At 40.8% G+C, this 63563-nt stretch overlaps 12 protein-coding genes across 16 annotated transcripts; 2 read left to right on the top strand and 10 right to left on the bottom strand.

Moving 5' to 3' along the window:
- Nucleotides 1-7388: 7388 nt before the first annotated feature.
- Nucleotides 7389-8196, bottom strand: LOC108012928 (uncharacterized). The gene is made up of 4 exons (XM_017078466.4): nucleotides 8001-8196; nucleotides 7693-7943; nucleotides 7570-7634; nucleotides 7389-7496 (listed from the first exon to the last, which is right to left on the bottom strand). Exons 1-4 carry the CDS (start codon nucleotides 8076-8078, stop codon nucleotides 7450-7452), a joined length of 441 nt encoding a protein of 146 aa, XP_016933955.3. The 5' UTR covers nucleotides 8079-8196; the 3' UTR covers nucleotides 7389-7449.
- An 837-nt stretch (nucleotides 8197-9033) lies between these two features.
- LOC108012308 (RNA-binding protein FUS) lies at nucleotides 9034-9707 on the bottom strand. Its single transcript, XM_017077612.4, has 3 exons — nucleotides 9546-9707; nucleotides 9310-9491; nucleotides 9034-9242 (listed from the first exon to the last, which is right to left on the bottom strand). The coding sequence occupies exons 1-3, from the start codon at nucleotides 9594-9596 to the stop codon at nucleotides 9122-9124; spliced, it is 354 nt and encodes a 117-aa protein (XP_016933101.2). The 5' UTR covers nucleotides 9597-9707; the 3' UTR covers nucleotides 9034-9121.
- Nucleotides 9708-10741: 1034 nt separating this feature from the next.
- LOC108012854 (dynein light chain roadblock-type 2) lies at nucleotides 10742-11213 on the bottom strand. The gene has a single exon (XM_017078324.4). The coding sequence runs from the start codon at nucleotides 11110-11112 to the stop codon at nucleotides 10819-10821; it is 294 nt and encodes a 97-aa protein (XP_016933813.3). The 5' UTR covers nucleotides 11113-11213; the 3' UTR covers nucleotides 10742-10818.
- A 302-nt stretch (nucleotides 11214-11515) lies between these two features.
- On the bottom strand, nucleotides 11516-12993 carry LOC108014818 (phospholipase A1). Its single transcript, XM_017081057.4, has 2 exons — nucleotides 12839-12993; nucleotides 11516-12767 (listed from the first exon to the last, which is right to left on the bottom strand). The coding sequence occupies exons 1-2, from the start codon at nucleotides 12882-12884 to the stop codon at nucleotides 11629-11631; spliced, it is 1185 nt and encodes a 394-aa protein (XP_016936546.4). The 5' UTR covers nucleotides 12885-12993; the 3' UTR covers nucleotides 11516-11628.
- Nucleotides 12994-15780: 2787 nt separating this feature from the next.
- frj (membrane bound O-acyltransferase domain containing farjavit) lies at nucleotides 15781-18346 on the top strand. The gene is made up of 6 exons (XM_017089627.4): nucleotides 15781-16081; nucleotides 16145-16265; nucleotides 16325-16517; nucleotides 16674-16825; nucleotides 16877-17253; nucleotides 17504-18346. Exons 1-6 carry the CDS (start codon nucleotides 15870-15872, stop codon nucleotides 17916-17918), a joined length of 1470 nt encoding a protein of 489 aa, XP_016945116.3. The 5' UTR covers nucleotides 15781-15869; the 3' UTR covers nucleotides 17919-18346.
- Nucleotides 18336-27250, bottom strand: Rchy1 (Ring finger and CHY zinc finger domain containing 1). Of its 2 annotated transcripts, none has more exons than XM_036814772.3 (6): nucleotides 27108-27250; nucleotides 24285-25254; nucleotides 20791-20952; nucleotides 20166-20324; nucleotides 19476-19754; nucleotides 18336-18996 (listed from the first exon to the last, which is right to left on the bottom strand). In XM_036814772.3, the coding sequence occupies exons 2-6, from the start codon at nucleotides 24918-24920 to the stop codon at nucleotides 18877-18879; spliced, it is 1356 nt and encodes a 451-aa protein (XP_036670667.3). In that variant the 5' UTR covers nucleotides 24921-25254; nucleotides 27108-27250; the 3' UTR covers nucleotides 18336-18876. The 2 variants fall into 2 exon arrangements, with proteins under 2 accessions (XP_036670667.3, XP_016945117.3); XM_017089628.4 differs by having other exon boundaries at nucleotides 27086-27249.
- A 582-nt stretch (nucleotides 27251-27832) lies between these two features.
- Nucleotides 27833-29374, bottom strand: HemK1 (HemK methyltransferase 1). The gene is made up of 3 exons (XM_017070000.4): nucleotides 29079-29374; nucleotides 28497-29017; nucleotides 27833-28438 (listed from the first exon to the last, which is right to left on the bottom strand). The coding sequence occupies exons 1-3, from the start codon at nucleotides 29289-29291 to the stop codon at nucleotides 28198-28200; spliced, it is 975 nt and encodes a 324-aa protein (XP_016925489.3). The 5' UTR covers nucleotides 29292-29374; the 3' UTR covers nucleotides 27833-28197.
- An 809-nt stretch (nucleotides 29375-30183) lies between these two features.
- mmy (UDP-N-acetylglucosamine pyrophosphorylase mmy) lies at nucleotides 30184-38004 on the bottom strand. Of its 2 annotated transcripts, none has more exons than XM_017090049.4 (3): nucleotides 37686-38004; nucleotides 34491-34877; nucleotides 30184-31592 (listed from the first exon to the last, which is right to left on the bottom strand). In XM_017090049.4, exons 1-3 carry the CDS (start codon nucleotides 37744-37746, stop codon nucleotides 30478-30480), a joined length of 1563 nt encoding a protein of 520 aa, XP_016945538.3. In that variant the 5' UTR covers nucleotides 37747-38004; the 3' UTR covers nucleotides 30184-30477. The 2 variants fall into 2 exon arrangements, with proteins under 2 accessions (XP_016945538.3, XP_016945540.3); XM_017090051.4 differs by lacking the exon at nucleotides 37686-38004 and adding an exon at nucleotides 35227-35385.
- A 506-nt stretch (nucleotides 38005-38510) lies between these two features.
- On the bottom strand, nucleotides 38511-41046 carry LOC108021663 (transmembrane protein 115). 2 transcript variants are annotated; one of them, XR_001768003.4, is made up of 4 exons: nucleotides 40295-41046; nucleotides 39515-39871; nucleotides 38796-39359; nucleotides 38511-38732 (listed from the first exon to the last, which is right to left on the bottom strand). XR_001768003.4 is itself a non-coding variant. In XM_017090480.4 (3 exons), the coding sequence occupies exons 1-3, from the start codon at nucleotides 40816-40818 to the stop codon at nucleotides 38891-38893; spliced, it is 1350 nt and encodes a 449-aa protein (XP_016945969.2). In that variant the 5' UTR covers nucleotides 40819-41046; the 3' UTR covers nucleotides 38511-38890. The 2 variants fall into 2 exon arrangements, 1 of the variants encoding a protein (XP_016945969.2); XM_017090480.4 differs by having other exon boundaries at nucleotides 38511-39359.
- Nucleotides 41047-41260: 214 nt separating this feature from the next.
- Sec61alpha (SEC61 translocon subunit alpha) lies at nucleotides 41261-44818 on the bottom strand. Its single transcript, XM_017090190.4, has 4 exons — nucleotides 44649-44818; nucleotides 44346-44413; nucleotides 42065-43156; nucleotides 41261-41995 (listed from the first exon to the last, which is right to left on the bottom strand). The coding sequence occupies exons 1-4, from the start codon at nucleotides 44653-44655 to the stop codon at nucleotides 41732-41734; spliced, it is 1431 nt and encodes a 476-aa protein (XP_016945679.1). The 5' UTR covers nucleotides 44656-44818; the 3' UTR covers nucleotides 41261-41731.
- Nucleotides 44819-50228: 5410 nt separating this feature from the next.
- On the top strand, nucleotides 50229-57305 carry Daxx (Daxx-like protein). 2 transcript variants are annotated; one of them, XM_017086816.4, is made up of 4 exons: nucleotides 50229-50551; nucleotides 51629-55361; nucleotides 55421-55601; nucleotides 55776-57305. In XM_017086816.4, exons 1-4 carry the CDS (start codon nucleotides 50501-50503, stop codon nucleotides 56398-56400), a joined length of 4590 nt encoding a protein of 1529 aa, XP_016942305.3. In that variant the 5' UTR covers nucleotides 50229-50500; the 3' UTR covers nucleotides 56401-57305. The 2 variants fall into 2 exon arrangements, with proteins under 2 accessions (XP_016942305.3, XP_065721112.2); XM_065865040.2 differs by lacking the exon at nucleotides 50229-50551 and adding an exon at nucleotides 51535-51558.
- Nucleotides 57306-57307: 2 nt separating this feature from the next.
- Nucleotides 57308-58508, bottom strand: KFase (kynurenine formamidase). The gene is made up of 2 exons (XM_017086839.4): nucleotides 58152-58508; nucleotides 57308-58098 (listed from the first exon to the last, which is right to left on the bottom strand). The coding sequence occupies exons 1-2, from the start codon at nucleotides 58276-58278 to the stop codon at nucleotides 57323-57325; spliced, it is 903 nt and encodes a 300-aa protein (XP_016942328.3). The 5' UTR covers nucleotides 58279-58508; the 3' UTR covers nucleotides 57308-57322.
- Nucleotides 58509-63563: the final 5055 nt, after the last annotated feature.

The raw sequence follows: 63563 nt of genomic DNA on the forward strand, positions 1-63563 counted from the left end.
CCTTTCCATAACTCTTTTTTTTCAAACAAAGTTTTGGGCAAGCATCAAAACATTCCGTGCCATTACACAAATCCAAAGTATCCTTTATGAAAACATCCTGTACTGCAATGGCCTGTGTTCATGGGAACCCATTCCCCTCACCCCTCTTTTCCCCTTCGCACCGCAATGTTGACCGAGTATTTTGGATGATTGTCGAGCATGTGAAACTTCTTGAAGATAATAATAATTTAGTGCTGTTGAAATGACTTTTGACCATCACACACAATTGATACGATCCTGGGGGCTCGTTCGCCCACACGTGTTCAAACACCAGGCACCTACTTTGGACCAACCCAAACCCAAACCCAAACCCCAATTTGAATCCCATTCCAGATGGGCTTGGAATGCAACTGCAGAATGGAGTCGAGAGTAGTTTGCACAATCAAAACTGGAGAATGGGTGGCCGTAGCCCATTTGTTCGTGGCCGCATCTCAAAGAAATAAACAAAAGGGGCATGCCGCCAAAATGCCGGAAAATCCACACATCCTGCAGGCTGGAAGGGATCGGGATTAGGGATTTGGTATGAGATGGAGGATGAGGATGAGGAGCAACTACAGCCACTTTGCATGCAGGGCCAGCAACTTTCCAAATGTTTTTGTTGCCGTTTGTTTGGTAGATTCCGCTGGCGGGTTCTGGCAAAAGTGGAAAATGAATTTGTAAAAATTCACTCGTAATAATTTCTCGATTTTTGGTAAATTATTTGATTACACACACGTGTGGAACGCCACCCACTCTTTTCGCCCTCTTTTTGGCTGATGCAATGTCTGGCTGGCAAAAGGACTCCAGATCCTTCTTGGCTCGGGTTCCAGGGTCATAAAATAAACTTCATCTTCGGTTCGTGCTGCTGCTCCTGCTTTGCACTTGGCGTTTGTCTTCTTTTCCGCAGCCTGGAGTTTGGGTAACCCCCGGGTTCCTCTCATCCGCCAGAAATTCGCATTCGTTCCCAAAATTCACAAAACAAATAAAATAGTTGGTGGGTGTGCTGCTATTCGAAGGAGGTTGGTTTAGGATTATGGGCTATGTGATTTGGCCGAACAATAGATAAAGAATCTCTCACTAGGAAGACTTCGATGCGAAATAAAAGATGGCATATCATAAGTGATCTGAAAAGGTATACAAAATTTGCTATCGAGAAGAGATCCGAAAATTTCTTGGATGCCAAGAAAAACGAAAGGAATTTTAAGCGAACTTAAGGGTTTGGATAATATCTTTGATATTTATTTGGAACTATAATAATACAAATGTATATTAATATGGAAAAACTAGATTTTGTACTTGCAAAATTAACGCATATTTTCAAGAAATATTAAATATCATTAGGAAATATATTATTATTTGTAAAACAATACATACATTAAATGGGAGGTTAATTTTAATCTCTAAATTTCATAATACTTTTAGAACCTTTAACCTACTTTTAGTTAACCATGAGGAACTTGAACGAGGCCATAAGTTATTATTCTTATACCACAGTTATTTAAAGTGATCGCTACTGTTAATAAGGACAAGGTACAAAAAACGCACTTAAGATCGCGTCATAGTATTAAATACTATCAGTTGTAACTTAAACTTGTTCTGCAGATGCGGTTGCTCCATAACGTTATAATACTTTTTAACTTTTAACCAAAATGAGAACTTTTCTACTTGGAAGCATCAGTTGAAGAAGTATTCATATCAAGGCTAAACTAGCTTCCGCTTCTGGATAATGTTTCTTTGACAATTTGCTATGTGTATTAAACGCACATTTTTATAGGCCATTCAGTGGCCACCCGAAATGAAGTTCCATTGCGGTCTATATAAAAACAGAGGCAGTTGGAAAAAAAAATGTTTTAAACGAACAGGCAGGAGGCCATTTCTTGTCTCGTTGGAACTAAGCTAAGTTTTGCCTATAAATTTGTGTATTTAAAGATTGCCGGGATCGGGCCTGGGCCAGGCAGGAAATAGATTAAACTGAGCAACACTTGCGCTATTTCGGTTTCCGTTTCCGGCCGCTTGTTAAATATGCAGGAAGGGGAAAAGAGGGAGATGCTCCTCTAAGCGAATCACACGCAGGTCGCTGGGGGCATCCCCTTTCGGCTTCATTTTCCACCGCCTCGTGACAGCCAGCGGCATAAACTTTTCGAATCTTATTTGCGGGGAAAAATAATATAAAAAAAAAGAAGGGAAAAAGAAACCATAACAACCACGGCAATAACTGCTGCTGCTGTTGTGGCTGGCATCGTGTAACAATTTCCGCCAGCAGGCCCATAGGCCAACTACGGCCATCCGTGGCATCCACATCCTCAGCCTCATCCACATCCACGAAACCATCGCTATGGGTTGCCCCCAGTGACTCTCGTCTCCGACCTTTTGCCTTGAATAACTTTCAATTTGAGCCAAGAAGCCGCGGTTGTGCCTATTAACCGTATGCCAGCGGACACTCCACCCCACTACCAATCCCACTCCCACTTTTACTCCCACTTTTTAACACGACCTCTGACCTCCATCTTGCTGGGGGTCGGTGCACAAGTCGACAATTTGTTGACTCGGGTTCCGGTGTGTTTATTAGTTCATTGCGGACTCGCAAATGCAAATTACATGCTCACCAATGGCGAATCCTTGATGAGAAAAGTCCGTGGTGATTTCGGCCTGATGGAGAATGTTTCTTAACCTGGAGTTACAAATGTAAATAATTTGATTGCAATTACACAGTAAATATAGTTTTTACGTCAGGAAGAAAAACATAAGAAACGTTTCAAAAATGTAGAAAAATATATAATACTCCCATCTAAATTTAAGTACATATTTTTAAAACTAAACGGTTACTTGTAGTTTCTTACTTATAAGTCAAATAAAATGTTTGAAGAACATTTTTACATATTGATACCAAATATTTGTAATGTTTTGTTCTTAGCTCCAGTTAAAGGTTTACGATTAAAACAAATTGGTAAATTTAACATTAACAATTTTTAAAGATAATAGTTTTAATATGTGAGATCATGCTTATTTTAATATATTTATTTATTTATTTAAAAATAAAATATTGTTACTTTTTCATAGAGTAATATCTGCAAATTCCCAGAAAGGCTTAATAATACTTTAAAAAATTTGATTGTGTTAAGTCTAATATTCTAGGCTAATTTACTGTATAATAATGGTACGTTGTTATTCTATTTTAAGTATTAGACTTGAATTTATACATCTTCTTAAAGGTACTTTCCTAAGATTTTAGATTTAAAAGCCGTACACTTCCATAATTTTTTTCGAAAAATATTTTTCAAATTCAAATTTTTTACTAAATACTAAAAGTATATCAGTTTTAAAACCATTTTTAATAACCACAATGTGATAAAAAAAAGTTTTAAGACTTTTCCTCTGATATCATAGCCTCCACTTAAGAGTTTTGTATCCTTACAGGCTAATTCTTAGCCCATTTAAAACACCGAAGAACTGGACAACGGCTTTTCAAGGAATCCCAAGCCATTGTGAGGACGGGCTGGAACCGTTCCTTGAGCTCCGGGAGTCGGAGGGCAGCGACAATGGCTAGATATCCTGTTTAAGGACGCCCCATTCGCTCATATTTAGCTTGTCGCCTCGTATAGAAAGCGGCGGTGTCATAAATTAAAACTTAAACTTTTGGAAATGTCAAGTATAAAACGGTAAATCTCCGCACACACACACACACACACGCCTGCTGGAAATGAATTGCAGCATAAAGGGGGGGGTGGGAAAAAGGGTGGAAAATTGGGTGGGAAAAGCGGCTTCACCCATTGAATGCGCATGTTTTAGTTGCGGGCTGCGTTTTTCACTTGCTGGCAAAGATAGACGGGGGAAAAACGAGAGGGGGAGGGGGAGAAGGAAAAGCGCCCAGAGGGAAAAACTATACAGAGTGAGAGCACCCAAGAAAAAGCACAACAACAATATATATGGGGAAAACTCCACCCAGTTTCCCATAAATCTGGGCAAAAGGCAAACTTACAGATTATCCGCATTTAGTTGTAAAGGTTTCCCCCGAAAATGTGTTGTATTTCATTTTTGGCTCCGCCAAAGATGAAAGTTTGTCCGGCTCTCTTCTTTTTCGCCTGTCGATGATTTACATTTGATTTACTTTCGCTGGACACATTTTACCCATGCCCTTTTTTCGCCACTCCCCCTGAAAGTTTTTGCTCATTTGCAATAAATTCTCATCGCTGGCTCTAAATTTCTAATTTTGTAATCATCATAAAATCTGATTATCATTTTCATAACTCCCGAAGATACTGTACACAAAAAAACTTGACACATTAAGCAGTCATAAGAACAAATTTACTATGCCAAAGAAGGCGCAATTTTTAAGTAAAATTTATGAAAATTAAAAACAGGGAACAACTTTTCTTCGGTCATTTGAAAAATTTAATTGATCGCATAAATTCCTGGCATTTTGAGTTTCGAGAGGGGGACTTGAAACAGTTTATGGGGGGAGGTCAAGGTATTTAATGGTGGTTGGAAGACATCTCGACGAATGAAGTGTAACCGCCAACATAATCAAATTTCGCTCCACCGCCAAGAAAAACATAAGTTGACCCCGCCTTCTTGACATCCACCAACTTTGTTGGTTTTTATTTTTTTGTTGGGTGGTTTCTTAGGACTGGAGAAAATTGCCATCTTAATTTAAAAACAATTTTCCAACTTGCCTTGCCTTTGCCGACCATCTTCGGTTCGCTTTTTTCACGCAGTTTTAATTTTACGCATAAACATTTATTTCTCTGGGGACACAAAGTTTTTTGATAAAAAATAATAATAATTTTTAGAATAGGAAACTAAGTGTGGTAAATAAATTGTTAAATTAAATGCTTATAAATAATGGTTAAATTAATAGGCATTTATGAATATGTTTGCAAAAAAGAATAAGGGAGATAACAAAAATTTATAAATAATTCTTAAATAATATATACAAATTTGGTCTACTTATAGGTAGAAATATTTTAAAACTCTAGATTTATTTAAAATAGAACCAACCTTTTCAATTTGGTTATAAGTAAAACTAAGTACCACCTTTTCAAAATTTTAAAATCATCACAAAAAGTAGATAGATTCATAAATATTCAAGAAAATTTAAATTCCTTATGAATGGACATTTTTGAAAAAATAATAATACTCATACTCATACTCATAAGCTTTTTATAGAATGTTATCCACTATCATAAATTACAAACTGAGATTTATTTAAGCTCCTTTGTGCTCCTTCTCCAAAATTTTCAATTTGCTAATGAACTGACATCCTGCAGGACCATGAGGACCTCGAAATGAAGGCTAAGTCCTTGGGCTGGCTCAGAGGACCGACCAGCAAACCACTCCGGCCTGTCCCCACATTCAATGCCAACACAAAGATGATGAATTTGGACATTTTGTGTGCGTAGTAAAGTCACTTGCTTAAAAGTTATTAGGGATTAAAGAGTCGAGGCAAATGCGCCGGCGGAATGTGCTTCATTAGAGCAGGGCACCCACATGGCCAAGGACTCGGACTGGCAGGATGTGTGGGCGATGTTTACTTACCTTTGGTGAAAGTTTTTGAAAATCCTAAAAGGAAATCACTTTGGACGCGTCCAAAGAGATGCAGTAAAGTTTCGTTAAACCATCTGGCCCCCTTTCTTATCCCACTCCTCATCGCCATCAGCCACAAAGCCAAAGTTGCCGGCAGAGGAAGTGTGAACGATTATGAGGTGCTGATAGAAGGAATTCGAGAGGCGTTGGGTTTACCTTCCTTACCCATTCCATTTCATCAGAAACCCCCAAATATCCCATTTTGGGGATCTCTCCTTGGCTGATGTTTTAATGTGGCCCGCTGGAACTTTTGAGACATCTTAATTCCTTTCGAGATAAATCAGAAATTTCTAACCAGGTCTGAGCTGGGGGGCGCCAGTTAAAAATTTGTATTTTTATTTATACAATTTTTGTAACTTATGCATTTTTATGAGCTGGGGGATCCTATGTCTGTGTGTGTGTGCGCCTGGTTTATCCTTTCATAAATGGGTCCAACGGCCAACTGATTTATGCCACCGCAAGCTGGAGCTGGAACTGTTGTTCTTGGTCCTGCAGCTTCTGCAACTGTTCCACACCGGGGCATCCTGATGTCGACGGCGGTGGGCAACAAAATAACACACAAAGCAACAAAACCGAAATTCCAGAAAACAACATAAAACCGATTGATTTATTTTGACAATGCTAGCATGCAGTGCCAACCCCTCCTAGGACTCCCATTCCCATTCCCATTCTACCATCTACCCACGATCCCCGAGTGGTGCAAGTTCTGGTTGGAGCTTCAGTCTGCCATTGGTTGCCATTGTTGGTCGTAGTCCCCATCTCTCAGTCCGTCTCTGTCTGAGTTCCAGTACCAATCCCACTCCACATCGACATGTTCCGTTCGCATTTCGGACCCATCCGTACCCACACCCACCCACCTTCAACTCCCCACCCAGGACACAAAAGTTGTCCTCGTTGTCCGCTTTGTAAAATATTTTATTTGCACATCTTTCTTATTTTAATCCTTCATTGCATTCTGTTTGGTTTGGGCGACTTGAGCCAACCGACCATCCAGCCACCCACCCATCGAGATTCCTATTCCTCCCCTGACAACAGGGTGTATGATGTGGATGTGGTGGGCGGTTCGGGATGGGTTGACGGTTGCGTGTGGGTTCCATGCAGTGGCAAATGGTCATAAAACACACGTTAATTACCCTCAAGCTGTGTCAACTGTTCTGCTTCGCTCATTTATCTAAACATTTAGCAGCCTTTAGATATGAACAGGATGAGTACTTTCCTTTTTGAAATTTTTATGTTGAAAATCACATGATGTAATAGGAATACCTATAGCTAATTATAACATCTAATCCAAAGTAATGCATATACATTTATCAGTCTTTAAATATGAACTTTCTTTGTGAAATTTTTGTATTAAGAATCACATGATATAATAGGAATACCTATAGCTAATTATAACATCTAATCCAAAGTAATGCATATACATTTATCAGTCTTTAAATATGAACTTTCTTTGTGAAATTTTTGTTTTAAGAATCACATGATATAATAGGAATATCTATAGGTAATTATATTAACATATAATCCAAAGTAATGCGTATACATTTAGCAGTCTTTAAATATGAACAGGATGATTACTATCCTTTTTAAAATTTTTATATTGAAAATTACATGATATAATAGGAATACCAATAGGTAATTGTAATAAAATCTAATCCATTAATGCATATATTATGTATTATATTTATATTTTCACATTTTAAATTGAAAACCACTCGTATAACAAAAATACCTTATATCTTCTAATCAAAAGTAATACCACACAAATTCCACCAATCAAAATCCGTTCCTTGCCACAATTTAATACAAACTTTTTTATTTTACAACTCTAAATATGTATATTATTATTATTCACCAAAAAGAATTTCTACCGCTTGGTTCCATTCGCCCATTGCTCCCTGCAAAATAAAATAAATGCAAGACCTTGTAGACTTTTCCCCAAGACCTTAGAAAAATATACCTATAACTCACCTGCATAATTAGAATAGTAATTGGCATCTCCGCCACTGTAACGCGCAGAGGCTTCATTGGGTGAACTAAATACAGATAATAATATAATATTTTAAACAAAAATGATATAGGGTTTTAGCTTACTATAGCCCGTTGCGGGACATCATTTCCTTGGCTCGTTTTTGTTCCCGCATCATGCAGCGATATGAAGAGGCACTGGTGCATTGATGGCGAACTGGAAGATAGGGATCGGCCTTAAAGCCATCGGACATGTCCATAGTAGTCCTCTGATGGTACCGATTTTGGATAGGTGCTGGAGAAGGCTGATGATTGGGCATCTGCCTGGATCCCTGATCAAAATCGCCGCACTGCTGCTGCTGCATTCCGCCCCTCATCTAAGTATTTCAACAAATCTGCAACATAACGGATAGAAAAATGTTTATAATACTTACCTCCGGGTAGTATTCCTCGGGAGTGGGCATATAGGAAAAGCCTGAGAGCTGAGCATACGTGGAAAAGTCAATATCCATGGTTTGGTATATATTTTCTTAACAAAACAATTTAGTACAAATTTTTGTAATTTTTTTTAAATTTTTTCTGGTTGTATTTGTTAGAAAGTTTAAATCGAATGAGCTAACCTCATTTCCGAGAAACCAGATAAGAAAATATTACTAGATTTCAAAAAAAATGATATGTTGTTCCTTGAGGAAACCCATTAGAGTGGGGAGTGCGAGGGAGATGGAGATATGCAAGCAGAAAAGCGGCTGTACCCAAAATTGCACTCCTTTATATTTTGCGGATGGTCCCATTTGAATAATTTGACATGAAGACATATACTATTAATCGAAACAAAATCCTATACAAAAATTTTAAATGTGTGGGTGCTAGACAGCTGTTAGCGTTATGGGCGTTAAAGTGGGCATGGCTGAAATAAACTTGCGCTGCGCAAGAACCTAAAAAAAATACCTACCAAGTCTCAACTTTCTAGCTTTTATAATTTCCGAGGTCTGATTGTTTATACCGGCATGGCTTAATTGACTTGGCTAGTGATCACAATCAAGAATAAATATTCGTTATGGGGTCGGAAACGCTTCCTTTTAACTGTAACAGTATTTCCGATAAATCTTACATACCCCTTTACTCTACGTAAAAAAAGTAAGCAGGTTTTTTGTTAAGTTTCCTTTTGTCAACTGGCAAGGACAAATATTTTAAAAATGTAAAAGTCATCTATCTTCAGAGGTTAGACATTAACAATTTCGTGTATCTTTTATTTACAGTAAAATTCACCAATGAAAGGCAACATTAAGATATTTCCAAGCCAAATAGAACGAAAAAATCTTTCTTTAGAAGGTTAAGGACCATGCAAATAGCCACTCCATAATGCACTAAGATTTATTTAGGCAATTTTTAAAGACAATAGCGATTGCAAGCATTAGCAAATTTAACCGAAACCAAACCCAAAGGCTTAATGAAAAGAAAGTCATATAAATATTTCGTTTAGAATTTATTTTAAGTGAGCGACACGTCAAAACGCAAGCCATAATTTCTACAAACTGCATGGGCACAACGATTTTCAGAAGTAAGAGTTTCCATTGTTGCGAGATTGGTAGGCCTGACCCTCGGCGCCTCCAAGGCCGGGCAAAGTATTGTAGTAATCGCCCTGGCCACCGCCCCTTTGCTGCTCCATTGGGGAACTATAGGGAAAAGGGCATCATCAGACTACATAAATTCCGGAAATATATATACAACAGATCCACTTACTAAAGTCCGTTGCGGGAGTTCATCTCGCGGAGAATTTTATTGTATCGCAGGGGACTGCGGTATCCAGGACCTCCAAGGGCAGCTGATCCACTTTGGTAGTTCCTCGACTCCTGTCCATAGCCACTGGGCTGTTGGCTATATCCTTGGCCACGACCCATCTGGTCGTAGTTCATTTCATAGCCCTGTGGTCATAAAAATGTTTTTGGGCGGGACACGGAAATTCGGTTTATACTCACTTCACCGCCTTGGCCAAAACCTTCATATTGCATACCGTTTCCGTACTCCATTACTTATAGTTTTTTGAAGAAAAGTTAAACTTAGACAATTTTGTAAATTTATATAAAAGAATTTTGTTTTTTTTTTTGTTTTTTAGAGATCTTTACAGTCCGAAACCTGAAATGAAAATGAAATATATTTACAGAATGCTGACCAGGTCGGAAAAAGCAGCTGTCATATTTTCTCATGGATAGGGCGATGAGATAATTTGGGTAGAAAATATTTGTTGTTTCCGTTACGGTACAATTTTTTAAAATTTTAAGTATTCTGGACTACACATAAAAAACGTTCTTATTAAAAACATCTTTAAGCAAGATATGTAAATAAAAAAGGCTAATAAAATAGTCGTTTTTATCATCTTTTTTTAACAAAGACAAAATCTAGAAAACGCATTATAGACCAAAAAAACTGAAATCAAGAAAAAATTGGTCTTGATTAAAGAACGCTTTATCTCGATTTAAGAACATTTTATAGGCCATCATTAAAAAGGAAGAAAGTTGTTTTTATAGAAACCAATATATGCTTTTTGTACGGGACAAAGACGAAGTATAAGCCAAATCCATACTAATTTATATCCTTGATCGCTCCTCCTGGTGCTAATAAAATTAAATTCTCTCCCCAACCTCCTCCAAGAAAGAGTCAAAATATTTAAATCACTTTGGAACCGTTTACCTCTTAACTTGGCCATTTTTATAACCGATTCGGATAGCTTATCTGGCCATGGCCAACCAGCACATTGCAGGCAAAGTTTCTGCAGTCTGAGGTGGAAAAAATCTGTAAAATCGCCATAATGGAAATCAAAGCGATGCCTTCGCAAGGAGAACCAATGAATATGCAAACGACTGGGAACGAGAACGTCGCCGAATAATTAAAATCGAGAAGGAGCAGGATCCGTAGCCCCTTTTCTCCAAGGCTGGAGGATTGGGACTGGCTTCTTCTCTGGAAGGATTAGAGATACCGGGCAGGCAAGGCAAACACACTTTACGGCGGACAATTAAGTGCGGCCCGTAATCTGTCTGTCGTAATTATGGCGACGCGGCGTGTATTTATCTGCAGCAATTAACGCCAAGCCATCGCCAACTCGCATATTTCACATCGCCAAAGATGCGCCATTGGCCCAGACACTTTGCGACTTTAATTAAAACTAGATAAAGGCAATTGCAATCGGGAAAACACGGGAAATATATGGTTTATTGGACTGTACTGGGTATGGTTAAGACAAAAATAAGGCAATCAAGTGCCCGGATTCTGGACCACAATGATGATGTAGTTCTCGGAGGGCAGCACTATCACCTCGTGAACCTTGGTGCGCAGGCGTATGGTCATCAGCTCGTTGCTCGCATCCAAATTGTTGACCATTTTGGCCGCCTTGTAGGTCAACGTGCTAACCAGGGCCGCGTAGTGGACAGTCAAAGTGTACTCCATGGTCGTCTTGATGGGTATGGCGAACGGGTCCAAAATAATAACTCCAGCAACATTCGGATAGTTCTGGTAACGCTTTAGTAATTCCTCAATTTCGGCCGACATCTTGTCGAAAAGTTTAAGTAACTGTAGATTACAAGTTTTAAATTGATTTTAATTTAATGCTGATATTGATGTGGTTGATGCTAGGGATGTGAAAGTTTATAAGCAGCACACTATGTTTTAAAGACCTTTAATTTGGAAATTATTTAATCTTCATGGTAAGCTGAACTAAATAAATTAATTAATTTCTGCTTAAAATTATTATTTAAAATTATTATTATTATCTTAGTTAAAATTATTATTATTATTATCTTAGTTAAAATTATTGTGATTTCGTTTTCTCTAATTTATTTCTTCCATTTTTAATAAGTCAAAAATATTAAAATTTCAAGGAATTGACAGGTACACCTTTTTTACTTAATAAGATAGATTAATTTTAACATATATTCAAGAACACAAAATTAAACATTATTAAGATAAAATAATATACTTTGTAATATTATTTGGTATAGTTAAATCACATTCAAAGGAGCCTAAAACTAGAATATAATAACTTTAGATTTAAAATCTATCCCAGTTCTACTGCTTTCCCAGGGCAAAGGGATCGCTGGAAGAGGTTTTCACATAGAAAATACCCTCCTTGTGAACCGAAGGCTCTCCAGCCATCTGGATGGTCTGTCGCTTGCTCTGGTCACACTGCCACCTTCCATTGTCCCGGGTGCAGGGGGTTCCCCAGAATCCCAGTGGGGAATTAATGGACTCGGCGAACATCTGGTACGAACGAATGTGGGAGCAGCCCAGGTAGTAGCAACTCCTCTGGTATGCTCCATAGTTCGGATAGAAGGTGGCACTACCTGTAGGCCGGCGGAATCCAAAGTTGGCACTCGTATGCATGGACTCCACAAACTTGGCATCGGTGGGATCAATCCGGAATTCGGCGCTGCGATGACGGAACTTAGGACCCGCGGGATCCAGAGCGAAAATGGTGTTGACCTGATCCGGCTTAAGTCGCTTTCCTGCCGATCCTGCGATCTGGGCACCCAAAGAGTGACCAATCAGATACATGCTATCGAAGTCGGCTCCAAACTGACGATTCAGCTCCCTGGTGAACTGAGCCAACTGGGCGCCAAAGGTCTCGATTAGATTGACCACCGAAAAGTAGTTGATATTTGCCGAACTGGCGCTCCAATCGGCCACGATCACATTGTAATCCCCCTTCTTCAGATAGGCGTTCTTCACATCCCGATTGAAGGAACCCCGCGACTGACTCATCCAGCCGTGGATCATCAATCTGGTGGGCAGGGAGGCATTGAAGCCAGAGTGCCTCCACTTGCGTTCGTTCGAGAAATCCAGTTCCCTACCGCATTCGGGGAACTCCCTCTTGAAGAGGTAGAACTGCATGCGAAGCTTCTTGCTGCCGAAGGGATTCAGATTGCTGGCTATCTTTTTGACAAAGGAAAAATCCAAGTACTTTCCAATGCCCCTTGACTCTTTAAGATCCTTATCACATTGATTCCATTCGGTGTGCTTGGCTCCCTCGTACTCATCATCAAGATTGGCCAGAATATCATCCACCTCCGGTTCCGTCGAGATATCCGATCTCTGTCCCAATCCGAAGGGGGTATCATCGAGGTTCGGCAGGGCATCCATGAACTCACTCATCTCATCATCGTAGTTGCCCTCGACTCCATTTCCATTGACACTGGGCTTGCCTTGAGCTAATTGCAGGTAATTATGCATGCATTAATATAATGTTCCATGTTTTCCAAACCAATTCAAGTAGACTCACCTAATGCTGCCACCAACAGCAAAACTGCAAATATTTTAGTCCACATTATGTGTTGATTTATTGTATCAGCTGCAACTAAGAGAAGCTATCGATTCCACTTGCTAATGCACTCTGTTGATCTGTTCGATCGGTCTTGCTGGTTTTATATGCTGCCGACTGAGCGAGCCTATTTATATTGCAATGCATTCTGGGTTTTGATAGATCAACTCCCCAGACGGGATCGGATCAGCACGTCATACCTGGTAGAGACTCGCGAATACATCGCACTGATCAAGCGATTAGCCCGCTCAGATCAGTGGTGGAGTTCAAAGGGGGAGGTAGTTATGGGAAAAACTAGATTCCAACAAGTCTTCAGTTTTCAAATCTAACGAAAACTTACCTTTTACCTTTTATAAAATGTATGATGACTATATGTAACTATACAATTTTCTATACAATATCTGAAAGTTAAGTTATAATTTATTTAAGTATAATATTTCCTTAAAGTACTAAACATCGAAAGCATACACAGATAAAAACCATAACATAGTAAAAACATTGAATAATTTAATTCGTAATTTAATACAATAACATAACATTCAGTTCAAAATATATTGAATAAAATGATATATTTTAAAAATGATCTCTTAAAATGAACCCATCATAATGTTCCTTATCTAAAAAAGCACCAAAGATCGGTAAATGAACCCTGGCCTTATATTATAAAGCCGGATATAAGAAACCCCTTCTGAAATCAGCCTCTGATCATAGTAAGTCCAGCTGATTTGAGGCATTGCCCGCCTTTTCTATAGAGGCACGCGTTTCTTCCCACTGAAACGTGTTAAGTTCGAATTACCGGTTCTACATGCGCTCTATGACGTAGCACTAGACCGAGTTAGGACAGACACTATAGACATGGGAAATTCTAGGCGCTCACTCATGATAGCCGCAAAAAGTGGGCAAACGCTTTAGCTAAACTCGATCACAATTATCAGCTGGGCGTTTACAACCGATTATGGAATCTCATTATCAACGACCCGTATTAAAATCAAATGGGTGGTTCATCTAATTGACTTTTGTGGCGTGCGTTGGGAAATATCAATTGCGAAGTGTTATTGCTTTGATATTTAATAAATGCCAATTGACGTGCTTGGAGTTTTGTGAGGAAGTCATTGCAATACAATTTTCCAAACAGTATATGAATTTAATGGAGACAATATAGGTGAGGTGGGAAACTCTTGCAAATAATTATTCTTATTGTCCAAGAAATTATTCGATTTTCCCGCACTATCATGGGACTCTCCACTTTATATTAGGACAAGAAAGTCGGCTTGTGTGTTGTTATTTAATAACCAAATAAATATTAAATATAAATATTATATATGAGTATAATATAAATAAACCTCATATGCTTAGTCCAATTAACATTAGATACACATACCTATAGATATCTCCGATTCAAATCGATCTAGCTGTGGGTAGTAAATCTTTTTGCTTGCTATTTTATAAGTGTTGTATGAGGACAATAAGAATGTGGGAAACTCTTGTGAATAATTATTCCTATTGTCCAAGAAATTGTTTTATTTTTCCCGCAATCTTATTGGATGTTCCTCGTTACCATAGGAAAAGAAAAAGGGGTATGTTCCTTTAAAAAACCGTATACCATATAAATACTTGCGAAGCGTTATTGCTTTGATGTTTGATAAATGCCAATTGACGTGTTTGGAGTTTTGTGAGGAAGTCATTGCAATACAATTTTCCAACCAGTTTACATGAATTTTACGGAGACAATATAGGTAGTGTGGGAAACTGTTGCAAATAATTATTCTAATTGTCCAAGAAATTAGTCGATTTTTCCTGCACTATCATGGGACTTTCCACTTTACATTAGGACAAGAATGTCGCTTCTGTGTTATGTGGTTTAATAATATATGTACATACCAAATAAATAATTGATATAAATATTAAATATGTATAATGTAAATAAGCCTCAGATGCTTAGTCCAAATAACATCTTTTTGGTTTAGTATAGTAAATATCTCCGATTCAAGATATTTATTTGTGGGTAGTACACATATTTTCCAAGCATTTAATATGAATTCTATGAGGAAAATATGAACTGTGGGAAACTCTTATGTATAATTATTCTTATTGTCCAAGAAATTGTTTGATTTTTATGAGACGTGCCTCTTTACGATAGGAAAAGAAAAGGGGCTTAAGTCAGTTCTTTGTTATGTTCTTTTAAAAAGCCGTATACCATACAAATGTTAAGTATAATAAAATAATTAAAAATAATTTGTTTTTAAAGTTTCATCTTTTAAGCAACCTCCAGTACCTCCAATTGAAAGCCACATGCTATTAAACGACAATTTTTAAAAAGTTAAATAAAAACAGGTTCCATTGCCATTAATAAACAATGGCAGGGGAAATTTTAATTAAAGTAAAATTGTGCATTATACTACGTTTAAAAATATGAGAATCTTTATTGGTTCATATCTGCCAGCTTTTGTGCATTAGCGGTTAGTAGGGACACCCGGCACGCTTAGCAAATACACTCTCCTCCGATAACAGATGAAATATTGATTTCTTGGCGGGAATCATCAATCTTTCATCAATGCTCATAATAACAAAATGTTTACTAAAGAAATTGCTTAGTTTTTTTTTCAATTCTCCTGGCTTAGGGAACAGCCAAAATGAGATGTAAAGCTTTCCTTTCCACTCATCATACCCTTTTATTCTACATTTACAATTGCATTATGAGATAATTTTTCTAAAAGTTAGGTATTTAGAACTAAAATAGTTTGCAAAATGAAAAACTTCTGCGTTTTTTAATGAAGATTCAAGAAAATGATCAGTAAACGGAACCGTAAACTTACACGTTTATAACTCGCTCAAATCTGGCGGCAAAACTACATCGCCGCAGAGTTTTGGGCTAAAAAGCGGTTCACCATCTGGTAACACTGAAGAAATTATAATAATAAAATAACATAATATAAATCAATAGCATAGCATAGCGGCGGAATAGAAGCAAAGGCATAGTGTTCACAGCACGATGAGTTTCGACGACGTGATCTACGTGATCTGCCTGCTGGCCTGCATCGGCGCCGGGAGCTATGTGAGGAAGATCTCGGACGAGGGCCAGCGGAAGCTGGTGTCCACCGCACTGGGCGTTATTGTGGTTGTGATCGTTTCGGGGCTCCACAGCCTGCATTGCTTCGTTTCCCTGGCCCTGGGCACCTGCGCCGTGCTCCTGGTGCATCCAAGGTGAGTTGGTGACATCATTAGCCTCTGGAACCCACTAATAATTCCTGATTCGCCCTCCTCCAGCAAAGGCCACCTGGTCACCTTCGTGGTCATGTTTGGCTACCTGGTGTTCTTCCGCATGTTCGACTTCTACCTGGGCATTCCCGGCCACACCAACATGATCCAAATGCTGCTCACCCTGAAGGTGGGTTGCATAACCATCTATCATTTAAGTTACTTTGCTGATAATCCCTCCATTGGCAGGTTTCCGGTATTGCCTTCGAGAAGACAGCCGCCTGGAAACGCCTGCAGGCACGCGACGAGCAGAAGAAGAACGACCAGCGGGATGTGAACCAGGAGAGTCTCGTCGAAATCACCGACTACGACGAGGAGCTGCAGACCCTGAGTGCCGCCGAGATCCTGCACTACAGCTTTAACTACATCGGAGTTCTTACAGGTTAAGATCGGGCTTGGTTCAAACTAGTTTCGTAGAAAAACCTATAACTAGTCGAAACACATGTAGATATCAAAGTCCAATTTAATTGCTGATTGTAAAACATTACTCATACATTGATAATTTAAAATGGATGCACTTTTTTTTTATTGATTGCAGGTCCCTATTATCGGTATCGTACGTACAGAGACTACTTTGAGATGCCCTTTAAGACTTATGCTCCCAGTGTTGAGGCCACTTTGGAGAAGCTTAAGCATGCAGTCTTTTACTGTGCTCTATATTTGGCCACAAACTATATCTGGCCACTAGATGTGAGTACTTAAAGCACACTAGATTCCTTTCTCATTTGATTTATCATACAGTATGCGCTGACTGATGAGTTCTTCAACGATCGCTCCTTTGTCTACCGCCTGCTGTACGTATGGCCCACGTTCTTCACTTTCCGTGCCCGCATCTACACCGGACTGACCCTAAGCGAATGTGTCTGCACGATGGCCGGCTTTGGAGCCTATCCGGATGAATCGGATCCCACTAATGGCGAGGGACCTCGAAAACGCTACCAGCACCTAAAGCGCGACGCGGAGAAGCACACTTACAACTTCACTACGATTGTCAACACAAGAGTTCTGGAGGTGGAGCGCTGCTGGACCTTCCGCGAGGGCATGAAGCACTGGAATGTGTGTGTCCAATACTGGTTGGCTGTCAACGTGTACAAACTCTTTCCAAGCAAGAAATACAGGTGCGATTTTATTGTAGAAAGACGCTATGAAGTTAAATTGGAGGATTACTCCAAGTTCAAGTTTCTCATTAACTAATTTCATAGAGTCGTAGATTTAGTTGTTTTACTGCTTGCTTCTCGTATTACTCCTATTGTTGTTGTTCTTTCCCTTTGCTACTGATCGCAGGGTTGGCAGGTATTCCTAGTAGTTACTCCTATAATGGGCTTTATCAGCGTTTCCCTTACTAACATGGTTTTGATATCTTCCTAGGACTGGCGCCACTTTGCTGTGCTCTGCTTACTGGCACGGATTCCGGCCGGGACACTACTTCTGCATCATGGGCGCTCCCTTCTACGTTGCTCTGGAGGATATGTGGGATAAGTTGGTGCGCAAAAATGCCATTGGCACTAACCGTCGTGTAATCGACGTCATCTTCTGGATCTTCAAGTGGTTCGCCTTCAGTTACTTAGGCGAGGCCTTCCTGCTCTCCTCGTTTGGCAAGATCTGGCGGTACTATAGCTCGGTCTATCACATTGGATACATCAGCTGGGCGGCGATGATTGCGTTGGGATTATACCTGAGCAGTCAGAAAAAGGCCGCCGAACGTAGAAAGAACCGTGCGGCTGAGAAAGCAGCTGCCGGAGATGGAATCGCTGCCGCAGTGGATAAGGAAAAGGCGCAGTAGTTTGTCAATTACAAAATATCCCTAATTAGCAGATCAATTCTTGGAAAACTTTTTAAAAGTTTTCCACTACATATTCTATCAGAGGAAATTTATATGTTCTTCAGTTCTTCTATTGTAAATCATCATTATCAAGTTGTTCTCGATTTTATTCACCAACTTAAGTATGTACAAAAGTGGTCTTGTTACGCCTTCTACCGGCTTCCATCCAAACTTCTTCTGGAGAAGGTGATGATATTATGAATATGAATAATAATTAGATTTAGGCATCAAAAAGTTACTGAAAAAGATAATTATAATTATATATTTTAACCAAAGAAATTTAAACGAAAAATGTATAAATATTAACTCCTGCTATGATCACTCAATTCCAAATTAAAATACTATATACATATATTCCCAAAAAAAATACATAAACTATTCCTTTTGTACGTTTTCTCTTTTTATTAAAAATTTATGGTAACGGAATTTCAAGAGTTTAAAAAGGTTATTTTCTTAAATTAAATTTGCACACAGAAATTCGAGATTTACACAAAATGATTTTTGCAAATGGAATACTTAAAAATTCGAGTGAAATTTAGTTTTTACCAATGTATAAAGTGTATATCATATTGGGGTTTTTTGAATTCCCTAGAGATTTAAAAACACAATAAGAATGGAATTTTTGTTATAGGCCTATCACAATATTGAAACTAACTATTTCCATTAACCCAATTAATGTTTTCAAATCTCCAGGTGTTTTCGAGTTCACACCCAAATTTAGTGAGCCTTTTGTTTGTTTTTGTATGGTTTATATTCGATACCAGCTCGAATTTGATCTAAATTCAATGCGTTTCGATTTCAGTTGTGTTGTGTTCAATAAACAAAATAGTTTCTTCAAATGTGGGTGGCATGGCAAGAGATTTCCTGTTGCTGATGCGAATGTGGATGCTGATGCTAATATGGTGTGGATCGGTGGACATCACGCCGAGGATGGCTCATCGGTGACCAGGGACAGGCGCCTCTTTACATCCTGCGTGGTATTGTAGGCGCCGCAATGCACGCACTTGAGTCCGATGAAATGGAATTTGGTTTTGGAAGTCTGCAAAATAAATGAAGGAACTTTAAACATTATTTTATATCAAGCTAACTTAAGACTATATATATACAAAGGTGTTATTTTATCATGTATTGTTTCCTTGTTTTGGTGCGACGATATATAGTATGTTTAAATTATTTACGCTTTTGAAGTCTTTTATATTATTTAAGACTTTAATTGTAATAGTAGTTAATTTTTAATACGCTTTATATTATGTTTTTGGAAATAGTGCTCTAGTTTCTGGTGGAATGTTCTTTTCAAGTTGGTTATTTGTATTTATTTTTAAAAAGTCCCAAAAACTTCTGGGGGAAAGTTTAGAAAAGTCTATAAAATCGAAAAAAATAAAATGTTCTGAAAATCAATAGGTCTTAATTTCAGACGTAAAGTATTTTTTAAAAAAAGATATATTATTTCTTTTTTTGAGTGTTTGTTTGAGTTATATTTAGCTGTTACCCTAAGTTTTGTATAATTTGGTAACGCACCTTGTGACAATCGTTGCAGAATATGTGCACTCGCTGATTCTCGTACTTGAGGGGCACCGGCATCCGCTCCGCCTGGTCGTCCAGGTACTCCCACAGCGCCGTCATGTCGATCAGCGAGGTCTGGCAGGTGGGACAGGTGTAGTGGCCGGAGGCCAGCAGCTGGTCGAAGCACATCTTGTGCAGCAGGTGGCCGCAGTCGGGAATATGGCAGGGAATGCGCGAAGTGTGGATGTCGCCCAGACAAACCGGGCAGTGGGATCGCGAGATGTTCTCCACGCACTGCAAGGGAATAGATAGATAGATAGATAGATACATATAACGGCAATTAAAAACATATCCCAATCAATTATGTAAATTCGCATCAGATCTTTGGCCCATTTCGCTGCCTGACACGCGTCTGCACAGCACTCTCGATATGCTGGCCAATTAATTAAGCCATTCCTGCAACAGTTTTGACATTCATATCCACTCAACTATATCGCAGATCGCAGATCGCGGATCGCTACAAAAAGCAATTAGGCAACCGGTTTGGGCAATGAATTGACACAAAATTAATATGCCAGCCGGCTGGCTGTTTCTTTGATTTGCTTTCGAAAAGCGGAGGTCACCATCCGCACTTACAGGCCAAATGTTTTCCAAGTGGACAATCTTAAAATACCTAATGGGGTCCAAAATCAAGACCCAACGTACCCTGTGGCCATCGATCTTCAGTTGGATAGGCAGACACATATTGCAGACCTCGCAGTGAAAGAAGTTTTCGGCTCCTCCAATCCTACAGATTCCACATCCATGGCAATGGTACTGTTGCTTATCCGCATCGTCGAAGAGGTTGCAGATCAGGCAGGTATACTGGAGTTAATAAGGTACACCAAAGTTATATTACAGGTCAGCGACATCAATTAAAACTTACAGCATTACATACTTTTTAAGATTTTTTTTCTAATTTAATGAAAGGTATAGAAAGGTATTTTTATGTTAATTAAAGATCTATAGACTATAGTCTTTTGAATTTTTGTAAATTTTTTATTCAATAAAATTAAGCTGCCTTTTATAACTTTTTAATGTTATAATTGGATTTACTTCCATGTTTTTTTTTTGAATTTCTAAAATGTTGAATTCATTGTTGTTAAATTCTAATATCGTTTAAAAAACTCACGATATGAGTAAAAAGAAGATATTTAAATTTTCGAAAGAGTTTATTGTTTTGTTGACAAAGTTTTTAGAAAAATTGTTATAAAAACTACTCTTTTCTTCAAGATACTTCTAAGTACCCATAAGCTACAAAGATATATTTCAAGATAGCCCATGAACTTACCTTCCCAAATCGCACTCCGCAATTCTCGCACTGTTCCCGAACCGTTTGCCTTGTATTGCACTCGGAACATATCAATTCGGTGAGGGTTTTGCGATCAAAGTGGTGCGTTTCGTTCTCGTCATGGCAAAATCGGCACTTGTAGAACTTGTTGCAGCAGGGGGTCTACATAAATAAGAAATGGAAAGAAATCAAAATAAAAAGAAATTAGTACTGGAAAGAAAACGTTGAACAAAATATTCCACTCCCCTGATGGAACCCTCCCCCAGTCAAGGACTACAGACTACCCATTATCAAGCAACATAATTCATTAGCAGCCAACGGAGACACGGCCCCTAATTCCTAAATTGTGTTGCTAATTTACGAAATCTGCCTGGAAACGGGCTTAAAAACAAATGGTGGGTAAAATTGACAAGTGACGTCTCAGACCCAAAAAGGCGTCAGATCTACTGGCCAGACTTAGCATTGTCATAAACATTGCACTTGGAACTCGATCGCAGTTTTATGAACTACGAGTCGATACCCTAATAAAATCAGCTGGTGAAACTGAATCCGTTTGAAAAGATGCCTATAGCCACTCGTGTCGGTTCATTAGGCGGTTGCTAATTAGTTCACTCGTCGATATAGCTCGAATTATCAACATTCGGTTATGATAAAGACTGACCGAAACTGTATCAGATCGATCCGGTTTCTCGTGTTCACCCAAGAATTTCTCATTGCATGCAGAGAGATTAAAAATCGGTTAGTTTACAGTAAGTACATATCCCTTATCTTGTTTGTCCGCCTTCTGTAACTTATGTAACAAAGTCTTCCCTTGAGTTCAGTTTAGTGGCAGCCAACACCCCAGCTATTTATATCATTCCAGCCTCGCACATCTCCACTATCTTTCAGAATTATTTATAGCTTGACAACACTTTTAAGTATTTATTTCAACTCTGTTGCGATGATAACACTCGAAGTACAGAAACGGAGTAGAATCTTCGAATCCGGTTTCTTTGTGTTTCCCCCTCGTTTTATTGCTGCGCTTCACTAATGATCGTATTATAACGCTGTTGTTCCTGCAATTGGTTAAGTCCAGACATCTCAAATTTATTTATTAATCGAAACAAAGAAGCCAGCAAATACTACAAGGTTCTAAGACAAATTGATACAAGATCTGGTGGAACACACAATACTAAGATACTAAGGAGCCAGTAATTGCGGGCATTGCTCCACTTGGGATTGCACATATTGCTCTTAACATTGAGCTTAAGTCCACAAGTATGTATAAATTAATTTCACGCATTGTGGGGCGAATATAAATATTTGAGAATAAATTACTTCACCTGATACAACAGTTAATGCGACCCTCATTAATACAAGTAAGTTGAGCTTTTGCTTTTACAAATTTTTCTCGGTGTAAAACGTGAATACACACACAAAAGCGAAAACATCGAAAAAAAACCCTTCGGATTATAGAGAATGTAGGACAGATTGGGACGTGTACGAACTTACGTGACATTTTTTGGAGAGCTTTTAAATTGGTACCGCATGAGAAAGAATTTTGGGGTGAATTATCAATTCATATCGCGGAATTGGAATGATTCAGTTTTACAGTTACTTGAACGTGTTGATTTTCCACTTGAAAAATTTATGATCCGTTTTTTTTTTTGTTTGTTTAAGGCAAGTAGAAAAAATTAAAAAAATTATATATATTAATTTTAATTTATTTAGGATTACTAATTGCCTGCTGTTATACATTTTTTTGTTTTATTAATTGTTTATTATTGCGGTAGATCAGAGCTCGACACCCTTCCTAAGTAAATATATTTGAGGTATTATCTTTTAAGAAAAAGTTGATAAGGTGGTTAAAAAAAGTTACTAAAACAGTTAGGGTGTTCACCTAAAATACTTCAAAATTGCAGTTAAATACTTCTTGGTTTTATTATTATTCAATGGAGTTCAAGACAATCATAATAATTTAATCTTTAATATTTTAATACTTTCCACGCATTGACTCACTTTTCTCACCTTAAAACTTTTATACTGGTACTATCATATCCCGTACTTATCACCTCTTGATAATTATGTCTGCTGGCTCCTAATTGTTAAAGTAAAGGCCTGAATATAGCTGGGGAACGATTGCTTTATATGCACACACAATTTCACGTTTCCTCATAATTTCTTATCCAAACCCGACCGATGAAGATAAACGCATTGTTTGCCCAGATGAATGGAAGTGGAGAATGGAGGTGTTAAATGGCCACTCGCCTCTGGGGCAGCTGCTCACCGAGAATTCCTGGGCCGTGAATCGGAACTAGAGCAGACCCAGACCCCATCTGTATACCCCTCCAAAATCCGGACATCGTGAGTCTGTGGTTGTCCACACACAACACCCAAACAATTGCCATGCAAATAGAGATTCCCTATAATTGAATTAAAATTACACCCGGCACAAAAGAATCAGTGCCAAAAGGTGTCTGTTTAGACTTCAGGCACTTTATTTGGCCTGTTTGTTTAGAAACGAATAAATAAAGGTTAAATGCCCCATTTCAGAAAGGTAGCCGGAATAGATAGACACCGACCAAATAAAGCGACGACGAAATGTGCAGAAAGCACAGATGCCCCCTTAAGGCGCCATCATAACTTTCTCAAAGAATTCCAAAATTTTTGTGAATTTGGAAAATTTTATAGCTTCTAAAATATGACTTGGACTAAAAATAGTAGAAAATTCAGCGAAATCTTTATAATTTAAAATTGACTTTTAATAATGTCCATATATGGAATTAATTCCTTATCATCATAACCCAACCTGCATTTATTGATGATTGATAGGTTTTCGTATTGTAACAAATATATATATATGGGTGGCTATAGCCACACTCTGTAATCCCCGAATGCGTCACAATAAAAACCTCGATACGAAACGATTCCCTGGTTTAGATATACTTCTGAAGCGAGTAATTGATAGGGGTCTCTGATAATAAGAAATAATAAGCCCGCATCATTGTAAAGGGTTAATTCCTTTATTGCTTGGAAAACAAAATATTAATTAAAAATGTAACTGAGAAGAATGAATGTAATTAAGAATTTTCTTATGTTTGTCTCAGAAAAACTTTCTTAAGGGTGGGCTCTGAAGAATTCGCGGAATTAGCTGACATACAAAAAATCTTTTGATTTAAATTATATAAAAAACTTAAGATAAAAGTTTTAAGTTTTGAATAAACTTATAAACAAACTAAAAGATCAAAATGTATTTGGTAAGTCTAAGTGTGTAATGTATCTATTGATCATTAATCCATGAAATTTAGAATCCTTACAATGGCTGTAAAAATACCTATTGAATCACCCCCCTTTTTACTTTTAATTGATCTACTTCACTGATTAATTATATGTAAATTCAGGTTCAAGTGCATTGCTAGCTGAGATTTTTTCTGCAGTGTCTGTGACTTTTGCTTTCGTTTATTGTTCAGTAAGACTGCTGATATGAATGTATATTGACTACTTATTGCACTTACCACAAACATGGCCCGTCGCTTATAGTGAGCGCATCCAAAGCGCAATGACTCCGGTGTTGTTGGTGTCGCATTGCTGTTGCACTTGTTGCTGATGTTGCTGTTGCTGCTGATGTTGCTGTTGCAGCTGCCTTCGTTGCTGGTGATGCGTGATAGTTGTTCATGTTGCTGCGTTTGCTTAGCCTCCGAGGCGGTGTTCCGTGGAAATGAGGAAATGCGATGACAGTGGGGGTCCTCCTCCATGGGTTCCATGGGCTCCAACCCATCAAAATTGAGACTCGGTGTCGATTTGCATTTTCTCAGTTTTGCATGCGATGGAAAATATTTGCCCATCATCATTGTGGGCGGCATAATCAGCTGTTGTTGCTGCTGTAGCTGTTGTCGCTGTAGATGTTGCTGCTGTAGATGTTGCTGCTGTGCTATCTGAGCAACTGGAAGCGAAGCGGGAAGAGCAGCCTCCGCTGAGGTCGTCGTTACTGTGGTTGCCAGCAGCTTTGACGATGAATTTAAATTGACTTGATTGGGTTCTTTTGTATTGGTAAATATTTGTACATCGATGCTGCTGCCGCCGCCAGTGCCCAAGTATTTGTTGTGGTTTTCATTTAGCGATATTCGGCGGGCCCGCTGGCGATTCTTCATTTTGTTGCAGGAGCTAAATATATATATATGCCTTTATATATACAAGTGATTTTCCACTATTCCTCTAAGTTGCAGTGGTCTTGGTTAATTGTTGCCTCTTCAATTGCCGCCGCGTAGCATTTAAATTATTTGCCGATGTTGCTGTTGTGACACATGTAGACTTTGTATCCGCCCCGTCGACGTGAGCAGCCCTATCTGAAGAAATCCGAAGACCCGACTGCTGGAACTCTCTTCTCCAACTAACTTTTATTTAAGCAACATTTCCTTGTGTATTCACAGGCGGTAGTTGTCAAATTTTCGGTTGCCCAAAAACTCGCACAGGTGTGACACTGGGCTGGAAGCGATTAAAAAGGGTGGGAAAGTGGTGAGTACGTGTAGCAGGCCCATTGTTCGCACACCGATCGATCAGTAGACTGACTGGCTTATCCCCCCTAATGTTTGACACAACAAAACTACCGAGGCAGCGTATTTGCATTTCAATGTTTCCCAGTCCCCGGCTGTGAAAGGCCATCTAAAGTAGATAACTACTATCTTGATTTTCAGTTTTCTTCGCCGTCGCGCACTGTATACACATGCACAGTGGCGGACAAGACATTAGCTCCAAGAATACGGAATTTAATTGTAAGAACTTTAATTAACAAGCTTGTTAAAAACGTTTAATATCAAGTAATAAACATTTATATTAACTTTAATTCAAATCTAAAATGTATAGCTATAGTACCAAAATTGAATTGGCATGTTATAATAAGCATAAATATCAAATATTAAAATGATATAATCACCATTATTTCGATTTTATGCACTTGTAGCCCATTTGATCTTTTTCTGAATAGAGACTCGAATTGGCTAACTTTGTAACTAGATAATTAGTATAATGACATTCTAAATTATTTGATATTATTTATTTGTATCTACAACCAACTGGTCTAAATAATCGTATTTATCTGTGTGAAAAAATAAATTGGTTAGTTTTCGGACAAGGTATTTAGGATGATATCATTATTTTGGCAATATAATGTTAATTTTATAAGAAATAATGATATTTGACTTAATATGATATCTTTAATTAAGATCTAAGTATTTAAATGTTTGGTACTATTGTTTTGTTGCCCTCGGGTGTGTTTTAATGGGACCTTGTTCCATGTGAGCGGGAGCATTTAAATCGCTAATTTGGCCTGCCTGCAGGTTACTGTGTCGCGAAAAAGACGTTCACAGCCTTACGGATTTGTATTCGGAATCGGATTCGCAGTGCCTTGACACACAGTGCGGGTGGTGAATGGAAAGGCGGGGGAAAAACAACAACCCACACTTGTTAACATAACCGGCGTGCGACTTGGCAAAACTTTCGCTCAGTGGTTGTTGCTATGGCATTGCAGGTAGCACGTTGCACGTTGCACGTTGCAGCTTGCAGTGTTGCATGTTGCTGGTGTGCATAGATGCCGTCGAAGGAGGAACTATCGACAATATGTGTTTGGAAATGGCAACGGCAGACGAGCTTTCGGTTTCGTTTGCCCACTGTGGTTATTCTTATGTATTTGCATAGCGCGGCGGGCTGAAAAATCGTTGCTGAATCTTGTTTACTCAGTTTGTTTTTCGCAATTATCAAAAGGGGAGCAGAAACCGACAATAAATATTGAAAGTGTGCTAAAATTACAAACGTAAGGAGGCGATAAAAGCAGCAGGCCCCATGGAATGGAAAACCAGTCGTCGAAAAGAACGCCAGCCAGGTTTTAACTTGATTCGGTTTTCGATTATTAAACATTCATGTTTACGCACGCACGCACTCGCTCACAAATGCAGTAAATAATGTCACGATCTATGTAATCGGTTTCTAAAAGTTTCCAATCCAAATCCAAACCGCCTTCGATATGAAGTTTGGCTATAGTACATTCGCACGCACCGACATTCATTCATTCCTCATACATATATACTTAAATTTAGTTAGGTTTTTTAAACCAATTTCTTGTTTAACGTGTTTTTCTTTTCGATTTGTTTTGTTTTTGCACTTTTTGGGCTTATTTTGTTTGCCCCGCGACTGGCACTCATCCTCTTTGGCTTTAGCCTTAACTTTATTATCTGCTCATTGTGAGTTTCGTTGAAATGTAGCCTTTAATTATAATTTTACCCATTCGTTAATTATAATTTATTAGCAATGAGATGTATACTTGAAAGTGAAACAGCACACACCAGCCGCAGCTCGGAATCGTCAATTGAATTAAAGAGCCACGACAACGACAACGGCGACAAATCAAAATCCGCGTTCAAGTCGCGGACCCGGATTCCGCAGATTCGATTCGTGCGGCGCGAGATTCGATTTCCAACTGAGCGGAGTGAGATATTCCACTTGTTGCTGCCAGCCAGTCTGCCGAAGCTTTCTTCCGCTCTGCAGCTTAAAGCTTTCCAGGTCAGCGATTCAGATTCAGCGGTGCTGTTACTACAAGATTCAGATACGATACGAAACTCAAGGATTGTAAGTAATGTGTTAAGTGGTCTCACTTCGGGAAAACTTTGGTATTTCTTAATTTCCAAGAATACCATGTTTCCGAAGTTTTTCACATATTCCATTAAAATCTTGGACCATATCGATCTTTACGATTTGGTCAATGGAGTTGAAGTCTGTAAGATGATTAAGCATTTTCGACCATACAGTTGGCTACCACCACCAACTTATAAAATATAACTAATATATGTTTTAAACTGATAATGCACCCTTTAATTATAGGACTATAAGTATGTATGGACATATGTTCCATTTATGTGTATACGCATAACTTTGTGGTCATTAATCAAAGCGCAGTAGCTCATAGAACTATCCGAACCATATGGACGTATCTATGAAGTATCCAGCTAAGACCTTCATGATCTCCACAATCTGATCATCATATCAGGCAAAAGATTTACAAAGTAATGAATTATATTGATCATAAATCAAGTCACAGATATATTTTAAAAAGCTAATTGCGTTATCCAAATCAAATCTGCCTGTCTAAGAAGTAATACCTTTTCCAACAGCTCGTCTATTTCTGCAGGGTCCATACACAAAACTAATAAATTAATAGCTATATAATCAATATATAGATTTCAATGAACTATTGCAACAAGATTAAAACTTTAAGATTAATAGCGATATATAATCAATATATATGCCTGTGAGTCTCTGGGCAGCGTGCAGGTTTTGTGGTCATAAATCAAATCACAGCTAAATGCATGGGCATTGTAATAGCTAATTGCATTGTCTAAATCATGTAATCCTGTCCCGTCTATGAGGTAACATCGCCTAGACCTTCTCGATCTGGACGAATCTCTCGCGCTTATACTGGTCACTGTAGCCGGCGATGAACTTGAGGCGCCCCTCGTACTTCAGATTCATTATGGTCTTCACCATCGGCGGATGGTCGTTTCCCAGCTCCAGCCAGAGCTTGCCGCCGGGGCGAAGATGCCGGCAGGCCAGTTCGAAAACCAGCCGGGCCACCTTCAATCCATCGGAGCCACCATCCAGGGCATTGAGGTTCTCATAACTAGGAATAAAAGATGGTCATAAAACTGAATCATGTGGCATAAGAAGGCTCAACTCACACAACCACCTCGGGGTGAAGATACTGGAACTCCTCCGTCTTGACGTAGGGCGGATTCGAGATGATCAGGTCGTACTTCTGATCCTTGAGCTCTTCCGGCAAATACTTGTCCTCCTCCATGGTGTGGTTGTGCACCCTAAAGCGGTCCAGCAGACCCAGCATCTTGGCGTTCTCCGCCGCCAGCACGGTGGCCGCCTTGCTCCTCTCGATGGCGGTGGCCTCCACCTGCGGCAAGCTGTGCAGCATGGACAAGGACATGGCACCCGAGCCGCAGCCCACCTCCAGCATATCCACGTGCTTGGCATTCTTGTGATCGTCGATCACCAGGCGCACAAACTCCTCCGTCTCGGGGCGCGGAATAAAGACCGAGGGTGAAGTCTTCAGGGTAATGTCCATGAAGTCCCACTCACCGATGATGTGCTGCAGCGGCATCCGGGCACAACGGGCCTCCAGAAAGCGCTCGAAGTCCGCCAGCTGGCCGGCATTGAAGTGCAGCTGATCAAAGGAGTCCGGAACGGAATTCTACGGATGATAAGAGAGGTTAATTTGGATGATGGTACCTCATTTCTGACAGAAACCTTACGAATTTTTGCTTTAGGACATGCGACACGATGCACTTGAGGTTGAATTCAGTGTCCTCGACTCCGGCGGCCTTGAGCTTTTCCGCCCACTGCCCAATTTCCAGGGCCTTGGTCACGGGAATCTGGGACTGGCCGGTTGGGGAATTCGTGGCATAGTTGACCTGCCTGAGCAGCCGCGAGGTCAGGCCCACTGACCGTGTCAATTGTCTAAGCATAATTTCACTTATTATCTAATTGCTATTGATTAACATCAAAATTTTGACGCCAGTTCGTTCCAGCGTGACCGTTGCACGACCGTTACAATATACCAGTGGGAATTTGAAAAAACGTGACATGATTGTTCACGCTCCAAGTGTTACCGTTGCCCGGAAAGGTGTGACTGCCTTTCGAGTTCTTTGGCGGAATGTTTGAATGTGTGATCTATTAGAACTTGGCTGCGCAAAAAACCCCTCATCATTGTTCACGCCCTGATTGCAGTAAACCCTTTTTGTTTATTGTTGCGTAAACTATATTATTATAACATAATGACTCCCTTTGGAAAAGGGAATGTTATGATTTGGTCTATTAAGCCTATCAGATCTTCGGAAAAAGAATAGAATATAATTTATTTCTAATATAATATTCAATCTTAATTTGTCTGTGTTAGTAAAATGCATTTTTAACTCAGCTACTCTATCTTTTCATGGTTTAGTTTAAGCTGATGTGATCATTAAATATATTTGGTAAAAAAATAATGTTTTTCAATAATATTTTGTATTACCGAACTACCAATTTATTACGGATAAAAAAGATCGAAAAGTGTATATTACATTGAAAAAAAGAAATATAATTGTTATGAAGTGTTTATGGCTTAGCGTCAGATTTAAAAGAATGTACAAGAATTGAATACTATCACATAATTTATTAATGCGCAATTGATTTTATAGCCAAGTCCATCTGCAGGTATAAGTCAACTAAAGGAATTGTCAATTGTATTGTTCAAATAAGCCATTTAACTGATATCTACTCAAGAACCTTGTAAATAGACAACGACACCTGCTCACATGGGATTGGCCTAGTGTTTACTCGATATACATTACTTGCCCAAGAAGTAAAAATCATTTCGCGTTGCCGTACCTATAATTTTTGTATTTTACAACATATTAAAATATTCATTACATGCTCTATATATTGTATATATTCACATTACGATTGCACAATTATTTCCAAAACGAAAAAACAACGGACACAATAGGTAACAAATTTTTACAAGTCTCCTTTAAGTACTGAAATCAATGGAATTTCCGTGCGCTAACTATTAGTTTGGGAATCATGACGTTCAAAAACGGTAAACAAAAAATGTACAAATAACCGAAACAACTACCATCCGTCATCAGTCTATGCGTCGACGCAGCCCTCGGCTTAGAGGTGTCCGTGCAGGGGATCGCGGGTGTCCCGGAGGTAGACGGGACTGGTGAACGACTTGCTCTCAACCTGCGAGGCGAGATTCTCCCCGGCGTACGTGACGAACGGCGAGATCTCACAGACTTCACCGTGCACGATGCCGCCGGCGTTTTCGATATACTTCTTGTGCAGCCGATGGAGGTCCGATCGGGCAGTGCTGGGGCAATCCTTGCCAGCCACATCGGAGTTCTTCAGGGCGCTGAACTCCTCGTCGCGTGGCACTTCCATAGCCACGAATTTCTGGGCAAACTCGAACACATCGAAAACGAACTTCTCAATCTTGATTCCGTTCGGTTTGTCGGGGGTCAGCCGCTTGCCGGCATTGTCGACGAAGGGGATCTTCTTTTTGGCCACGTGCAGCTTCAGCTCCTGCTCGAACGTGCTGCCGATCTTCTGCAGAAAGCTTGAGCTAAAGAAATGATTGCAAATGTTTCCAGCACTAAAGGTCAGCCTGCCGTCCGAATTGCGCATCTCTGCTGTTTTGGCCGAGATCTCGCTGTACTCCACCACCTGGTATTTGCCATCGACTATGGCCACCACGCCGACGGCCTCGTTGGGCGCCGCCTTCTCCACCACCTTAGCGGCGCACTCGGCCTTCTCCTGCACACAGTAGCCGATGAACACGGGATCGGCCACCTTAATCAGGATGTTGTCCACGCTGTGGGCGTGCAGATATAATACACCCCGCTTCTGCATGTCGTCCAGTATACCTTGGCGTTTCATCGCCCTGTAGATGCCTCCGTTACCGTCGGGTGCTCGCGCCACTCGGTGCTTCTCGTCCAGAATGATGCGTCCATCGTATTCAAAGCACGGCAGCGATCCCTGCTCGAACAGCAGCACGTTTTCCGCCTTCAAGCCAAAGAAGTTGTTGGCCACAAAGTAGTCGTAAGTGGGTTGCACCGTGTGCTCCGACGTCATTATGTACCAGGTGATGTGACCACGCTTGCCGTTTGCTTCCTGCGCCAGCTCCTCCAGCTTCAGGATCCGCTCGGCCTGAATGCGGAACAGAGTCTTCCGGGACTGCAGACCCACGTCGTACATTCCCTTGGGATGATCGAAACCAAGTCGTGTGCCTGGAAAGAATAACCAAACATTAGTTGGGAATTGATGAAGTCGGTGAAATATTAATTTCATACATTTTTCTAGTAATCCTTAAACATTTACTTCTACATTAATGATATGATGGTATCTGCTTCCCTTAATTATGTAATTCAGAATTATAATTGCATAAAAGATAAAAGCTGATTACACCAGTTTACAAAAGAAAATTGATGAAATACGCCTTTCAGGAAACCTTTGTTTTCCGGTAAGATACATCTCCCTGATTAAGAAAAGGGCACTTAAAATTTTTTCTATGGTACCAATTTTTTTTTAAGTGTAAAAAACGTTTTTCGCACTTTTTTATTTTCTAACTCGAGTTGTGATAAACCGAATTCGGTCATTAAGGACTCATTTTACAGGTAATAGAATGCCCTTTAACTTTCTTATACACATCATTAAGTTCCATTCATTAGTTCAAAAGCTACACTTTGTCAAAGTTGAAAAATTTCGAAAAAAATCAAAAACGCTGGCATAAATGGCTTCTTTAAAAATACACGCGTAAAGACCGAAATTAGTTTTATGTTGTTTTCTTGAAGGCTGAACCATAACGGAGAATATGCGCCATAGATCACGACAATCCGTTGGTAAATCGATTTTTAACAGATTTTTAAACGTATATACCCAAGTTCAGTATTCGGGAGCAGCGGCCGTTAAACGTTATTTTAAATTTTCAGTGTTGGGGAACGTAAGAATTTGGTGCAAGTTGTTATGCATAACGTCAGTTTCCTTGCTAAAAATATATAAAAATGATTTCCTCGTAACTGCAATCGCATACTTTTTAGCTTGCCCAGCGCTAATAGCAAGGAAACTGACGTTATGCATAACAACTTGCACCAAATTCTTACGTTCCCCAACACTGAAAATTTAAGATAACGTTTAACGGCCGCTGCTCACGAATACTGAACTTGGGTATATACGTTTAAAAATCTGTTAAAAATCGATTTACCAACGGATTGTCGTGATCTATGGCGCATATTCTCCGTTATGGTTCAGCCTTCAAGAAAACAACCTAAAACTAATTTCGGTTTTTACGCGTGTATTTTTAAAGAAGCCATTTATGCCAGCGTTTTTGATTTTTTTCCAAATTTTTCAACTTTGACGAAGTGTAGCTTTTGAACTAATGAATGGAACTTAATGATGTGTATAAGAAAGTTAAAGGGCATTCTATTACCTGTAAAATGAGTCCTTAATGACCGAATTCGGTTTATCACAACTCGAGTTAGAAAATAAAAAAGTGCGAAAAACGTTTTTTACACTTAAAAAAAAATTGGTACCATAGAAAAAATTTTAAGTGCCCTTTTCTTAATCAGGGAGATGTATCTTACCGGAAAACAAAGGTTTCCTGAAAGGCGTATTTCATCAATTTTTTTTTGTAAACTGGTGTTATAAAAGTAATACATCTAAGCATTCCACTGTAGTTTTAATAAGGGCTAATGTTGTCTAAAAATATATTTATATATAATATAAAACTGGTCTAACGGTGTTGAAACTGAAATATAATTTCAAGGCTTATTATTGTATTATAATCTACCTTAAAAAAGAATTGTAAGAGGTATTTCCCCATCTCTGAATCGATTAATCATTCAATAAGAAGAACTGCAGCGTTTTTTATATCCCACCCGGTTGGCCTTATAAACAAGTTTCGATCCGCTCTTTATATTGTCTTTTGTCTGCACCATTTTAACATTTTTAAGCGGCTTGCTTAAGGTCAGTTCCACTACCGGTTTTTAATTATCGGCTGTATATGAAATATGGCTTATCGGTTCGGCAAACGGAACTTCCACACTTGACCGAAAATTCTCGGGAATCAAAGCGTTATCTAGTTCTACTATTTATTGGATTTCTTGAAGTTGAACGTGAAAGAAATAACAATACGAATAGGCGGGTTTCATTGCCCTGCCCCAACTTTAAAACTGTATTTTCTTGATTTTCCGAAAGGCAATTACGTGACTGGACTGCACTCCATCAGTCGATCGTGGATCGCGTAAGGAAATGTCAAATGCCGTCCACAATTTCAATATTCCCACTCAAAAGAGCACTGGCCCGGGCAGAAATAAAAAAAGAAAGGCAAGTCTTGCCATAAGAATGGCTTAAAATTGTTGCTGGCCTGGCGTGTTTTTATTTTTAGTTGATTTTTTGTCTTGCAAACGGAATCACAATTACATTTACAATGCAGCTGCATGAGTGGGCAGCTGATTGAGGTTGCGTGTAGTTGTGAGCTCGATGGAGCACTTTTATATCAAGTTAATTAGCTTTTATAAGAGCACACACACACCCCGATAATGTTGGAGTTTTTGCTGTAGTTCAGCTTACATATGTGTACTGCACACCAACAAGCAAGTTTGGTGGGTGGCTGATTGCGGAATGATAAAAATATCTCACCTTTTATGGTATCAAAGGAAATAACATTGAAAAGAGATGTGCACTGCGCTTAAAATAAACGAATTAGTTGCATAATATAAAGAAAAGTGTGGCAAACATGCCATTATTTAGGATTCCTAACTAAAGCGAAGTATCCTATTCTTCATCCTTCAGGATCTAGATTTAAAGTATATATACATCTAAATAAACTTCATTTAATATTCTATAAACTCCTAGTACCTTATTAGTAGTATATTTTCGTTATCAATGTTTAAAGAGTCAAACATATGATTATCTCAAATACACCTATGCGTCATAAAAGATTGCCAACTGCCTGGTTGATCTATAAAAGTCTAACTTTTCCACCAAACTGCTCTAGCAAATACCTTTATAATATATTTCACTAATTAAACACAATTAGAAACACTTGTGTATCCCTCTTAAAAATTCCCCATAGTTAACAGAAGCGTTTTAATAACTCCCATTGGTATAGTAATACATCATCTCACCTTGTCCGCCCGCCATAAGCAACACAGCGACATGTCCGTTGCTGATCTGCAGGAGACCCTCATCCCGGTAGGCGGCCAACTTCTCCGACGGCGCCCGGGCAATGGAGATCAGCTTGCCCTCGGGCAGCGGCTGCAGGCGATCGTCCAGCTTAATGCCATTCTCGTTCATCGAGACCGTGGCCCGATCGAAGTACAACTTGATCTCGTCCAGATTCAGCTCCTCGATGTCCCGTACCAATTCGGCGCGTTCGTCATTTGAGAGCTCTGGCCAGAACTTGAGCAGGTGCTCCTGGCCCACCTGGGCGAGTCGCGAGTGCAGCGACAGGTAGTCCGTCATTGTTGGCGAAGGTTTGGCTGCGTTGGTTGATTTTGCTGCGGCACCGCCAGCTGCAAAAAGGTAAAGACAAAATGTGAGTAAATATATTAAAACAAAATAAAAATATGATTATATTAGATGATATTAAATTGATCTCAATGGTTTTTAATATCTTAAACACTCTGATAGCCATAGCCATCTTATCAAAGTATTCCGTTTTTGGCGTAATTTTGTAAAATCACTCAGGATGATGTGAAATTGATTATGATATTAGAGCGTTTAAGATGGCGCATTTTTAGATGGATAAAAACCTAAAGCTTTTTAAATATGATGTTTTTGTTTCCTGATAACATCAAGATTGCTCCTATCTATTTGTTTATTTAGCTAATGGAGCAGGCTCTCCAGAAGGTGTGTATTTACTTTTCTCTCCCGCTGAGTGATTATTGGGCGAGTGCGATAAAAAGACAGTGTTCGGGTTCTCCGGGCTTTAATGCGAACCGTTATACGTGGTAACCAGCGCGCAACTGAGCGCCAAGCGATCGCCCTCAGTGGTTTTTCTTGCTCGAAGTGGAGCTGTCGCCGTCACTGCCTTCGCCTCCATCGCCACCATCGCCTCCATCTGTCTCTGTCTGTGCGACTGTCTGAATATCTGAATGGCAGTAGCCCGTGTGCAGGTTATATATTGGTATTTGGGAGCGATGGTGTGCGAGAGTGTGTCTCTTAACGTATTTGCAGCCGCGTATTAACATGACCATGCCAGTTGCTTGCAGATACCCTGTAAAACCCGGCCAGGTGGGTGGAGATCTTGGTGGGAACATACAGCAAACAACATTTCAATGGGTAGGTGATGCATGCTTCAAAGACGTCCCTTTAAACTGAGGGTGATATAAGAGTTCCTTGGCTCATGAGGCGTAGGGAGTCCATTTAAAAACAACATTATCTACGTTGGCACCTGAAGAATTATTTCAAGTATTATTACTCTAAACTCCAAAATCTCTTCATTCTGACAGAAGGAAAGCCTATTTAACGTCATGAATACTAGGTATAAAAACTGGTACACCTGTTAAGTGATCTTAATATGCACAACCTTGTTGTAATTGAAGTAAATTAAGAATAATATGCCAGCATTTATTTAACCAGCTGTTAAAGCGAATTTCAACAATGTTTCTGAATACAACTTCCTTATAATTTTCTTTAAATGCTGATATTTTTATAGTTAAGAATCAATTTTTAATAGTCTACGATTTTTTTTACCAGTGGCGTATCCAAGACTTGGATCCAAGGGATTGTTGTTCTTATTTTGGTAATTTTAGAAATGTGAAATTTTTAGTCAAACATGTCGTATGAGTGATTTTTGTGACAAGCATTGCGCGAAACTTAATAATCATTTTTGTGTTGCTTAATACCTAAAAGCATTTATTACATAACTACAATTGGCATGTTTATGATTATTTTGTACGGCTCTATTCCACATATAAGCCCTTGACTGGTCATAAGACTTACTCCCTTTCATGGGGTATCAACAAGTCGATCAGGTGACTGTCTCGCTTGATTACACGGCTTTGTTTTGAGCGATACGGCTACTGGGGCTGCAGCAATCCCAATCGCATTTCAGCTGCGGGGCAAATTTGCCAAGCCGTGTTGCAAATGCAAAGCGAAAAATCAGAAACCGAAATCGAAACCAAATGGCCCTGAACACGGGCTTTAGTTTTTGTGAAAGTAAGAGGTGCTGCCCGGAGTCCAAGAAACTCTAGCCACAAGGAAACACTTAAGGGCGGCACCTACAATGTAGTTCAGTTCCTGATAAACTAGTTACCCCGCTGGCTTACAAACTAGTTAAGTGGGTTATCGGGAGTGGTTGAAAAGGTTATGGCATTTAAGTGAGCCAAGAACTGACGAAAATATGGCAAAACAAAGGCTAATATGCATATAAGATCGTGTTGGGCCGGTTTGATTGGTTTTTATACCCATTAATTGTAAAGCAGATATGTGCAAAAGTATGTAACAGATAGCGGCAATCTTTTAATCTTAGGAGTATGCAAATATAACACATACATAAATGTATGGGTCGATTTTAATTCTTGAAATTCATATACCAATTTTTTGTATAGAAGCAGCCTTTACATTAAGTTATCAATACCATTATTCAGTTACACTTTTTTTCATGTAAAATATATAACATTATGTCTTCTATTTATAAATTAATTATATACTATTTTTGTTGAAATACATCGGAATAAACATTTCATTTTTGATGCATGTGTCAATAACTACTAGCCACTTTAGTTCTTCGTATTAACGTCAAGAATTTTAGATCTAAGGAATTTGAACTAAAACCGCAATTTGCAAAAGAAATGTTCTTTTTACAATATGGTACAATGTTTATGTACCTTCTCATTAGAATTGTTTGAATTTGATATTGCTTAAATATTGTAGCCAACTAAAATTAAATATTATTTAGTGTTTTGTAATCATTAAAAAATAAGCTCTTGAATTCTCTAATATTAACTAAGGAACTTTAGAATTTGGCAAGTTTAAGTAAGACAGGGAATAAGATGTGTTTTTATAATGTTTAAGGTATGTTCCTTTTTCAAAAATGTAGTGATTATAGGGTATCTTTCATTCGATTTTCTTGTTTTTTCGCCACAAAGCAACATACACGTAGGCATAAAAACAGCAAAAGCAAAAAGCAGAAACCAAAACACACCCACACACGCACACAGTCCCCAAAAAACGGAACGAAACAGCGATAGCAAATAAGTTGTTTACACATGTTTGTATGATTGTGTGCTTTCCGCTTTTTACCCCTTATCACAGCTCTCGGCACTGGGTTTCTTTTATCATTATCAGTGTTTTTGAGTGAGGTTTTTTATACTAACCATTGCGATGGCGTCTCACATTTGTCTGCTGGTGCTGCGAACTGAAGTTGTTGCGACCCATTTCGCCAGAAACACCCTGTATGGCTCCACTCGTCCCCCTTTCCGTGCGAATTGTTCTTGCAGTGACTGTGCCTTGCCCGCCAACGAGTCTATGGCATCATCCTAATCCCGACGTGGTCCAACAACGCACAACAGTGGGTGGTCACCAAACATATGCGCTGGGTAAATAAACAAACCGAAAATGTGCAGTCCGAACGCGACTGATGTGTAATTTTTTGTATGAGCCCCAATTGGGCGGAGAATCGATATCGATTACAAACGGTTGCGCCCAGCTGACGGCCAGTGTGCCCAGAGGTAGATCTTGGGATTCAGAGCACTGTCACCGGGCACTGGAAAATATACTAAACAGTTTAGTAGCCAGTAAATTTAAAAAAATAATTATTGAATAATTATGATATTAATATTACGGCTGATTTACCTAAGTTTAGTTTAAAATTTGGGTTTAAGACTTCTTGATTGACGCTCAATTTGTATTATTAATCTTTAATAAGTAGAAGTCATTTTATGAAAATTAGAAAATTAAAGAGTATACTTTTTTCTGATCATAAATGCAAGTATGATTTTATGTATTATTTATCAGTATCTGTATTTCCGGTTTGCGAGGGATGTTATGATTTATACAATGTATAACTATGTTTTAGGTACATTACGAAAACCTTTAATTTAAATACTTCTTTGATTATAAAATATTAAAAAAAACCCCATATAGCTCGTTAAAAACAGAAAGGAGAATTGCAAAGAAATAAACTCTACAAGTCAAACACATTATTTTTGGAGTTTTAAATATATTTACAGTTATTAACTAAATAAAGCATCATTTTCAATTACATGTAAAGACTACAACAGAAAGTATGCATCTATGTAAAGGCTCTAGTTATTTTCAAATCGCCTGGAAGGTATTTGTTTTTGCTTTTCTCGTATTACTTCACTGTTCCTAGAAGCACGGCCGGCGGTGTGCGCAGCAAGCAAGCGTTAATCTACAGGACACTACGAAACACACGAACGGTAATTACAAAAGGGGAACACGGAGCTTTTGGGGCGGGTACGTACATACTTGATGCAGGATCATACAAAACATGGGCGTAAATCATTAGATCATTCGTTTAAATATCAAAAATTCATTTATGTTTGCATAGAACCACTGTCTAGGCCGTCGAAGACGTGGACGGTACGTCGTCCAGGTTGATAAGTGTAGCCCCGCCGCCGGTTGAGGATTCATCGCCCAGACCCGGTACATTCCCCTCCTTGGGCGGTGGCGCCGGCATGGGTATTGCGATCGGACTCATTGTGCTGATCATGCGCGGCTCCGCCCGCGACGTTGTGATGGGCAGCTGGGTAGAGCTGCCGGTGGGCTTGAGGAATTCGGGCTGCGGCATCTGAGCGGGGCCGGGACCATGACTATGGCCATGGCCCGCTCCATGGCTGTGACTGTGGCCCGCTCCGTGGCTGTGGCTATGCCCACCTCCATGACTGTGATGCTTCTGCTGCTGATGCGGCGCATGCTGGTGGTGGTGCTGCAGCTGCGACTGCTGCGGGAACGACTTGGGCAACTGGGAGTGGCGAGTGGAGTCCGTGGACTTCAAACGCTCGCTTAGTGCCTTCAAAGCAATTTGTCTGAAACACAACAAAGGTAATCATTACATGCACAAATAGTTAACATTGCCTATCTAACAAACAATTAATAACTTGTTATGTTCCTTAGATAAGCATAGTTGACTCCAGAAAAGTGCTGATTAAACATAACATTTAGCTAAGGCTATTCTACTCACCGCCTTCGCTCGATATCGTGCGGATCCACGCCCGGCATTTGCACCGATATCGACGTCAAGCTAGACGTAGATATCGTCCGCAGTGGAGTGGGCGTCTTGACCACGCCCGCCCGCAAACAGCAGTTGTAAATGGGATTAACCAATACGCTGATAAACGGCTGCGATACGTTCGGGAAGAAGCTGACGAACGTGAAGCTCTCCGAGCTATCGCCACGCCCATTGGGATGGTGTTGGTAGAAGCGAAGATAGATCCAGGAGACCAGCGATCCAGAGGCAAACATTGCCGGATAAGTGCCATCCAGGAGGCCAATGGCCCAAGATATAATGGCCGCAATGAGCACGGTGAGGGGAACGTTCCTGTATGATAGAAAATGATAATTAAATCGCATTGTTATTCGTTATTTGCATACAATTCTTTAGCTTATAGCTTATATATATACAATCTACAGATGTTTTCAAAGTGCATCAAACTCACGCTTATTTATACTCTATTTTATAGGTCGGTGAATCAGTGGTCCTGTGAACCATGCTTCTAAGTTCATAGGTTGTCGAGTTACATTGCTAATATTTCCAACGTAATCTAGCTTTTCTGAACAGTTGAATTTGTATCTTAACATATTTCATACGCAAACGCAATAATGTCAAGAAACTAACAACGAATCTTTGGCATTAATGATATAGGTATCTATTAACCTTTACTAATATCTAAAGCGTATCAGCGTTAGTTATTAATGCTAAAATTTGCAGTTAATTCCAAATTATACTTATCAAATGCCTCACCTATTGGTCAGACGTCCGTAGCGCGTCTTGAAGATCAGGTGATCGGGCATTATCTGTCTCACGGCCACGCAGATGCCGGCCACGTAGCCGGCCAGTCCATGGATGTGGACGTCGAAGAGGATGGTCGGGTTCTTGGTGACCATGTAGTAGAACAGGTAATAAACCGTGGTCAGCAGCGAGACACCAAAGTTGCTCAGCGCGAAGAACTTGAACATCTCCAGCTGGCCCCACAGGGGCTCCAGCATCTTGCCGCAGAGGCCCACGGTGACCACATCTACGGCCACCTCCCACCAGTGCAGCTCAATGAAGCAGAAAGTGAAGGCGGTCCATATCCAGAACTTGCCGTTGGGCAGGATGTATCCTGGCGTGACGCTGAGCAGCAGGATGGCGGTCTCCGAGAAGGAGAGCAGGTAGCCAAAGGTGGTTACCACGCAGATCAGGGTGATCACCGGCGAGGTGTTGTGCAGCAGGGCGTTCATCTGCTGCCAGATGTACGGCCAATTTCTGGCCAGCGGAGCTGACATGGCACCGATCGCTTCGCCTGGAGTTCACACGGCTTTCTGGGTGTCCCGGGAGCTCCTGGGCGGCGGACTCGATCCGGCGGATGTTAAATGCGCTTCGGTGCTTGTAGGCCACTCAACTCAACACGTTCGGGGGGCGTAAAAGTGGCTCATTTGCTAATATTTACGATTTTGCTCCACTATTTCCAATTTTTGTTGCCCCAGCATGACCAGTCGCTGGTCCAGGGAAAATACCTTTGAATTGGCTTGATTCGGTCACACTGGCAAGGCGATGGGCGGTTAATCGACGATATCGATTTTCAAACCTGGGCGCCAGTTCCTAAGCTGAGTTTAAACATTTAAATGTGATGTATGCAAAACCCAATATGCAATGTGCTTCATAAACCAATGACAATATACGGAATCGCCTTAGTAACACCAAATTAATCCGCATTAAAACACCCAATTCTTTTAAAAAAGTTATCTAATTTACGTTTTATTATGACAATTTGTATGCATGTGTTCGTTTGATGTACATCTTCGCTTTAATAATTTCAATGTCTTCATTCACGTTGGTATTTAAAGTATAATTCAATTGATTTAATATTAAAACAAGTTATTGCATTGAAATTCAATCAATTCGCAGAAATATTGAACTTAAGCAACATAGTCTCACATTTGAATACAACTAAAACTATTCAAAATAAAGTTTCTCTCATGCCTTTTTATATACGACGCTTCTCTCGGTTTTGGAAGATGGAAATAGCAGCCAAAGGCCTTACAATTTACGCTTACTGTGGGTGTTATTGGACAGAGGACGAAAAAAAAAACCAATCAGGTAATTTAGTTTGTTTTTAATGGGAGCGAGCGAGCGTGTGGGAAGTATGATGAAGTATTTGTTATTGTTGATTGGATCGCGGGTGAACTCCTAGGCTGCTTAGAACAGCAGCGTGCCCATGCCTCCCATCTCGGACTGCTCCTTAACGAAAATCTCAAAGTACTGGTAGATGATGGTCACCGCCAGCAGGATACCCGTTCCGGAGCCGATGGCTCCCAGGAAGTCGGCCATCACCGACAACGCTCCAATGCAGAGACCGCCGAAGGCAGCCGCCGTTGGGATGTAGCGGTTCAGCTCGTGGATCATCGAGTTCTCGCGATGGCCGCGCATAACCATGTGCTGCTCCTTCAGCTGCTTGGCAACCTGCGGGGAGAAAGAGTAAATGGTAAGTCATGGTATTAAAAAATTTTGTTTGGTTCAAGCACTGCTTACATCCTTGGCTGAGCTGCCGGACACATCGATCCAGGTCTTGGAGAAGAACGCGCAGGAGCCCAACATGAAGACGATGTAGAGCAAGGCGTGGATGGGGTCGGTCAGGATGTGGCCCACGCTCTCCGGGGGCGAAAGGTAGTAGCACAGACCTCCAATGGGGTAGGAGCGGGCCGGGCCGCCGCCTCCAACATCAGCCCACACGCCCAGAAGGTTAATGAAGAAGTTGCCCTGGAACTTGACGGCCAGCATCTGGGAGATGACGTACAAGTTCGACACGAGCGCAGACTGCAGGATGATGGGAATGTTGGAGGTGTAGAACAGCTTGATGGGGTAGCTGCTGTACTGGCCGCGGTAACGGGCACTCTTGATGGGAAGATCCACGCGGAAGCCTTGGAAGTATATAACCACAGCGAACACCAGCACGGTGGCCAGCAGGTTCATCAGATTGGGAAGGTTCTGGCGGTAGAAGGCTTCACGCAGGGCGCGCACCTTATCGTTCCTGGTGGCCATCAGGTGGAACAGGGCAATCACGGCGCCCTCGAACTCGGTACCGCGTCCCGTCGTCACGGTGGTGGGGCTGAACGCCTTCCACACGATCGTTTCGCAAATGTTGGTGGCAATGAAGAGGGAAATACCAGATCCCAGTCCGTATCCCTTCTGCAGGAGCTCATCGAGCAGCAGCACAATCAGACCAGCGGCGAACAGCTGGATGATGATCAGCAGGCAGACACCGGCTCCAATCTCGGACGGATCGCCGTACATGCCGGTCATCACATAGACGATGGCCTGGCCGATGGTGATCACCATGCCGAAGAGCTTCTGGGCGCCGTTGAACAGAGCACGGTCCTTGGGCGTATCGCCGACTTCAATGATCTTCGCTCCGGCCAGCAGCTGCATGATCAGGCCCGAGGTCACGATGGGCGAGATACCCAGCTCCATGAGCGTACCACGGTTGGAGGCCAGGATCACACGGATCCAGTAGAAGGGATCCGCAGAGTCCGAGCTCATGATGCCGAAGAGCGGGATCTGGCAACATACCAGGAAAATGAACAGCGTGATGGCGGTCCATAGCACTTTCTCCCTGAATTGGATCTGGAATGGAAAAAGTAAACAGCACAGTGTGAGTCATGTTGCAAGTATTTTTATCTTTGTAGTAAATTTGTTTCCTTAATTGGTTACAGGGAGTAAATAAGGTATTTAATGGAATGTTAGTAGTTAAAAAATTATTGTTTTAAAAAAAGAAATATTTATTTTAAACGAAATTAAATTCGAAATGATAGTTTAAATTGCACCTTGTATTTTTTTTGTAATTATTAAAAATAATGATAAACCCACTTAAGGCTCACTTTTATATATTTTAAATTTTATATTATTTTCCTTAACATTTATTTTATAAATATGATTTTTGAGTTAAGCAGCTTAAACTCAGGTCTCTTTTACCCTTGAAAGTAAACTTAATAAATAAAACTGCCGCTATGTTGACCTACATGTACGCTTTCCCATGTGTATACGGCGAACACTGTACGTGTGTGAATTGTTTAAACAAAATCAAGTTAGCTACAAATATAATACGTAGTCGTCATCGCTGTCAACTGGGAGCAACAAAAACAAACGAAGCTGACGTCGACAGTGATTCGGGTGTGCTCTTCGGAGGAGCCGAAGTTTGACATTTCCACGTAGCGTTTGGTTGTCAAAAAGTGTGTAGGAGAGGTGTGCGTGTGTGTGTGCGCATAAAATAGGAGTATGGCAACAAGTAGCCAGGTGATAAGAAAAGTAGCAGAAGCAATGAGGTGGAAATTGGGCGACTTATGAATGAAATCGTTAAAGAAACTCATAAAGAACAATAAAATAATTAAAACTAATTTATTTTAAAGCTAAATAAACATAATATTTGGGCGGAAATTGCAGAATTTACTTTAAAAAATATCAAAATCTGTGAAGACTAAATGAAAATTTGTATTGCAATGTACTACAAAAGGTATTTCATCAGATTTCAGCTATAGTTTAGTTTATTTCAGGGTGGTTTGGTGGCTGCTCGTCTGCTACGAAATGAAGAGCAAACTGTTTGCGTGGCGATGTTCGCTTTTTGACAAGTGAAAGCAACCACAAAACGCGTGCGCTGGCAACACTGGTCAAAGTTGAGAGATTAGCCTCAGAGAAATACAAGTAAAACGAAGAAAAACCGCTCAATTTCACTGAGTTCTAAACATTTTATGGAACACCACACTTAAGAAACATTCTAGACAACTTTAACCTTTTAATTAATGCTTGTTATACACACCTTGCGCTCGGGTTTTGCGATTTCCGGCAGTATACTGCAGAAGGGTTTGATTACTTCCAGGAACTTGACTGCAAATAGTGAATGGAAACAGTTGCATTAGACACGCGATTCAGAGACTCGTTTTTATTATCCATTTTGCAATTGCAGTTTTTTTTTCGGTTTTCGGGTACGCCGAATCTTTTTTGTATACGTAAGCAACGAGCGACGGAGGTGCGAGAGAGAGAGCGGCATCGCAAGGGCGGCACTTTCACACAAAAACCGCTGCACTCCGGAACCGCAGAGATTTGCGGACGTTCTACTTACTTCCCATTTTGCCGGACTTGTGCTAGCGCTCGCCTGGGAACTGAGTGGGTGGCTTGGTTATTGCGCTTTCTATACAAAAGTTAGAAAGTCTCACTTCGACGGCGCAGCGAACGCTTCAAATTTCAAAAACCGAATGGTCGAAAATACGAAGCGAACAGACGACGTTGACGTGTCAATTTAGAGGTGAGGAGACCGCGATTACCCAAATATAGGGAATATCGATGTTCTATCGACTATCGAGTCGACGTCGCTCTCTTGTTGACAGCCGTAACGTCAAAACGTACCATCTGTCAGCGTAACTATCATACTCGCTCTGTTAAATAATGACATTTTATGTTAACTGAGTTAATTGGGTGCATTCCCAGGCACATGTTCCAGGTGCATTAAAAAAGAGTGCGCCCGGAATGCGTCTAGAACGTTGCATCTGGGTGCATTCCTAGGTACATTTGGATGCATTCCCTAGGTAGATCTGGGTGCATTCCTAGGTGCATCGGGTGCATTCCTAGGTACAAGTGGGTGCATTCCTAGGTATGTGTCTAGTTTGTTGAATTTGGGTGCATTCCTAGGTACATGTTCCAGGTGCATTAAAAAGAGTGCGCCGGAATGTGTCTAGAACGTTGCATCTGGGTGCATTCCTAGGTACATTTGGATGCATTCCTAGGTACATCTGGGTGCATTCCAGAATGTGTCTAGAGTGCATTAAAAAATAGTGTCTAGAGTGTTTGTCTAGTTTGTTGCATCTGGGTGCATTCCTAGAGTAATTTTTGATTATAAGCTAAATTGGCTGCTCATTAAAATAGTAGTACTTGATGTGAGAAGTTTTAAAAAAAAAAACTTAAGAAGTTAAGAACGCAATTAGTAAGTTAAAATATTTGTTAATTATTTTAATGATGAAAATGTAAAATAATAAATCACAAGAGATCGACGTAATGACATGGCCAGCTCAGTCTCCGGACTTAAACCCTATTGAAAACTTGTGGGGGGATGTTAAGAGAGCTGTATCTATTGTAAAACCAATAAACAAAACTCAGCTGTGGATGGTGGTTCAGCAAGCTTGGCATGACATTCCTGTAAAGCGGTGCCAAGACCTTATCGATTCCATGCCACGCCGTTGCACCTCCGTGTTGGATATTCACCTAAATATTAGATTCTAGATAATAAGAGATTATGATTTTTTGAGATATTTTGGAGTTTTTAGTTAAGTTTTTTTAATTTTTAGTAGTCACTACTATTTTTATGAGCTCCCAAATTTTGTGATTTTTTTGTTTATAAGCCCTGAAGCGCAAACTATAATAATTTATAATAAAAAAATCTGCTGAACTGATAAAATTAAGAATGTAAATTATTATTTTGAAAACATCGTTGAAATAAATTGTGATTATCAATCGATTTTCCTGCCTAATGTGGTGAGATCAAGTTCACTACTATTTTCATGATCACAGAATGTTTCTAGTTTGTTGAATTTGGGTGCATTCCTAGGTAAATCTGGGTGCATTCCTAGGTAAATCTGGATGCACTCCCAGATACATATGGGTGCATTCCTAGGTACATCTGGATGCATTCATTAAAAAAGAGTGCGTCCAGAATGTTTATAGTTTGTTGCATTTGGGTGCATTCCTAGGTACATCTGGATGCATTCCTATGTACATCTGGGCGCATTCCCAGGTACATATGGGTGCATTCCTGGGTACATCTGGATGCATTCCTATGTACATCTGGGTGCATTCCTAGGTACATGTTCCAAGTGCCTTAAAAAAAGAGTGCGTCCGGAATGTGTCTAGCTTGTTGCATTTGGGTGCATTCCTAGGTGCATCAGGGTGCATTCCTAGGTACATATGGGTGCATTCCTATGTACATACTATGTGCATTAAAAAAGAGTGCGTCCAAAATGTTGTTGCATCTGTTGCATGTATATGCATCTAGACGCATGCAAAAAGGCTAAGCATCCGTGGGACAAGAAGGAATTTTAAACTACTAACTTATATAAATTAAAACGTTCATTGAACTTTCCATTTATTTTAACTTTAGTTTCTTTGTGCACCAGCAGACACTTCTATTTTAAATTGCTCCAGTTGATTTGATTTCCGTTTCACAACAAACCCAGCTGCTTGACAGTAAGACCATGCTACATGCATTGCGGGTCACACCACAAAGAATACGATTTTGCTTAAGAAAACAAGTTAAACAAAAAAGGCACTGTATCTTAATGAATTTTACAATGTTCAGGGTAATGAATAAACTAACTAGAGATTCGAATTAACAAAAATAATTTTTTAAACTGGAAAAGCCCGCTTTGACAGTAACTAATAAGCCCATCTGTCATAGACGAGAATGTGTCTAGCTTGTTGCATCTGGGTGCATTCCTATGTACATATGGGTGCATTCCTAGGTATATCTGGGTGCATGTCTACGTACATATGGGTGCATTCCTAGGTAATTCTGGGTGCATTCCTAGGTACATCTGCGTGCATTCCAGGTGCATTAAAAAGAATGCGTCCGGAATGTGTCTAGAGGAATGCATCTGGATGCATTCCTAGGTACATCTGGATGCATTCCTAGGTATATTTGGGTGCATTCCTAGGTACATCTGGGTGCATTCCTAGGTATGTCTGGGTGCATTCCTAGGTACACGTTCCAGGTGCATTAAAAAGAGTGCGTCCAAAATGTGTATAGTTTGTTGCATCTAGGTGCATTCAAAATATATGCATCTAGATGCATGCAAAAAGGCTAAGCATCCGTGGGACAAGAAGAAGCTTTAAACTACTAATTTACATAAATTAAAACATTCGTTGAACATTCCATTTATTTTAATTTTAGTCTCTTTGTGCACCAGCAGACACTTCTATTTTAAATTGCTCCGTGGGACAAGAAGGAAGCTTTAAACTACTAATTTACATAAATTAAAACATTCCTAGGTAAATCTGGGTGCATTCCTACGTACATATGGGTGCATTCCTAGGTAAATCTGGGTGCATTCCTAGGTATGTCTGGGTGCATTCCTAGGTAAATGTTCCAGGTGCATTAAAAAAGAGTGCGTCCAAAATGTGTATAGTTTGTTCCATCTAGGTGCATTCAAAATATATGCATCTAGATGCTTGCAAAAAGGCTAAGCATCCGTGGGACAAGAAGGAAGCTTTAAACTACTAATTTACATAAATTAAAACATTCCATTTATTTTAATTTTAGTTTCTTTGTGCACCAGCAGACACTTCTATTTTAAATTGCTCCAGTTGATTTGATTTCCGTTTCACAACAAACCCAGCTGCTTGACAGTAAGACCATGCTACATGCATTGCGGGTCACACTACAAAGAATACGATTTTGCTTAAGAAAACAAGTTAAACAAAAAAGGCACTGTATCTTAATGAATTTTACAATGTTCAGGGTAATGAATAAACTAACTAGAGATTCGAATTAATAAAAATAATTTTTTAAACTGGAAAAGCCCGCTTTGACAGTAACTAATAAGCCCATCTGTCATAGACGAGAATGTGTCTAGCTTGTTGCATCTGGGTGCATTCCTATGTACATATGGGTGCATTCCTAGGTATATCTGGGTGCATTCCTACGTACATATGGGTGCATTCCTAGGTAATTCTGGGTGCATTCCTAGGTACATCTGCGTGCATTCCAGGTGCATTAAAAAGAATGCGTCCGGAATGTGTCTAGAGGAATGCATCTGGATGCATTCCTAGGTACATCTGGATGCATTCCTAGGTATATTTGGGTGCATTCCTAGGTACATCTGGGTGCATTCCTAGGTATGTCTGGGTGCATTCCTAGGTACATGTTCCAGGTGCATTAAAAAGAGTCCGTCCAAAATGTGCATAGTTTGTTGCATCTAGGTGCATTCAAAATATATGCATCTAGATGCATGCAAAAAGGCTAAGCATCCGTGGGACAAGAAGGAAGCTTTAAACTACTAATTTACATAAATTAAAACATTCGTTGAACATTCCATTTATTTTAATTTTAGTCTCTTTGTGCACCAGCAGACACTTATATTTTAAATTGCTCCGTGGGACAAGAAGGAAGCTTTAAACTACTAATTTACATAAATTAAAACATTCCTAGGTAAATCTGGGTGCATTCCTACGTACATATGGGTGCATTCCTAGGTAAATCTGGGTGCATTCCTAGGTACATCTGCGTGCATTCCTAGGTACAGGTTCCCGGTGCATTAAAAAGAGTGCGTCCGGAATGTGTCTAGAGGAATGCATCTGAATGCATTCCTAGGTACATCTGGATGCATTCCTAGGTATATCTGGGTGCATTCCTAGGTACATCTGGGTGCATTCCTAGGTATGTCTGGGTGCATTCCTAGGTACATGTTCCAGGTGCATTAAAAAAGAGTGCGTCCAAAATGTGTATAGTTTTTTGCATCTAGGTGCATTCAAAATATATGCATCTAGATGCTTGCAAAAAGGCTAAGCATCCGTGGGACAAGAAGGAAGCTTTAAACTACTAATTTACATAAATTAAAACATTCCATTTATTTTAATTTTAGTTTCTTTGTGCACCAGCAGACACTTCTATTTTAAATTGCTCCAGTTGATTTGATTTCCGTTTCACAACAAACCCAGCTGCGTGACAGTAAGACCATGCTATATGCATTGCGGGTCACACTACAAAGAATACGATTTTGCTTAAGAAAACAAGTTAAACAAAAAAGTCACTGTATCAATACAATGTTCAGGGTAATGGATAAACTAACTAGAGATTCAAATTAATAAAAATAATTTTTTAAACTGGAAAAGCCCGCTTTGACAGTTACTGATAAGCCCATCTGTCATAGACGAGAATGTGTCTAGCTTGTTGCATCTGGGTGCATTCCTATGTACATATGGGTGCATTCCTAGGTCTATCTGGGTGCATTCCTAAGTACATCTGGGTGCATTCCTGGGTACGTCTGGGTGCATTCCTTGGTACTTCTGGGTGCATTCCTAGGAACATCTACGTGTTGCAGGTGCATTAAAAAAGAGTGCGTCCAGAATTTGTCTATTTTGTTGCATCTGGGTGCATTCCTAGGAACATGTTCCAGGTGCATTAAAAAAGAGTGCGTCCAAAATGTGTATAGTTTGTTGCATCTAGGTGCATGCAACGGGTGCAGACTCATCACTTTCAGCACAGGTTTTTGGTGCCATTTCATAATGAAAGAACGGGTGCTGGAATGCAGTCATTTACGACTGGGTCGGGTCACTACAAAGAATACGATTTTTCGACTAGTGAAACTCTTGGCCGATCTAAGTACTAGGCTTAAGAAAACAAGTTAAACAAAAAAGGCACTGTATCAATACAAAATTGTAGGTTCTATTAAGACATACCATATTCAGCTTTGTCTTAATGAATTTTACAATGTTCAGGGTAATGGATAAACTAACTAGAGATTCGAATTAATAAAATTAATTTTTTAAACTGGAAAAGCCCGCTTTGACAGTGACTGATAAGCCCATCTGTCATAGACGAGGCACCTTCTCGACAGCCGATACACACACCTGGCACGGACGACTAACCCTCCCTGGCGTAGCGAGCCACTTTCACGATAGTGCCATCGCCAGCTTGACAGCTCTAGAACTCTCCAATTTGACGGCAACAATACAAACAAACACACACCACAGTGCAATTCAGGCAGGCAAACGTAATAAAAATAAAATGTGGGAGAATATTCCCACATATAGTCGAACTCGGAGCAAACACAGACGCGCGACGAGCGTGAAAAACTAGCTGGCAACAACGGTGCAAACTTCCGAATGCGAAGAAAAGCCAGCGAACGCGAATCGGAATCGGAATCGAGGCGCTGCGAGTGAAGTGAATAATAAATTCACTGCGCCGTTGTCATTTTCGGGCCAATAATGTCTGCGTCTGTGGTTTGCGTTGACTTGAGTTCGGAATCCGATGAAGAGGTAATTTCCCGATTTCCCAGCGGACACCCCCCCGCGTGTGTTTGTGTGTGTAAAAAAGTACAGTTGGATTTAAATAGGCTCGCTGGCTGAGTGTGTGTGCGTGTTTCGTTTCACATAGTGTGGAATTAATTTTTTTTCGCGCTGCTTTTATTGAGAGCGAGGGACACGAACATGCAGAGCCCCACACGCACACAGATGCAAAAATGGGGCAGTGCTGCCAGACCTTGTCGATTGGAGACCTGGCGACTTGCAATTGCAGTGGCGAATATTGGACTTTAATTACGCTAGGCGTGGAAAAGAGCGAGTGGGTGAGACAGTGAGAGAGCGGTCTCCCCTTCTGGAGAGAGTGTGACTAAGACGCAATTCGCCAGGTAAAAAACGGGGGGTTGTCTCCGCTGATAGGGTTCCAAATCGAATCTACTCTCCAATGCGCGCGCTCGCTACTCTCCAAAATCGCTCGCACTCACACACACGCATTGGCAGCCGCTGCTGATTTCGTTTGTTTTTATTTTGATTCTCGAATTTAAAATGCAACGAACCAACAGGTCGCCTGCAGTTTTGTGTTAATGTAGATCAGGGGAAATTTTGAAACAAGCTTATTTTAACTTTGTGAGATCTTTGTTTTTTTTAGAAAGAAAGTTTATTGGTCAGGATAGATAGAGCACAGTTTTTGAATGATCTTTCGGAGTGTTTTGTTTTTATTGGGAATATAATGTTTTATAAATTAAGTTATATACAAAAATATTAGTTATAGTTTATAGTGAATCTATAAAGTAGAAACTATGCCAACATAATGTATATTTTCCCAAAAGAAATTAACATTTTCAACGCTTTTCGAAAGGTATCTAAAAAACATCAACCGAAACTTAACTCTATCGAAATTTTCTAAAAATGTTCATTTTTTGAACTTCCCCTCAAACATTAAATGTCAAATTTTAGATCTTAACTTTGTTTATATTAAAAATTACTCACTTATTGTAAACAATAACTTTGAAAACATGGCCAAAGTACGTAATAATTTATTTTAATTTAATGATTGAATACGAATTTTTCTAAGATCTTTATTTTCTTACGCAGTCGAATAATGGAGCCAAACGAAGACGACTCGAGGATCCCCTGCGACAAATGGCTTCATGCGGCCCCAGACAAATTTTGCCCGCCAAACTTATGAACATACCAAAGGCATCCCTGGGATCCGTGGTGACAGTATCTGGAGTGGGAGCCGGACCTGCAAGGGCATTTCCAATCCCAGCGGATCCCCTTCGATCCATGCACATCCCCAGTGGCATCACAGTTACCAAACACCAGAAGAGCATCCTCACCACAAATGGAAATCTGACCATTTCCCTGGCAGAGCCCAACAACAATAACAAAAACAGCAATAATAATAACAACAACACCAACAGCTACAACAACAATGTGAAGCAGGTGAAGATGGGCACCGTCCAGAAAGTGGCCTGGTCGGTGAGCAGCAAAGCGCCCAGTCCCAATGCCCTGATAACCCCAGTGCCCAGTCACCAGGTGAGGGTGACGCCAGGCAACCAAATACGGGTGACAGCCGGAGCCAAAGTCATCCAGTCGCCTATCCGAGTGTTGCCGATGACTCGCCCGCCGGTTGTTATAGGTCAGCCCCAGCGACAGCAACAGCTACAGTCCCAGCCCCAGCAGCAGAAGCCAATAATTGTAGGTGTAACCAAGCCAAAAGCTCCAATGGGACAGATGTTGCACCAACAACAGCAGCAGCAGCAGCAGAAGACGCTACAAGGGCAAGTGCAACAGAGGATTATTGCAGGACAGCAGCAACAGAGGCCTTCGCTGGGTCAACTGCAGCAACAGCAGGTGCAACAGCAGCATCTACCTAGATCCTTGGCTACTCCGATGCAGCAGCAACCGAAACCACTGCAATCACAGCCAAAGCCGCTGGCAAAACCGCTCCAACAGCCAGTTCCACAGAAATTAACGGTCGTGGGACAGCTGCAGCAGCAACCAAAGGCCATCGTGGGACAACAGCTGCAGCAGCCACCAAAGGCCATCGTAGGACAACAGCTACAGCAGCCACCGAAGGCCATCCTGGGACAACAGCTACTGCAGCAACCAAAGGCCATCGTGGGACAACAGCTACAGCAGCAACCAAAGGCGGTCGTGGGACAACAGCTACATCAGCAACCAAAGGCCATCGTGGGACAACAGCCACAGCAGCAACCGAAGCCCATTGCGGGACAACAGCTGCAGCAGCAACCAAAGGCGATCGTGGGACAACAGCCACAGCAGCAACCGAAGGCCATCGTGGGACAACAGCCACAGCAGCAACCGAAGCCCATTGCGGGACAACAGCAGCAGCAGCCACCGAAGGCCATTGTGGGACAACAGCAACTGCAGCAACCAAAGGCCATCGTGGGACAACAGCTACAGCAGCAACCAAAGGCCATCGTGGGACAACAGCTACAGAAAACGTCCCCGTCGCAGATACTGCCACAGAAGATAACCACAGTACAACTTCCACAACAGAAGACTTCCCTTGGGCCAGTCCAGCAAAAGCAAAAGCCACAAAAGACGCCCGTTGGTCAACTTCAACTGCAACAACAGCAAATAGCCTTCCTGCAACTGCAACAGCAACGAATATCCATAGGACAACTGCAACAGCAACAGGGAGGCATGATGGGTCAGTTCCAACAGCAACACGTGCCACAGAAGTCGATCCTGGGACTAATACAGCAGCAGCAAAAGGTTCTTTTTGGTCAGCCGCAGGTTCCAAAGGCACCGATGGGTCTGCTGCGGCCACAACTTCAGCCACAGCTTCTGCAACAAAATCCTTTGACGACGACCCCGCGCCAGCAGTCACCAAAGGCACAGATGGCCCAACAACTAATAAATTCTGTGATAAGCCAACAAGGTCCAGCTCAGCAACCGTCGTTGCCCGTGGTCAACCAAATCACACACAAATCAATGACGATTCAGAAGCTACCCATGTTGCAGAGGGCGCCTACGGTGACGAAGGTACCTCCCAAGCAGATATTCCCTCAGCAGTTATTTCCCCGGCAGATATTTCCCCAGCAGACACCACCACCCGCTCATCTATTGCAAAAGCAGCCACCGCCACATACGTCAATGCAAACTCCTCCCTTTGCACACCGACCAGCGATGGTTAGACCTGCGACAGTGGCCAAGATCACGCCGGTGCCTCCCAACAGTAGATCAGTCTTTCAGGTGAAAGCTCAGTCTGCTGGCGTAGTCAACGCCGCAGCCGCCATCATGAGTGCGGCTCGTACTTTGCCCTTCAGAAGCTCATCCCACAAGCCGGCTACTCTGCCACTACCTTCAACGCATCTCCAGGGATTCACAACCAGTGCCACTCCACCGCAGCGTCTTCTGGCCACCCCGCCACATTGTGCGGCCGCCTTGAATGAGCCGCTGCTGCTCAACCTACCGCCCACCACCAGCATTACGCCTCAGCTAACGCCCACGACAACTCCTCCGCCAGCTGGAACTCCGGCAGCAGTGCAGCAACAACAGCTAGCCAAGGCGGCAGCCTTCAAATTGAACTCCCTGCCCGGGGCAAGCATTTCTCCAGTGACCAAGACTCCAGCAAGCACCCCCAAACGCATCCAGCCCATCACAGTGCTCAAGAAATCCGACGAGGAATGGCGGAGGTATATTCTCGAGCAACAGCAGCAGCAGCAAAAGCAGCGCGGTCAGTTGCAGCCCACCTCGACGCCAACAATTGTGCTCGTGGAGTCCCCGCCCACTACGCCGCCCACGGACAAACCGGAAACGGAGCGCAGTACAAACTCTAAGGAGAAAACCCCGACGATCAAGTCGATTACAATAGATAAGAAACCTAATAACCTGAAAAGACCTGTTTCGGCAACTTCTTCCATGAGGCAGTGTGTAAATGTTATTACAGAAATTGTGGATTTGGATGAATTACCCGAGTCCCCGCCAGAAAAGCGAAGGAAGGAGGAGTCTTTTCCAATGAAGAAGCCCCAGGAAGCTGCGCCGCCAGCTGTAGCCCCTTTTACAACAGAGTACGCGGCTCTCATTAAGCTGTGTCGCGAGGTGGACCCATCGGAAGACATGGAGCGCTTGGCTAATGGGAAATTGACAAGGTATTACTACAGTGCGCCTGACAGCTTCGTGATGTCGCGTGGCTTTCGCCATTTGCTCGAAATGACCATGGCACGGATCAGAAGCCAGCCGGACGTGGTGTACGTACACCTTAAGAACGTGGTGGATGAGCTGATGGCGCAGATGGTTGTTAATGAAGTCCCGAGAGGAAAAGCAGTACCGTCCGCAAGGGAATCCCCACATTCGAGATCATTCATGCCGAAGGAGCAGCAGCCATGGGGTAGAGAGCGGGAACAGGAGCAGACTCCGGTGTGGGTAGACGATCAGGAGGAGCTGGAAGAGGAATCCGATTCGCCCACTACCGACAAACGTTTGAATGAACGTATCCGACAGTTGAATCGCACGTTGCACTCAATCACCAAGCGGATAAAGATGCTAGAGGACGCCGATGTGGACTTGAATGACGACGACTCCAGCTATCTTCAGGTGGAGCGATTCAAGAAGCGCGCCTGCCAAATATACGAGAAAATCTGTGATCTAACCGGCGAGAGCAAGCGAGCCAGTCGCAAGCTGAAGCCGCCCATCCAATTTAAGGACACGGCCTACCCGCACTTCAATCGCACGTTGTCGGCCTTTGTCAACAGGATGCGAGAGTTTCCTGATTACCACGATGTGCTCCAGATTCTGGAGCACTGTAATAAGGAGAAGGAACTCGGACTGGCCAAATTCGAGATGAAGAGAATAGGTAAGGCATCACTTGTAACTAGCAAGAAGAATACTTAGTTAACATATGTACCTTTTCAGCCTACGATGCCTTTGCAAAGGTTGGTAAACTGCTGCAGTCGCGTCGGAAGACGGATCTTTACGAAACCGTAACCCACTTCACGGCAAATGTCAAGGATCCGGCAACCAGCGATCCAGTGCTGCTCGCAAAGTTGAAGGAGAACAACAAAAAACATAAAAAAATAAGTGATGTTCTGGAAAAGTGAGCACTAGTCAAGAATTTCAGATCTGCTCTGTTTAATAGGGTTTATTATTTTTTAATAATCGGTAAAGGTTGAAATTATAGATAGAATCTAACCACTTTTGCGCACATCGAGAACAGAGCAGTGCTGAATTCAATATAATTGTCCAATCTAAAATTTTGAAATTATTTAAGGTATGCCCGCGAGCAGGATCTCAATGCGGAGGAACGTCAGGAGGCGCGGCTGAAGGAGAAAAAACTGAAGCAGGAAAAGGCAGAGAAGGAGGCCGCCAAGCTGGCTGCTTTGGCTGTAGACGACGACAAGCCCTGCACAAGTGCCCAGGCAGCAGCTAAAGCTGCCGCCATCGCCGCCTTGATGAAAAGTTCATCAGGTCGTGGAAACGGAAACGAACCAAAACGTTACATCAATCTGAAGCTCTTAAAACTCGACGACGAGGATGAGGACTCGGAGGAGGAAGATGAGGATTCGGAGGACGAGGACGATGTGGACAAGTTTGTGGACAACTTCAAGACCAACGGCGAAGTGAGTGATGCCGACTCCGAGGCGGTGGTGGAAACATCACCAAAGAAAGATCCGTTGGCGCCCGCCGAGGAGGAGGATGTGATAGATATAACGAGAGCCGAGACTGGCAGTAAGATTGACGTAGCCCCGCCCAACGGCAAGCTGAAGATTATGTCAGTCTCTAGTCTGAACGCCAACTTCGTCCGCGTGCAAAATCCGCACACAAACCCCAATCCCTTGCCGATTGCCAAGCCTGTAATCGCAGACCAGATTGTCATTTCGGATGAGGAGTCATAGAAAGAGTCGTACACGCAGCCCTGGCTGCACTTCTAGTTAAGTTTATTTATTCAATATGTTCCAATTTATTCCTGATTAGGTTCGGTTTGCTAAATGTATTTTTGTTTACACTCTTTAAAGGCAAATAACCCCAAGTTGTAGGATGATCGTGTTAACTTATCAATATGCATTGGGCCTAAAAGTATTTCTTCATCAAATTCATTAAATATTTGGACCGAATTGAATCTTAATAACTTAAATATGGCTATTCAAAAGCTTTCCTGTATATCTAGATTCACAGATATCTAGAATCTTTAAAACTTATTGGATTAGTTTCGAAGAAAGCATGTTTGCTCAGTTGTGTTTTTAAAAAAGTATACTAGAACGCTTTCGAAATAAAACTTGTGTTTATGCAAATTTAAGCGATCAAGATTCAAAAGTATCTTCAATTGTCACATACTAGAAATTAAGTACAAAATCATTTAGCAGCCTTAACAAATTTGTTGAAGTGATTGTACAAACAAATTTGCCGGATTTATTTTCTTGTTGGGTTCAAAGAATTAATATTTATTGGCTTGTTCAAACATTATTGTCACCCCAAACATTAAGATTCTAAAATATATTTGTCACTTACTAGAAATTAAGCAGAATCAATTTTATAAATAATTGTACAACAAAATTAGCTTGATTTATTCCCTTATTGCGTTCACAAAATAACATTGCATAGGTTGTTTAAACCTTACTGTTGCCCCTAACATACTTTCGGTAATCGAATCATCCATACAAACCCCGCCACGCTAATTTATTACAAAGTCCGTACCCTCCGGGTGCAAGCCACAAATATACGCTCTAGTGTACATATGGAATACTACTAGTCTAAGTTAGTTGTACAAAATAAACAGAATGGTGAGAAAAGATAACTGAAATCGGGGCTGCGTATAGTTTATTCAATTCGGATGTTGCGCAGGAACTTGGAGATTTCCGATTCGTCGAGGGCCGTCTCTTCGATAATATCAAAATGGTCGTACTTATGAAAGATCTTAAAGCTGGACTTGAATCCGCTCTTTTTTAGCACGTCGGAAAAGCGGCGACTCTGCTCGATGAATGTGGTACTGTCGTGCTCAGCGGCCACCACGTAGATCTTGGTGGAGCTCCAAATGCCCACATCGGTGTACTCCCACAGCATGGGCGACACGGCCTCCACATTCCGCTGGTTGAGACCCAGAATGTTTTTCGGATTAACCGATTCGAGGGTGTACAGCTCCCGCAGATCGTATACGCCGCACAGAAAGACCAAGGCCCAGACCATCTTGCTCCTCTGCGGGTTGATCATGTCCTGGTGCTTCAAAATCTGGGCCAGCAAGTGGGCGCCGGCCGAGTGACCGGCAAAGGTGATCTCCAGCACATTGGTCATTTCGGCGTAGTCGAAGATCCAGTTGAGGAAGTCGGTGAACTGCGACATTAGCGTCTCCAGGCTGACGGCGGGGCACAGGTTGTAGTCCATGACGGCCACGCGGTAGCCACGCCGCACCAGAGGACCCACGATGGAGCAGGACGTGCTCATGTCCAACTCCTGCCAGTAGCCGCCGTGCACGAAGACGAAGAGCGGCGCCTGATTGGGCGTCCTTTCGTTGTAGAACACGTCCACCAGCCGACGACCTGCTCCATAGCGCATGTGGTCCACACTGATGCCCTGCTTCGTGGTTAAGTCCTTTTCATCTGTAATATTATCCTTAAATTATGATCTTTCAAGAGGATCCCCACATGCTTACGCTGTTGGGTTAGCCGTACAAAGTGCTCCAGCACGGCAATATTCGGCTCCGGTTGGTCTTGAAACCGTGTGGTATGATAGCTCGGGAAGTATTCGATGTCAAGGTTTTTGCTCTTCGGATTGTACATTGCTGATAACAAATATAAAAAACACTGGGTCTTCAATTCTGAGATTAGAAAGGCAAAGTAGTTTGTATTCAAACTAGGCTGCAACTATTTGCTTGTGGAACTGCGTTCTGCGGTCAAATGTAATGCAATATTAAAGCTCAATTGTTGGAACTAGTCAAACCGGATTGCCACAGAAAAATCGTTAGCTTTTAACGTATAGTACAGCTTTCAAACAAACATCTGCGCATAGAATTGATCTGTGCAGCACTGAAAACCGAGGGCTTAGCGATAAAGGTGACAATCTTTTTGAATTTTAATCGTCCAAAATCACAGTGTTAACAGTTAATATACAACCAAATATTTTTGTAATAAATAAAAGTGTTTATTATACTACTTTTTTTAAATACATTATCAGTCAAGAAACAAAATTATTAAAGTAACACCATGAATTCGGTTGAATCCGAAAAAATTTTCTAGCACCTATTTGAATTTAATTTTTACACGATTGTTATGCTACAGTTGCAAGGCATATTGCTGTTTTTTAAACAACCGTTTAAAAAAAAAGAATTTTTTGTCAAAAACTGTCCTTGGATCAGTTTAAAAGGCACTTTAAATCTGGGTTGCTCAATTCAGCACTATGGCAGTGCTCTTACAAGCAAACTAAACTAAAATCGCACGCACTCGTGTAACGACAAACACATTTATGTTAAAGACAAAAATAAATTACATTTTGGATTAGCGACGATAAAAATTCTATTTACTTCTTGTTGGCTTATCTTGCTCTTATCCGAAGTGACCTACATAGGGCTTGAACTTTCCTGCTTTAAATTGTTGGCGAGCGTTCAAAAGTAGAAACTGGGTTTTTTTCATTATGAAAAAGTTGACTTGGATAAGCAGAGTTTTGTCCTAAATTTGAAATTTAGGTATCGTTGCATAATTTATGTTTTAATACGAAAACAAAATTTTCAGCTAATTAAAAAAAGTTTTTAAATTATTATTAATATTAAATATTAAGATTATTACAATTATTATTAGAAATTACCCTTTTTAACATTCACGAATACACTGTGCGGAATACCCACAATAAAATAATGGCGATATTATCGCGTTATCGGTACTATCGATAGGCAGCTCAAATTTGACAGCCCGACGGCGTTAAAGGGTAGGTGGCGCTACAGGCTAGGTGTGTTAGTTGAAAAAGCATATTTGCTTGAAGCATATCTCCATCCCTGTTGTACTCCCTTAAGCTGAGTAACGGGTATCTAATAGTCGAGGACATCGTCTATAGCATTTTCCCGTGTTAATTATAATCACAGTTTTCTCAATGTTGCTTGTTCATTTATTCGGCAATTTAAAATGGTTTAACGCAACTCAAAATAAAATTAAAAACACATCTTTAAAAAAATTATCCTTAAAACTTTATTTGACTTCTTTTTGTGATCTAGGGGTCAAATTCTATCCAATTATCTATTTTTCGTAGTTTCCAAGAACACAGCGTTCAAATGTGGGCGTTAGATAAGGCGTGCCAAATATTTTAAGGTCGATCGATAGGTATGGACGAGAACAATACATTTCAGTTAATTTTTTTTTTTCTACCTGTTATATACTTTCCCGAATACAATATACCCTTTTACTCTACGAGTAACGATCACGCGCACTCGTGTAACGACAAACACAAAATACTGTATATTTCGCAGTACCCGCATTCTTTCAATCATTCTACCTCTACATCATCCGATCCTTGCGCTCCTCCAAGGAGCGTATCGACTAAAAAAGCACGGCGATAATGCTGAATCGCACTAGAAACAGGGCTGCATATAACTGTCTAGAAATACGGTTCCAATGCTAAAGCAATCAAAAATCGACTTCGAGTTACCAATACAAGTGGATCAAGTTAAAATATTTGCATTTCTGATTTCTGATTCTAATAATGGATTCCATTAAATACAAAAATAAGGACATTTCATTGGAGATCAGCTCATCATGCTCTGGCTCCATTTTTGCAAGCAGATCTTTTGTGGAAATGGTGAACCCTTTGAAGGAATTCGGGGACAAAAATGCAAACTCTATCCCAAACCGGCCGAGGGTTTGTTGCAATGGGAGTCGATAATGGGAGGGACTCTATCGATAGGTTAGGTCGATAGGGCGGTAGTTGCAGCAGCGGGATAAATCTGGCGGACGATCTGGCCACTTGAGGAATAATCCCGCTTCGCTCTGGGATTACCTTAAATGGCACTCATGTATCCAATGACCCAATTTTGGGAGAGGCCTTGTAATATGGCGGGGGAGGAACGATGATGATCAGATATCTGCTGATGATCAGATAGTCGCAGTGCTTAATACTAAATAAGAGTCAGTCAAAAAAAAAAGTCATGTTATTTTGTTATTTATTAATAATCTTCTATAGGGCAGCCGGGATCCCAACACAAAGGGCCCCGGGATATTTAATTGGGAGTTCCACGAATTTCTGGCGATTTCGCCAGCAACCGGTGTCCGTTCGACCCGCACAGAGGACCGGACATAATCGTCTACCACAGTCGACGCCGACGACATCCAGCATTTCCCGGTGAGTCTGTTGGGAATACTACGTCCACCACATTTGGGAACTTCCAGACGTCGCATCGCGGCGTTAATAAGTACCGCCATTTTGTCTGGCAGCCGAACTGCTGCCCTTGTGCAACTCACCGTAGATGCCGAGATCATGTACCTCTGGACACCGTCTTTCCTGAGCCAACAGGCGGAGGACGAGCCAGGTATGTCAATCGTAATACATTTGTAGTCGATAATGTTTTCCCTTTTCCAGACGGAGACTCGGAAAAAATTTTGTCACATCACTACTGTCTGCTGTGCGAAATGCAATTTAAAAGTAGAAAAATATTAAATTTGCACCAAAGATCGGACGCGCACATCAAAATGGACAAGGGATTGGCCAAATTTGGCCTTCAAAGTTCGCCCGTCTTCTTCTGCAGGATGTTCGGAAAAACGGCCAATTTGAAAAGTAATCTCAGGCCCCACCTTGCCGTCCACGACACTCCGAAAAATGAGTGTGTGACGTGACAAATACTTTAAATGCCAAAATATTTTAAAGTGCGCCGGAAGCACTGCGAAGAAGAAGCACCCAAACGATGGATGGTAGGTCTTCTTTAACTTTTAGTAAATTCAAAAAACATTATAAAAAATTTGTATTGAAGGAAACCTACTAATATTTATTTATTTATTAGTTTCTATGCCTTTAAGCTGGAAGACATCACTGCGAAACAACGCTCAGAGAGAAAGTCGTATTTGATTTTACAATTCAACAGTGAAAAGCGAGTGCCTGATGTGCGGCAAGTCGTTCAAGTGCCTAAAACATTTCCAAAAGCATAATAGGCAGTGCAAAGAAAAAACGTTCTATCGATGGATAGTAGGTCCTCATTTACTTTTAATAAATACATATTTAACTCACAAGTTCTTATACATTACATAAAAAAAAAATTATTACAGAAGGAAACAGATGCGAACGGAGCTCAGATGGCAGACATGGAGAAGGAGCTCGACGCTCACAGCCATTAGCATCAAAGCTAATGAATTGCTGTGGCCACTTAAGGTTATCGATAGCGATGTAGGCAATCGGTCAGGTGCTGCCAACTCCTTTTAATAGACCTGCAAACAGTGCCGGAGACCTGCCAACTCATCTCTGCGGCAGGAAACTATGGTCACCCCAGACTTTTCCTGGTCAACAACCCGGAATTTTTGAACTCGAAACAACGGAGTTCCGACTTCATACTTAGTGAAAAGATAGAGGGAAAGTTAAGGAGGCGTTTTGGCTGCTGCGCTGCACTTTTTATTTTAAGTTATATAAGTTAAATAAGATTAATTTTCTTAATTTTAACGATATGCGTCGTCCACCAAGATATGATTTTTTTAAATTTTTTTTTCCGATTATTCGTATGGGAGCTATAAGATATAGTTGGCCGATCCGGCTGGTTCCGACTTATATACTACCTGCAAAAGATATAAGACTTTTGCGAAAGTTTCAGCCCGATAGCTTTAAAACTGAGAGACTAGTTTGCGTAGAAACGGACGGATAGACGGACATGGCTAGATCGACTCGTCTAGTCATGCTGATACCCTCTGCAAGGGTATAAAAATACTATAATTAGGTTAAGTGTGCCAAGACTTTTGTGTAACGAAAAAAGTTCCTTTTCATTTAAAAGTAAAATATCTTATATAACTTTATAGAAAAAAACAAGGAAGAACGCTTTAGTCGAGTACCTCGACTATCAGATACCCGTTACTCAGCTAAAGGGACCAAAGGGAAATGGAGATATGCAAGCAGCAAATCGAGATTTAAATACGCCACCTACCGGCGGTAGACAGATTTAAGCGTTATGGGCGTTAGAGTGGGCGTGGCAAAATTTTTTTTTAATCAATCGATAGGTATTGACGAGACCAATACATTTCAGTTAAAATTTTTTATCTAGCATGAAAACTGTGGCCCTCACAGGTTTGGGCGGTTTGTGGGCGTTACAGTGGGCGTGGCAAACTTTTTTTCAGGTCACTCGATAGGTATTGATGAGAAGAATACACTTATGTTAAAATTTTTATTCTAGCATCAAAACTGTAGGAGCCACAGTTTTGGGCGGTTTGTGGGCGTAAGAGTGGGCGTGGCAGTCTACTGAAACAAACTTGCGCTGCGTAGGAAGCTCAGGAATCTGCACGCCAAATCTCAATAGCATAGCTCCCATTGTTTCCGAGATCTCAGCGTTCATCCGGACAGACGGACAGACGGACATGGCTAGATCGACTCGGCTAGTGATCCTGATCAAGAATATATATACTTTATGGGTTCGGAAACGCTTCCTTCTGCCTGTTACATACTTTCCGACGAATCTAGTATACCCTTTTACTCCACGAGTAACGGGTATAAAAATGTATAATCCCATTTAATTAATAATCTATTCTTTAACCAAATACAAAAAAAGGCAATCAAAAAAATGCTACACAAGCCTGAAAATAACATTTAAAGTCAAAAATTGCTAGTGTGCCAACATTTAAGTGAGGAAGTGCATTTTTTTAAGTAAGTGGGCGACAGAGTGAGCGCGATAACATTTTTTTTAGGCCAATCGATAGGTATTGACGAGAACATTTCGTTTAAGTTAAAATTTGTTTCTACATGAAAACTGTAGAAGCCACAGTTTTGGGCGGTTTGTGGGCGTCAGAGGGGCGTGGCATGCCCGCGTACTTGCGCTGCTTACGAAGATAAGAAATCTAAATCTGAAATCTTAAACCTCTAGATTATAAAGTAAAGTAAAGGGTATAATTAG

Source organism: Drosophila suzukii, chromosome 2L, assembly GCF_043229965.1.
Source record: "Drosophila suzukii chromosome 2L, CBGP_Dsuzu_IsoJpt1.0, whole genome shotgun sequence".
Classification (NCBI taxonomy): Eukaryota; Metazoa; Arthropoda; class Insecta; order Diptera; family Drosophilidae; genus Drosophila; species Drosophila suzukii.

Excerpts from the sequence above, each read along its gene's own strand:
- LOC108012928 (XM_017078466.4), bottom strand. The coding sequence starts at position 8,078 with ATGGATATTGACTTTTCCACGTATGCTCAGCTCTCAGGCTTTTCCTAT. Across the intron at positions 7,944-8,000 it reads CCGAGGAATACTACCCGGAG|ATGAGGGGCGGAATGCAGCA; the intron begins GTAAGTATTATA and ends TGAAATACTTAG. Across the intron at positions 7,635-7,692 it reads ATGTCCCGCAACGGGCTATA|TTCACCCAATGAAGCCTCTG; the intron begins GTAAGCTAAAAC and ends ATCTGTATTTAG.
- LOC108012308 (XM_017077612.4), bottom strand. The coding sequence starts at position 9,596 with ATGGAGTACGGAAACGGTATGCAATATGAAGGTTTTGGCCAAGGCGGT. Across the intron at positions 9,492-9,545 it reads GTTTTGGCCAAGGCGGTGAA|GGCTATGAAATGAACTACGA; the intron begins GTGAGTATAAAC and ends TTATGACCACAG. Across the intron at positions 9,243-9,309 it reads AACTCCCGCAACGGACTTTA|TTCCCCAATGGAGCAGCAAA; the intron begins GTAAGTGGATCT and ends TTTTCCCTATAG.
- LOC108012854 (XM_017078324.4), bottom strand. The coding sequence starts at position 11,112 with ATGTCGGCCGAAATTGAGGAATTACTAAAGCGTTACCAGAACTATCCG.
- LOC108014818 (XM_017081057.4), bottom strand. The coding sequence starts at position 12,884 with ATGTGGACTAAAATATTTGCAGTTTTGCTGTTGGTGGCAGCATTAG. Across the intron at positions 12,768-12,838 it reads GCTGTTGGTGGCAGCATTAG|CTCAAGGCAAGCCCAGTGTC; the intron begins GTGAGTCTACTT and ends ACCTGCAATTAG.
- frj (XM_017089627.4), top strand. The coding sequence starts at position 15,870 with ATGAGTTTCGACGACGTGATCTACGTGATCTGCCTGCTGGCCTGCATC. Across the intron at positions 16,082-16,144 it reads GTGCTCCTGGTGCATCCAAG|CAAAGGCCACCTGGTCACCT; the intron begins GTGAGTTGGTGA and ends GCCCTCCTCCAG. Across the intron at positions 16,266-16,324 it reads AAATGCTGCTCACCCTGAAG|GTTTCCGGTATTGCCTTCGA; the intron begins GTGGGTTGCATA and ends CTCCATTGGCAG.
- Rchy1 (XM_036814772.3), bottom strand. The coding sequence starts at position 24,920 with ATGAAGAATCGCCAGCGGGCCCGCCGAATATCGCTAAATGAAAACCAC. Across the intron at positions 20,953-24,284 it reads AGCGACGGGCCATGTTTGTG|ACCCCCTGCTGCAACAAGTT; the intron begins GTAAGTGCAATA and ends TTATTTATGTAG. Across the intron at positions 19,755-20,165 it reads TGAAGATCGATGGCCACAGG|TGCGTGGAGAACATCTCGCG; the intron begins GTACGTTGGGTC and ends ATTCCCTTGCAG.
- HemK1 (XM_017070000.4), bottom strand. The coding sequence starts at position 29,291 with ATGCTTAGACAATTGACACGGTCAGTGGGCCTGACCTCGCGGCTGCTC. Across the intron at positions 29,018-29,078 it reads ATGTCCTAAAGCAAAAATTC|AATTCCGTTCCGGACTCCTT; the intron begins GTAAGGTTTCTG and ends TATCATCCGTAG. Across the intron at positions 28,439-28,496 it reads CTTCACCCCGAGGTGGTTGT|TTATGAGAACCTCAATGCCC; the intron begins GTGAGTTGAGCC and ends TTTTATTCCTAG.
- mmy (XM_017090049.4), bottom strand. The coding sequence starts at position 37,746 with ATGGGTCGCAACAACTTCAGTTCGCAGCACCAGCAGACAAATGTGAGA. Across the intron at positions 34,878-37,685 it reads TGTGAGACGCCATCGCAATG|CTGGCGGTGCCGCAGCAAAA; the intron begins GTTAGTATAAAA and ends ACCTTTTTGCAG. Across the intron at positions 31,593-34,490 it reads GCTTATGGCGGGCGGACAAG|GCACACGACTTGGTTTCGAT; the intron begins GTGAGATGATGT and ends TATTCTTTCCAG.
- LOC108021663 (XM_017090480.4), bottom strand. The coding sequence starts at position 40,818 with ATGTCAGCTCCGCTGGCCAGAAATTGGCCGTACATCTGGCAGCAGATG. Across the intron at positions 39,872-40,294 it reads TACGGACGTCTGACCAATAG|GAACGTTCCCCTCACCGTGC; the intron begins GTGAGGCATTTG and ends TCTATCATACAG. Across the intron at positions 39,360-39,514 it reads CACGATATCGAGCGAAGGCG|ACAAATTGCTTTGAAGGCAC; the intron begins GTGAGTAGAATA and ends GTTGTGTTTCAG.
- Sec61alpha (XM_017090190.4), bottom strand. Across the intron at positions 43,157-44,345 it reads TCGCAAAACCCGAGCGCAAG|ATCCAATTCAGGGAGAAAGT; the intron begins GTGTGTATAACA and ends TTTCCATTCCAG. Across the intron at positions 41,996-42,064 it reads CCGGCAGCTCAGCCAAGGAT|GTTGCCAAGCAGCTGAAGGA; the intron begins GTAAGCAGTGCT and ends TTCTCCCCGCAG.
- Daxx (XM_017086816.4), top strand. The coding sequence starts at position 50,501 with ATGTCTGCGTCTGTGGTTTGCGTTGACTTGAGTTCGGAATCCGATGAA. Across the intron at positions 50,552-51,628 it reads GTTCGGAATCCGATGAAGAG|TCGAATAATGGAGCCAAACG; the intron begins GTAATTTCCCGA and ends TTTCTTACGCAG. Across the intron at positions 55,602-55,775 it reads ATAAGTGATGTTCTGGAAAA|GTATGCCCGCGAGCAGGATC; the intron begins GTGAGCACTAGT and ends AAATTATTTAAG.
- KFase (XM_017086839.4), bottom strand. The coding sequence starts at position 58,278 with ATGTACAATCCGAAGAGCAAAAACCTTGACATCGAATACTTCCCGAGC. Across the intron at positions 58,099-58,151 it reads TGTACGGCTAACCCAACAGC|ATGAAAAGGACTTAACCACG; the intron begins GTAAGCATGTGG and ends ATAATATTACAG.